The 70,823-nt window shown below is 46.5% G+C and overlaps 4 protein-coding genes and 1 pseudogene across 4 annotated transcripts in view; 1 reads left to right on the forward strand and 4 right to left on the reverse strand.

The window, feature by feature from the left end:
* Positions 1-18,344: 18,344 nt before the first annotated feature.
* On the forward strand, positions 18,345-21,404 carry Zg16b (zymogen granule protein 16B). Its single transcript, XM_051179741.1, has 3 exons — positions 18,345-18,440; positions 18,525-18,630; positions 20,897-21,404. Exons 1-3 carry the CDS (start codon positions 18,386-18,388, stop codon positions 21,402-21,404), a joined length of 669 nt encoding a protein of 222 aa, XP_051035698.1. The 5' UTR covers positions 18,345-18,385.
* Positions 21,405-32,010: 10,606 nt separating this feature from the next.
* LOC127218757 (immunoglobulin superfamily member 3-like) lies at positions 32,011-42,631 on the reverse strand (annotated as a pseudogene).
* A 3,816-nt stretch (positions 42,632-46,447) lies between these two features.
* On the reverse strand, positions 46,448-48,121 carry LOC127218758 (zymogen granule protein 16 homolog B-like). The gene is made up of 3 exons (XM_051179742.1): positions 48,049-48,121; positions 47,748-47,850; positions 46,448-46,718 (listed from the first exon to the last, which is right to left on the reverse strand). Exons 1-3 carry the CDS (start codon positions 48,119-48,121, stop codon positions 46,448-46,450), a joined length of 447 nt encoding a protein of 148 aa, XP_051035699.1.
* Positions 48,122-59,890: 11,769 nt separating this feature from the next.
* Positions 59,891-61,612, reverse strand: LOC127218759 (zymogen granule protein 16 homolog B). Its single transcript, XM_051179743.1, has 3 exons — positions 61,540-61,612; positions 61,239-61,341; positions 59,891-60,209 (listed from the first exon to the last, which is right to left on the reverse strand). Exons 1-3 carry the CDS (start codon positions 61,610-61,612, stop codon positions 59,891-59,893), a joined length of 495 nt encoding a protein of 164 aa, XP_051035700.1.
* Positions 61,613-70,424: 8,812 nt separating this feature from the next.
* Positions 70,425-70,823, reverse strand: part of LOC127218760 (transmembrane protease serine 9) — a 17,145-nt gene continuing 16,746 nt past the window's right edge. The window contains exon 10 of the mRNA XM_051179745.1: positions 70,425-70,695. Within this exon, the coding sequence (XP_051035702.1) occupies positions 70,456-70,695 (240 nt within the window). The 3' untranslated portion in view covers positions 70,425-70,455. The remainder of the gene's footprint in view (positions 70,696-70,823) is intronic.

Genomic DNA, 70,823 nt, shown 5'->3' on the forward strand with positions numbered 1-70,823 from the left:
TCCTAGGACAGGTCTCATACAATACTTGATTCTCTGCCTGCCCATCACCAGTTCCTGCATTACCGGAAAGTGACACCATGCCCAATTTAGACAGTGCTGGTATTGAATCCAGGTGGGAGCCAGGCAAGCATTCTCCCAGCAGAGCCACATGGCTAGTCCAACAAAGAACTCTCCAATGGTATGCTTTATGTGGGACTGGCTTTATAGGGACATTGAATAACTGTCACAGAGACACTCACACAAATAAGGAAACCGTTTATGTCAGGGCTGGGATGAGTGTCAGTGGTAGAGCACTTCCCTGGAACAGGGAGATCTTGGATTAATCCCTAGCACCCAAAAATGAATGAAGGAAAATAAAGACTCCCAAGTTTCCGTTTTAGAGATGCTGGGTTCCAGGTCATGCTATTTAATTGTTTTAATTTTTGCCAGTATTAGGCTTGGCATAATTATACATAAAAATCTTTGTTACTATCTCTTATAAAGTACCCCCAATTATATAAAATATAGCCTAAGACTAGTTGTGTTGAAAAGATGATTGATTACCCATGTCTTTGTGTTGTCCCTCTATAATTGTATACCTAAAAGAAACAGAAAAAATTCAAGTACAGTATGAGATACACTTTTATTCTATTCCTCCCCTTAAAGTCTGTGGTAAATTCATTTTAGACAGTGTTTGTTTACATAGCTCTGACTTTCCTGGAACTCCCTCTGAAGACCAGGCTGGCCTCAAACTCACAGAGCTGTGCTTGCCTCTGCCTCCTGAGTGCTGGAATTAAAGGCATGTGCAAGACACCTGGCCTGGGGTACTCCTTCCTTTGAGTTTCCTATTCCTGGACTTGACCCTCCTACAGACCAGAGAATTATTCAGTAATTAATACCCAAATTTCACAAGGTCAACCCATCAGAGTCAGGGTCTCTGTTTGGAGGATTAGGCCAAGATGCATGGCATGTTGGAATTATTGCCTTGTGAATAAAATGACTGTTTTTTTGTTTTGTTTTGTAAATTTCTTGCTGTAGGTTAAGCTGTTCTGATACAAACTTGAGGTCTATTTCCCACAGTTCAGCACTATTAGATCATTTATTGAGCACAATTTCCCTTATGCATTTGGGGTATATTGATAACATCAAATTTAAGATTTTAAGATAAACTATTACCAAAATAATACAATGCTGCTTACTAGGACATGTAGCCAGCTGTATGACTTATTGAGCCATGGTAAATAGTGCAGAGTAACCTAATTGCAGTACTAGCGACAATAATTAACTCTTTGCACAGATACCTAACCTTAGTTTTATGGCCATTGTTCAAACTTCTCTTTCTTTGGTAGGGGTACAGGCTGGACAGAAAAATGTATCTTAATATTTAAAATACTTTTAATGTCACCGTGCTTTGGCAAATGCTGCATGGGCTCCTCTGTCCCTTGTCCCTGCCACTCACACTGAGGACACATTTGTAAACAGACAAATCTCCAGTCCAAGAAAGCCCGGCATTTATGACCACCAACCACAAAATGTTTAAGATGTTTTATACACTCAAAAGTACAGGATATAACACACACTTTCCTTATTTCTCTTATTAGTTTGGTCCTATACGGCTACCTCTATAGATAGCAGAAGAGACTTCTCCTTTTAAGCTGCCGTTTGCAGCCCACTAGTTAGGGAAAGAAAGTACTCTTTCCTCACATTTGGAATGACTGCACCGTGAGCTGCTGGGATGACTCTGTTTCTTACCATTTACTTAAATGGTAAATGGTATGTGACCTTCAGATGGAGACCTGCAAGATTCCATAGGTCTTTATAATCTGGGGAGAGCAAAGAGCAAGAGCAGAAGCTGGGGCAGAACCTGGCTGAAATTAGTAAACATAGAAAAATGAAGAAGAAAAAGAATGTAGCAGAGAATTAAAACTGGGATCAGAATTGAGACCGAGAATTAGAGCCTAGAAATTATAGTTAGGACAGAAGAATGAGGAGAGAGACAGAAGAAAAAAGGTAGGACAATAAAGAGATGCTGAAGGGAAGTTTCCTGTGAGCTGACTGTTTCCTTTACCCTTAGACATTTCTCTCAACTTCTGTAGAACATTAGCTGGACCCTGTAGGGATCTAAGGGCTGGTATCCCAAAAGATCCCAATAAGACACCACTGGCTTGTCCATATGGGAATTTTCTTGGTGTTGGTATGCCCATAGCTGGCACTGTGTTATCCCTCTATTTACTTGTATACCTACAAGAAATTGAAAAAAAAATATGATATGAGATAAGCCTTTATACTGTTCCCCCTTAAAATCTGGGGTACTTTTTAAAGACAGGGTCTGCCTACATAGCTCTGACTTTTCTGGAGCTCCCTCTGATGACCTGGCTGGCCTCAAGCACACAGACCTCTGCTTGCCATGGCTCCTGAGTGCTGGAATTAAAGGCATTACCATAACACCTGCCCTGAGGGACTCCTTCCTTTGAGTTCTCCAGACACCACTGGCTTGAACTATAATGGCATTGCCTTGGTGTTAGCATTCCCCACTGCTGGTCCTCTGATTTCCCTCTAGGGGTGTTGGAAGCTTCTGAGGATGCCATGTTGTGTGTTCTTGTGAAGGTTCTAAAGATAAGGTTGGAAGCACAGAACGTCCTGGTACAAAAGAAACCTTGGGGATTCTGTTTCTCTGTTTCAGCTTTGCAATGTTTTGGAGTCCCCTTTCCCAAGTATTATTTATGAGACTCTAGAAACATGGTGAGAGACAGAGAGTCCATGTCAGGAAAGGTTGCAGGCTGACATAGAAGGTTGCAAGGCAGTGCCTGGACAGAGGCTGGCCAGGCTCCTTTTGCATGACACTTAAAAGCTTTCTAGGGACAGTTGTGGGGCTGGAGAGATGGTTGACCTGTTAAGAGTGTTCACTGCTCCTGCAGAGAACTAGGATTGCTTCCCAGCACTGACATGGCAGCTCACAGACACCTGTAACTAGTTCCAGGGGATGTGCCACCCTCTGCAGGACTCCAGGGGCCCCTGCTTGTAGGTGTCACACTTAGACCAGCAGGGAGCTTGTGGGGGGAGAGCTGGCAGACAGGAGAATCTTAGCACCTATGGAGAAAGAGAAGAGTCCCTTTATGCCTCCAGTTGGCCACCTAAATGCCTGGATTTGAAAATGGAACTCCTAACCAGGTTAGCTTCTCTGTGTTCATCCCAGAGTGAGTTGGTCTGAACAGGGTCCAGGGGATTCTTGTGCTCTTGTCAAGGCAACGTGCAGCTCAGAACATCTCTGGGCTCCGTCCTTTAGTGGTGTCCTCCTAGGCAAGCTGTGTACTCCTCTCTCTGATCCAAGTCAAGTGTATGGAGTTTCTTTATGCTTTCCTAGATGATTGCTGGAGACAAATAGTGAATACTTGGTGGGTCTCTAGCCAGAAAACAAAGAAGAGAAAGAAACAGAAGCTAGAGGAGTAAAGATGAGATGATGAAGAGCAATGAAGGCAAATTCACTAGCGGTTTCAGAAGTATCCAGAGAAGCCAAAGAAAGGAAATCTGCAGGGAGACATGGCTGAGCACACCCACAGAAACCTGAGGATTTCCCTCCCATTTTAAGGATTTGTACTTACATAAAGCTGGATCCTCAACTATGCCCTCGCAAGAGAACTTCATTGTGAAGCAGAGCAAAACAATGTTAGTGAATTTATTACTAAGTATGTCCACAGAGAACTGCATAGGAAACTGATAGAATACACACCCAGAACAGGGGTGAGGCTCCATGAGGGACAGCCACAGTTAGGAGATATTTATATCCCTCCCTTCTTTTTCTTTTAATTTAATTTATTCATTTATTTATCCTTCATGTTTCAAATATTTATTTATTTAGTATCCAGTTTTCTGACTCATGTATTCCTACACACCAGAAGAGGGCACCAGATCTCCATATGGTTGCAAGCTACCATGTGGTTGCTGGGAATTGAACTTAGGACCTCTGGAAGAGCAGCCAGTGCTCTGAGCCAGCTCAACAGTTCCCATCCACCTACCCCCGTTTTGTTTCTTCAAGTTACATTTCTCTCAAAGGTCTTTATAACATGTTTTAAAGATTAAGCAAAGCTTAAAATGTCAGTAGACTTTAAAAATTAATTAAAACACATAAGCTAATTTATTTGTCTTTTTAATCTTAAATAATTTTCTTTTCTAAATGTAGGATATTTGTGCCGGTTGATTATATGTCAACTTGCCACAGGCTAGAGTAATTTTCATTTCTATTTATTTATTTAATATCCTGACTGTAGTTCCCCTTCCTCACCTCCCAGTCCGTCCAGCTACTCAATCCACTCTGCCTCTGTTTATGCTCAGAAGTAGGCAGGTCTCCATCTTTAGCCACAAAGCATGACATATCAAGTTTGGTAAGACTAAGCACCTCCCCTTGTGTTAAGAGTGGGCAAGGTGACCCAGTATGAAGTTAGCTTCCCAGCCAGCAAAAGTTAGAGAGAGCACCTGCTCCCATTGTTAGGAGCCCTACAAAAGACTAAGCTACAGACTGCCAGATGTATGTAGAGGGCCTAGGTCGGCCCCATGCAGGTTCCCTGGTTGTTGATTCAGACTCTGTGAGCTCCTATGAGCCAGGTTAGTTTTTTTTTCTGTGAGCTTTTTTGTGATGTCCTTGACCCCTCTGACTTGCACAATCCTTCCTCCCTCTCTTCAGCAGGATTCCCGGAGCTCAGCCTAATGTTTGGCTATGAGTCTCTGCATCTGTTTCCATCAGTTACTGATGAAGGCTCTAGGATGACAACTGGGATAGTCACCAATCTGATCACAGGATATGGCCAGTTAAAGCTATGTATCCACTATTGAGAGGATTCTAGGAGTCTTAGCTGTGATCATCCTTGTAGATTTGTGGAAGTTTCTCTTGTATCGAGTTTCTACCTGACCCTGAAATTTCCCCTCCCCCGCCCCTGCTTTCCAGTCTTCTCTTTCAGTACTGTCCCTCTCATTCACCCCCAAGCCCATCCCTCAAATTCCCATCCCCCTCATCCACACCCACCCTGATCCCTCAAATTCCCATCTCACCTGCCCTTAGACCACCCAGGAGATATCTTCTATTTCCCCTCCCTAGGGATACACGTGTCCCACCTTGGGCCATCCTTCTTACCTAGTCTAGAGTTATTTTAGCAGACAGAACCTTGGAGGGTGGTGGTGGCTCACACCAGAGGCAGAGGCAGGATGATCTCTGTGAGTTCCAGGCAAGCCAGAGCTACAGAGTGAGTTCCAGGACAGCCAGGACTATACAAAGAAACCCTGCCTTAAAAAACAAAAGCAAACTAACTAAAAAGACAAAATCTCAATTGAGAAAAATGTTCCCAGATAGACCTGTGGGCAATCCTGCAGTAGACTGCCTTGATTGTTGGTGTGTCTGTGGTGGGGAGCTGCTCACTGTAGAAGGGATCTCCCTGGGTTGCTGGTCCTGGATCCTATAAGGAAGACAGGCTGGAGAGATGCTGCATGCAGTGTGGCTGTGGCTGTGTGCCCTGCTCTGCAGCCTCCTGCTGGGGCACGCCCAGGTCCTGAGTCCTGGGGTGTCCGGGAGCACAGCCGGCCATAAGCACTGTGCTGTGTGGGCAGAGCCTGGTGTTGACAGGAGCCATTTATATCTTCCTGCTGATGACTGTCATCCTTGTGGCATTTTGTGTCTACAAGCCCATTTGTTGTCAGTGACAGCTATGCAAGATCATCGAGCTTCAAGTTTCTGGGACAGCGTAAGTTGTTTTACATGTGAGCCACTGGAGATGGGTGATCAGAACATCTAGGAAGTCACCATTGGTCTGGACAGGTGGTAAATGCTACAGGTTAGAAAATCATATAGCAGTAATTGTTTCCCTAACATTGGTTATTGGCTACTGAATCCTCATCTTGGTGTCTCTTTTTGTTTGGCTGTGCTGGTTAAAAGTAAAACTGGAAGCTCCAAGGTTCCCTGTAAAATGTATCCATTTCCATGTGTCCAGAAGAACCATGCAGGAGAGGACTAGTCACTGATGCTTGAAATAGTAAGAAAGAACATGTAGACATCCCCTGCTTTCCACCATTCTGTCACAGTGTGTCACACATGGGGCCAGCAAGATGACTCAGCAAGTAGAGGGGATTGCCACCTGAGTTTAATTGAATTTAATTCCTGGAGGTCATATGGTGGGAGGAAAGAGCTGACTTTGTAGGTTCTCTGACCTCTACACATGAATAAGTAAATATAAAAACAAAGCCCACATTTCCATTCTGCTGGTTGTGGACCAGTGTTCATTGGGGGAAACTGAGGCCATCATTCCTTGCCTGCATGGCCGCTGTATCCTAGGACTGTAATCACAAGCCCCCTTGGGGAAGGCTCTGGGCTGGACTGGGAATGCTACAGTCTATCAGAAGAACAACCTCACCTGATTCCAACATATTGACGTCCTTCTCACTTGCAGCCTAAAGCTTTTGGTAGCTTTTCAAATGGAAACCTGAGAGACTTAGCTCCCTCCTCCCCATATTGGTGTGACAAAACACGATGACCAAAAAGCAAGTTGGGGAGGAAAGTGTTTATTCAGCTTATATTTCAGCATTGCTATTCATCAGCGAAGGAATTCAGAACAGGTACTCAAACAGGGCAAGATCCCAGAGGCAGGAGTTGAAGTCATGAAGGGGAGCTGCTTAGTGCCTTGCTTATCCTGGGTTGCTTGCTCAGCCCACTTTCTTACAGTATCCAGGACAAAATCTCAGGGCTGACACCCCTCACCATGGGCTGGGCCCTCCCACATTCATCACTGAATGAGAAAATTCCTTACAGCTGGATCTCAACGAGTCCTTTTTCAACCTAGGCTCCATTCTCTGATTACTATGGTTTGTGTCAAGTTCACAAACAAAACCAGCCAGTACAGAATATTAAAATTATATGAGGAAAATCAGGCCCAAGAATTTATGAGACACCAGAGCATGGCAAGTGTACATTCCCACAGAGAGATAGACATCTAGCATCTAATTGCTGACGATGAAGCCTCTGTACCTTGTGAATTTTTTGTTGTACAATAAATTCTGAAACTGTGGAAACAGTTAAACGTATTTATGTTCATAACATAATACATTTATGACATCAGTGACCCCAATTCCATCTTCAGGGTACTGACAAGAATTCAGGTTTAGAGAAGAAAGGGGGAACTGGAGAGAAGGTCAGTGGTTAAAGTTCTTGCCCTGCAGCCATGAGGGTATGAACTCTGATCCTAGCACCCTGGGCATGGTCTCACAGAGTCTGTAACCTTAGTGCTGGGGAGTGGGGGGAAGACAGAGGAGGATCCCTGGGGCTTCTTGGCTGCCAACTTATCTGGAAAACTCGAGTTCCAGTTTCAGGGACAGATTCTGCCCACAGGAATAGGGTGGGGAGTGACTCAGGAGGGTATCATTGATTCCTCTTTCAGGCCATGTAGGCATGCACACATATGCACATACACGAATGCCATAAACACACAGCACACACACACACACACACACACACACACACACACACACACACACACAAAAGAATTGAGGTAAAGGGCAAGAGGCATGCATAATTCAGTAGTTAGTCCTGGTCTGGTGTGGTCTTGTCTGTTGTTATCTCAGCTGTATGCTGCAAGGTTCTAGCAAGATGTCATTGTCTGAAGGAAAAAACTAGTTCTCAGGGGAATCTGGTCTACAAGGTGCAACACCATCACCAAGGATCCCAGCCTTCTCTGGGGAGCAGTCTGTCCTGTGAAGTGCTGGTCTCACTGGAATCCAAGGTGATCACACGTTGAGGACAATGGCTAGAGAACTTGAGGTGCTTTGCTAGGAGTTAGACACTGTAAAAACTGAGAAGAGGCCTGTGTCCTTGGCGGAAGCTAGGTACCACTGGCTTCTAGATAGAACCTCATTGAGGGGTTCATGTACCAAATGTGCAGAACAAAGCAGGTGACTAGAAGCAAAGGTGGCACAAAGTAAAAGCAGAGATGTCAGAATTCCACCTTGTTTAGTTATTTTGTAGTTGGAAATGAGGATGCTTCTTAGTAAAAGCAACTTCTAAGTGCTCATTTCAACAGTATGTGTGTTCAGACATCTGGCTACCACAGCTGTTGCATGCAATGCCACACCACATCTCCCAGATCCACAGCCACCCTTGCTGCTATACCCTCACCCCTCACCCCAGCACAAGAGAGCATTTTTTAGTCTGCTGCATTAAGCCTGAGGGCTTACAGACTTTATGAGCAGCACTTTCTATCTTCTCATTCCTCTACAAATACCATCCAGGGAGGGAACACACACAGAGAGAGAGAGAGAGAGAGAGAGAGGACACACAGGAGCAATAACTGTGCATAGTCAGCATCAGGCTGGAAGATATCTGGAGCTTTCTTGGCTGAGTTGGACTTTTACTGTAATCTCCAGTGGCAGAGAGGGAGGTGAATGATGAATTGACCGAAGGAGGGTGGAGTATAGTGTTTTGGCTACTGCCAGGGAAATAGTGATGAGCACAAGGAAGTCACACGAACAGACCACAAGCCAGGAGATGGTGGTGCGCACATTTTATACCAGCACTTGGAAGGCAGAGACCACCTCAGTCTACAGAGCAAGTTCCAGGACAGCCAGGCCTAAACAGAGAAATCCTGTCTCAAACCTTCCCACACCAGAGAGAGAGAGAGAGAGAGAGAGAGAGAGAGGGAGGGAGGGAGGGAGGGAGGGAGGGAGGGAGGGAGGGAGGGAGGGAGGGAGGGAGGGAGGGAGGGAGGGTGGGAGGGAAAGCAAGCTATAGGCACACATAGATGTATAGTGATGTAACTGTGATTGTGTTCTGGCCTCCTCAGTACTTGTGTTTTTCTTCAGAAGAATTCAGACAAGACATGTAGACCACATTGGAGAAGACAGCTAGAGTTTATTAAAGAGGAGATATGAAGAGTGGACAGTGGCAAAGGGATCACTGGCCTGGTTAGGGTACAACTATTTCTAAAATCTCTCAAACAAGTAGCCTTTCCAGAGGAGCTTTATTTTTATCATGTGCAGAAGGTTGATAGGCCAGTATGGTGTCACCCTGGGAGGGGTGATGGTCTATGTTTGTTCTTTACAAGAATGTATAGTAATTGGGTGTGGTTACCTGAAGCCCAGTCTACATAATTATCTAGTTATCATGCTCTGAGACATTCTGGATGTCTCATCTCCTCCCAGGGCCACAGATAGGACTTGTGTCATCAGGGTCATATAGTTCCAGTTTTATAAACGGGTGGTTTTACAAGCTGTTGACTATCAGAGATGAGCCCAGCCACAACGTCCTCTAACCCTGCTAACAACTCATAGCTAACTAACAATCTCCCCTCAAGAATCGATTCCCTCAAGTCACTAAGGAGGTGGGTGTTGAGTCACTCTGGTTACCCCTGACTGAAATGAGGTGTATTGTGTCACTTGCCGACTTCCTGGCCTCAGTGTGCAATCATGGTACCTAGATTCACAGTGCTAGGTTGTCACAGACACATCTGAGAGTGGATCAACACACAAACTTGAGACATCAATAATGCATATGAAGTCCAAAGAGTAACAGGATTCTTGTTAAGATTCTAACAGGTCTAAGCTATTTCCACGAAGAAATAGTAGAGCTAATTCCAAGGTTGCCTCTGAAACAGATGGCCAGGGTGTGTTGTTCTGAATCTGGTTGTAGATCGTGTAAAGCAGATGAGAGTGGAAGTGTCAGGACACAGCATTCAATCTTAATAATAGTATATGTGCCCCATTCTGTGGCCCCCGGAGGATATAGAGTACAGAGTTTTGGATAACTGCTCTCTTTATCCATTGGACTTAAGGATCAAGAAGGGAGGTTGCATTGTGTTGTAGCTGACAAGCAGGTGAGGAAACTATGCCCTTCCCTTCAGTTGTCACACTTTTGAGACAGTTAAATCCTGAAGTTGTCGTGCCCAAATTCTGAACCACCAAATCAGCTAGACACCCTATTCATTTGTAAAAGCAAAGAGTCTTTTACTATTAACCAGTTAACTGTCTTCAAATGGGCCCTTCATCCATCCACAACAGAGACTGGCATGAGAAGGACCCCAAGGGCTTGCGAGGTGGCGAATATATTGTGTAGAGCAAGGGGAGTGTCTAGGGGTCTGCAACAGTCTCAGGATTGATGCAGTTCCAGGCTTGGGCGGCCTGTCCTGTGTTGATTGGTCAAGTGGTTGTTATGGCACATAGGTCCTCACAGGGTGCTTTCTATGCTCTGCAAGTCACTTTTACCATAAAGCTCCATAAAGGACCATAAAGCACGCCCACAGCCCATCAGCTAACTTCTGATTGGTTCCTAGCCATGTGGAGGGTATGTGACTAGGGCAGCTCCAGCAAGATCAGAAGGCCAGAAACTAAGCACATGTGCTGAGTCTGGGGCCTTTGTCTTGTTATGTCTTTTCTGCAGCCTTCATGGCTGCTGAAGCAGGGGGCTGGGTGAGGGTCTGGTCCCTTCAAAGTCAACCAGCACCCTTATGATGAACAAAGCAAAACCATTCTCATCCAGTGTATTCCAGAGATGTTTGGTATCGGGAGCAGATCTCTCATGACTTACACCAACATTGTACATCAGTTGGTTAGCTACCAAGAGGACCATGAAGAGGAGACTGTGTTGGGGAGCTCCTAACGGCACCCCAGGAATCCTTGGCTGAAAGAATGGGCAGGCTGAAAGCCTGGTGATGGCCAGAGTTAGAACTTACCTACCAGGAACCGATTTCGCGCTGTTCTGATAACTCATCAGACAAGACTGCAGGACAGACTAGAACTGAGAAACTCATGGTCATGGATGGGTAGGACTAACTTTGACCAAGGCTTTAAGTATGCACCCAACTTGCACTCTATTTAGACCTAAAACTCACGGCAGGGTCCTGAAATGGACTTGGAGGTTGGGGTGCCACTGGAACCCTTTATCTGTTCTTCATCCTATGTGACCACACTGACTACATCTCTCTTCTCTGGTTTTCAATATTGCTTCTGTCTTTTCTTTAACTGGCCTGCTGAAAATGAATGGCCTAGTTTTGTTGGGACATATAGAGTCAAAGTCTTTGTGTTAAAACTCTGGTAAAAGTGGCATTCAGCCTTCTGAGTATATTCAGAGAGAGAGGGGAGGGAGAGAGAAAGCCCCAATATACCAAATGACATCCTCTATTCTTTAGGTATAATAAAAATGGAAGCTAAGTGATTAATTCCATGAAAAATTAAACATGGAAAGGAGCGGTATGATAACTTGGGACAACAGCCAAGGTATTTCTTGATTATATCTGTCAGTCCCCTCTGGAGTCACTAAGGCCAAAAGTTAGTATCACAGAGCCATTTGCTCCCATCAGGACTAGTCCATAGTATTCTCAGCCTTTGGATGAGCAGCAAACCCTTCTGTGGGACTGTTTGATGTAACCCAGGAGAGATCCAGGTTGGGTACTGAACAAGTCTGGGAGGTATGGAGTGAGTGTGGTTTGTTGCTATTAGTGTAATGAGGTTAGCTGACTCAAATGGGCTTTTGTGGCAGCAATTACCCATATTTATTCTACATTGAAAGTGTTTATACTGATGGATAGAACTGCTTCTCTCATAGTTGGGAGAGTCTGTTGGAAAGGGAGAGCTTAGAACAGGAGAACTGGATCTCTCCACCACCGAAAGCTCTTTCCATGCAAAAGTACAGATAAAGGGTCCTCTGAGGACCAGCTGTCCCTGATGGCCCTCTCTGTAAGCATTAGTGTGCCCCTGTTCTTACAAGGGAAGGTGGCGCTTACCTTGTTTTTCTGCAGGGAAGTCTCTGTAAGCCATGTTCCTTGAAGCTTGTCACAATCCAGAGTCTAGAGGCAACTTTGCTTGAAGAAGGATTGTGTGGTTAGGGCTGCTGTGGATATAAGAAAGGGGATCCGTGGGCCATTGAGGTGTCTCAGGGGGCCAGTGTGTTTGCCACAAAACCCTGGCAAGCTGCGTTCAATCTCCCAGACCTATGGCAAGGTGGAGGGGAGGGCCAGCTCCACAAAGGTGGCCCCTGACCTCCATCTGCACAAATTGGCATGCATCCTTCATACACATATCATGCAGACACACAAGAATACTGTTTTTCTTTTTGCATTTCTCAGGGCGTTCATGTGTGTGATTGCCTTCTTTATTTATTGTGGCTCTGTTTTCTGAGAGAGGGTTTGACTGTGTAACTCTGGTTGGCTCACTATGTATCCCAGACTGGCCTCAAACTCACATACATCTGTCTTCCTCTGCCTCCAGAGTACTGGGATTAAAATGTTCATGTATGTCTGTGCATCATTCTGTGCCGGTTGCTTGTGGAGGCCAGAAGAGGGTGCTGGATTCCCTGGAACCAGCTTTAGAGATGGAAAGGAGCCTCCCTGTGGGTACTGAGAACCTGACTAAGAAAGGAGAGCAGCCAGGGCTCTTACACACAGTCTTCTCTCCAGCCCATATGTATGATTTTTCCTGTGTGTGTGTGTGTGTGTGCGTGCATGCAGGAGTGCATGTGGGGTCCCAAGATGGATGTTGGGAATCTTCCTAGATTGTTCTCCCATCTCCTTCATGGAGGCGGGTCTTTCAGTGAAACCTAGAGGTCACTGATATGGCTAGCTTGTTCTGAGGATCCTGTCTGCCTGCTGGGCCTGAAGGTACAGACAAACCCATCATCCCCACCTAGCATTCATTTGGATTGTTGGGGATCTGAACTCTGGTCCTCATGTTTGTCTGTAAGCCCTCTGACTGCTAAACACTCTCCTAAGTCATGTATTCTTTTTTCTTTTTTTTAGAGAAGGAAGAATTCATGAAGCACTTCAGAAGGGCTTTGTCTGCAAGAACACGGACAATGAGGGCAATAAGGAGGGATGGTGGTAATATTGCTCTCCAGGTAAGACATCCTGGCAAAGCCTTTTAATGCATCATTTTAGACAGTAATTAGCATTGCTTCGTCTATCCGGAGGCCAGGGTCTCCAGTAGGGAGGAAGATAATATATAATTCCCAGAGTCTCAGGAGAGACTGAATGATCGAGGGATAAAAGGCATTAGCCCCATTTGAAAAGCTCTTGCGGAATTTACTGGAGGAATACTTCCCTGAAGGTCAACTTCTCATTCCTGAATTGTTGACCAAAGTGTATCCATCTTGAACTCCTAAGAGCCATGCAAAGCTAACCAACTGCCTAACATGACAGTGACAGATGATTCAAGGGAGGTAGTTCAAACGTGTCCAACTTCAGTAGCAGAGAAAGCTAGAGTGTCTGTATTTTAGTGAGTTAGTGTGTGTTCACGTTTTTGCACACATGGGCACATGGGTGTGCATGAAATGTCAGGTGTCCTGCCCAGTCCCTCTCCTCTTTTGGTTTTGTCTGTTTGTGTGTTTTTGGGGGATATGCACGTGTGTGCATGTGTGGGATATTCACACGTTTGTATGTGTGGAATATGCATGTGTGTCCCTGTAGAATAGCTCTTAACAAACTATGGCAAGCTAAATTTTGTTAGACAAATGAGTAAAAGGAGCCTTGTGGAATTGCTGGGACCGCAGGGCTAATCATGGTAAATGCACAAGCAGGGCGGGCACCACACAGCTCTGCGCGGATGCAAAGTGGGTAAATGGGCAAAAAATGAGAAGCAGTGAATGCCTTCTCAGACCGGCTGTGGAGGCAGATGTCCCAAAGCTGTGGTGAGTCCACCTGGTTAGGCAAGGGACCCTGCCCTTCGGGAATGGCGTCTGCCGCCTGGGTGAAACCCAGGTCCTGTGAAAAGCCTGATTCCACTTCTGACACCAGATATTGCAGTTTAATAAAGATCAGGATAAACAAATAGGCCGAATAGATGTTTATTCAGGGAGAAATAACTTACAACCTAGACAGATGAACACCTGCAAGTTCCACCGGATGCTCTCCTTTCCACGACCATTCCCCAGCTCCTCCTCAGACTTCCTTCCACAGGTCACTTCCTCCCCTAGCTCCACCCCAATGGGCGTGGTCAGTGCCACAGAAGGAGACAAAGTGAATATCCCACTACAGTTTGTGTGTTTGTGGGGGATATTCACATGTTTGTATATGTGGAATATGCATGTGTGTATGTTTGTAAATACACCTTCCTTTATGGATTTGTTCCCCCCCTTTTTTTGTGGTGCAGCAAGTTTGTGAATCTAAAGATCGCTGCCTCTACTAACTCTGAAAAAAACCAAAAACCAAAACAAAACACCCACAGCTTTCCAATTTGGATAAAATGAGCCCAGAGGAGAACACGTGGCTCCTGCAGCTGGGATTCAGGAAGCATTCCCAGGGTGGGTGCCCTGAGTGTTAGTTGGCTATCTGCTTATTGATGAATTCATGAGGGAGACGGAGTTCTTGGTTTGGCCTGGTCTTGTCCGTGTACGATTGTTTACTTTATAGTTTGCAGAGTTCCTGGTGAACTCTGTTCTTTTGCACTGCTGGTGCCAATTTTTAGAGAAGGTACATTTGAGGTGCTTATCATTTTGAATGATAGCTCCATTGAGGAATGGTTGTTTGCTATATGACAAGGAAGTCCGTATTTTGCTTGGCAGAGAACGCACTCTTTTCCCTCCTCTGTACAACTGGTTTGCATTTTGGTTTAATCGTTATCTCTACATTTGATGGGTGAAGCTCATTTGGATTCAGCCTGGGTTCTTTGGAATGTAAATTGATATGAGATAAATTATCACTGCTGTCTGTGGCTTAAGTAGCTATGGAGGTGTAACTTGTGTTGTTAGATCAAACTTCATAGGGAACTTTCCTGTTGGGGAGATGGCTCGTTTGGGAAAGGGGCTGCCGTGAAAGATGAGGACCCAGTTTTGGGTCCCCATGTAAAAGCTGGGCAGGGTAGCATGCTGGTATAACCTCAAAACCAGGAGTGTGAAGGCACACAGGTGGATCCATGGAGCTTATTGCAGGGATCAGTATTACCTCAGACCTGCAAAAGACACCCACACACACACTCAGACACACACACTCAGATACACACACTCAGACACACAGACACACACTCAGACACACACACTCAGACACACACATGCACACACACATACACACACACACACACACACACACACGCGTGCGCGCACGGGCGCGCACATACACACCCCACATATATACACAATTGAAAGTATTTTCTGTGTTTTCTGATGTTTTGGTAAGCCTTTTTGGGAACTCAGATAAGGTTCATTTAAGGATCTGTTTACACTGAAGTCTTTTAAATGACTACTGTATAAACTGCCATTTCAAAGCGACCCAGGCACATTTAACACCCAATGCAGCTATGATCACAAGTGTACGCACACATAAAATAATAAAAATAATAGTCAATGAAAAACAGCTTTAAAATGAATGTAGGTCCATACACAAGTTAAGATGCCTGCTGCTAAGCCCAGTGGCCTGAGTTCAATCCCTGGGGCTCACAAGGAGGAAGAGGTACTGGAGAACTGACTCCGGTCTGTTGTCCTCTGACCTGCATACATGAACAATGGTACATGTGCACCCTCACAGGATGAATCCATAAATTGAAAATGTATACAGCTGTATGTCTAAACTTCACATAAACGCTGTATAACAGTTTTAATTTAAAGGCATAGTATACTACAACAATAAAAGCACATGGGAAGTGGCCTCTTTCGTACATACTCATTGTACATCGATGGTCCACATGGAAAATGGAAAGAGAAAAGGTTTTTTTTTAAATCACTGTTATATGTAACCAATATTATTCAGATAAAGCCATGCCTTTGAGAAGTCATTGGCCAAAACCTGCTCTTTGTCTCTTTGTCACGACTGAGTAAGCATTGTGTTACCATATGTATGAGATGTACTTGTACACTAGCAAGTGAGCATTACAGCTCTGTCTTCCACTGATGTGGTCTGAGGGTTGATTTTTGTCTGTGCTGTAGACATATGACCCTGACTGTCAAAGACTCTGAAGATTCTGAATTTTGTTTTAAAAGAGAATATGTATGTGATCATGCACACACACACACACACACACACACACACACACATAGACACACAGAGACACACAGATACATATAACACACACATAGACACAAAACACACACACAGACACACACTGTCCTACACACAGAGACACACACTGTCCTACACACACACACACACACAGACACACACAGACAAACATACAGACACATATATAACACACACAGAGACCTACACACACACACATCTCTCTCTCTCTCTCACACACACACACACTATTTTTTTGTTCTGAGAAAGGGTTTCTTACTCTGTTCTGCATATGGGCTGGAGAGATGCACAGTGGTTAATAGCACATGTTATTTTCACCAGGGACTAGGGTTTAGTTCCCAGAACATACATGATGGCTCACAACCATGTGTATCTTCAGTTCCCTGATATCTAATGCCCTCCTCTGATCTCTGTGGAAACCAGTCACACATGTGATCCATATTTATACATTCAGCAAAACATTCATAGATATAAAGTAAAGCTCAAAAGAGACAGGCAGATCTCTGTGAGTTCAAGGCCAGCCTGGTCTACAGTTGTTAGTTCCTGGACAGCCAGGGCTGTTTCACAGAGAATGAGAACGAGAGAGAGAGAAAGAGACAGAGAGAGAGAGAGAGAGAGAGAGAGAGAGAGAGAGAGAGAGAGGGAGGAGGAGGAGAAGAAGAAGAAGAAGAAGAAAAGGAAGAGAGAGAGGGATTCTTGTCTATTCAAAGGTTGCTAGGATTCCATAACTCATCTGAGTATGAGCCCATACTGGTCTATAGATTGATTTCCAAGACAGACAGGGCTCACAGAGAAACCCTGTCTGTAGAAACAAACAAACAAAATGGAATCTTTTTACCAGACTTTTATTTTTACATGGAAGAAATTTCTTTACTGGCTCCTACTGACCCGGTATAGCATGAAGAAGGAGGATGAGGAGGAGAAGGAGGAAAAGGAGGAGGAGAATGAGGAGAGAAGAAGGAGAAGAAGAAGAAAGAAGAAGAAAAAGATGAAGGAGGAGGAGGAACAAACATATTTGCACAACATGCTGCTTCCAACATTTATGGTGGATATTCGTTATCTTGTAGGGTACCTTCAATCTGCTGCTCTCAGCAAAGGAAGTCATCGGCACAGGCCAGCACACATGCACCATTCTGGGTCAGGAGATGAAAGGGTGTAACTGGAATTTAGTAGAGCCATTGTAAGTGGTGTGAACAACAGAATGAAGCATCTGTGTTTTGGAGGTGCTTAGACCTTGAAGAAATCATTGCAGAAAACAGTGACTGTTTTCTGTGAGTTTTAGAGTTGTTTTTCTGAAGGACCTTTACAGCCTTTGCATGACTTCAGTCACAAGACGTTCTTGGAAAACCAGGAAGTCTTGCATTATTGAATACAGCAAACAGTGCACAGTAAGGGCTGAGACTGCAAAGCTGATGTGTTCCTTGAAGAAACACAGAGATTAGATCAGTGGCTCTTGTGTGAGGAACTTGGCTTGCTGTAAAATCAGCTTTTGTGTAACAGTCAGTTCTCCAACTTTCCTTTTTTCTAAGTCTGTCTCATCAGGAGGAGGAGGAAGAAAAAGTAACTCTTCCCTATCATCCTGGCCCTCCTCTCCTTCATCTTCCTCTGGAAAAACACTCACCTCTTCTGATGGACAATTCCTAACCTGGACGTCTTCTTTCTTGTTTCCAATACTGTATCTGACCTAGTCTTTTAAAGCTATTTGTTCAGGTTAGGTTGTAAACCTTGATTACATGGGAGTCCTAGGTACAGTAAGGTTGGTTACATTGTTTTATGAAAGTCAAGATAAATTTAAACAAGTTTAGTAAACATTAGGAAAGCATAGTGAGTACATAGTTTGAAATGGTTGCAAAGCATATGAATATCTTGGTTACAAGGCTGGACAAACATTTAGTTTCTGAAAACCAGCTGACAAGGCATTTCCACAAATCATTCCCACAACTGCTATGGCTCAATGGCATCAGGGTATAAAGGGACAACCCAAGGGGCTCAGAACATACAGCACAGGTAAGGAAGGAGCAGCAACCCAGCTTGGTGCAGGAGGAGAGGACAGAGAGTGAACGGGAGGATGGGTTCAGCCAGCTAGAGACTGAACCATGGAGGATTGATGGAAGGATTTGAAATATGGGGTTTCTTCAGGAGCAGTGTTAGACTTTGGGGAACTCAATGTAATATGACATCATGGGATCTCTGGCTAAGAGCTTAGTAAGGATGCGAGGACAGTGATTTTGTGAGGGGTCACAGTGTGGCCATGTGGGTGAAACCATCCCTTGCTCTTCTGAAGCCTTTTGAGCCTATGGGAAAAGAGGACTCCCAAATGTTCCCTTGTCTCAAACTGGGGTGTGGGGTCTCTTTAATCTGATGTGTTTTCCGTAGCCCCCTTTTTTGAAATCTTGACCTTGACCTGTGTTTTCTAAGCCTCAAACCCTCAGGGAGCCATGCTGCTGTTGCTGACTTTGGCTTTCCTTGCTGGTCCTACCTGCAGAGCCCAAGGTGAGTACCTGAACCTCCTCTGAGGCATAAGGGCCTCTGAGTGAGGGAGTGGACCTGAGTGTTATTCTGTCTCATTTTCTCCAGAGATATGGGGCAATAATGCCGGTACCTATTTCTCCATTCGTGGTGAAGAACAGGGAGAAATCAAGGCAATCAAGATCTATTTAACGATACTGAAACACATCATGGGGTGAGTAGGGCCTGGAACTGGGCTCCCACAGCTCTCCCTCTTGTTCCTGCCCCTTGGCTTGCCTAGAACCCTGACCCGAGCAAGCCTACTCAGAGCTGGAATTCTCAGGCTTGGGTAAGACTGGGCAATCCTCCAGGAGGCAGGTGGAGAGGGACCTCCAACTTTCTGGTTCAGAGAGGGTTACAGAGACTGAAGGGTCCCTCTTCCACATAGTTCATTCAGGTGGCCCCAGAGCTCCTTGGTAGTGACAGAAACTGCTTATGTGGTCTGACAGACGTCCCTGTCTTCAGGACATGAAATGTGCAGTTCACTCTGTGCTCTGCTCCAGAAAGGCTAGCTAATCCTAGCACAGGCCAGATCTTGACTGTCCTCACCAGTATGTGCCTCAGGTGATCTGTTGTTCTCCTAGAGTGCCTCAAAGGCCTTGTGCTACTGTTGCCAAGCTTGGTAAATGCAAGCACAGTCTCTGAGGTTAATAGAATTTCAGATGAACAATGGATAGTCTTTTAGCAAGTCTCCTGTGCAATGTTGAGGTTATCTTAACGCTGAAGCATTTGTTGTTGGGTGATGGAGAGAAAGTTGGGCAGATAAAGTGTTTGCTGTGCAAGTATGTGGCCCTAAGTTTGGGTCCCCAGAACACATGTGCAAGTTAAGAGCAGCAGCACTTGCAACACAGACAGACAGCACACACAGACTTGTGTAACACACACACACACACACACACACACACACACACACACACACACAGCCAGGAAGACACCCATCATCTACCTTTGGCCTCCACAACACAGATAAACAGACATGTATATTCCACCTACACATACAATTCAAAATTGACAACCTATTTATACTTTGCCTCTACTTTTGTGGTACTGGGGGGGCAGTGAACTCAAGTCATACCACTTGTGTGTCATCTATAACCATCAATTTCATGAGACATGATCTCCCTATGTATCCCAGGCTGGACTTAAGTCCTTGTACCTCATCCTCACTACTGCTGGAGAGTATACATCTATACTTTTTAAATGTAATATTGGAGCCTGGCCTGGTGGTACAGTCCTGTAGTGTCAGCTTCCTAGGATGCTAATGCTAGAGAATATCTAATGTGAGGCCAGTTTGTGCTACAGAGCCACCTCAGGATCAACCTGAACAACACAGCAAACCCTGTCTCAGAAGAGAAAGCAGAGAGGATTGGAGCCCAGCATGGGGCTCATGTCAAAAAATGTCAGAACTCAGGATGCTGAGGCTGGAGGATTTCCATCACGAAGAAGTGCAAGGAACTCCTGTCTACACAGTGAGATCCTGTATCAAATAAAATAAAAAAGATAAAAATAATGGGTGAAGGAAGTATTGGTAATATAACTTAGTGGCTTGCCCAGTTTATGTATGACCCTAAGTTCAGTCTCCAGTGCCACAAAAGAAGTAAAGGCTGGCAAGATGGCTCTGGCAGGAATAGATGCTTACTAGCCAAATTGACTTTAGTTTGGAACTCACATAGTGGGAGGGGAGAACAAAATCCCAGTGGTTCTCCTCTCCCCTCCACTAAGTCCTTGACTCATGTGGTCCTACATAGATAGACATACACAAATACATACAGGCACACATATGTACAAAATAAATAATAAATCAATGTCCAAAAGTAAGTAAATAAACCATGCAACACAAAATACACTTACCTTGAAAATTACTCATGAGTATCTGAAATTCTAATTGAATCTGATATATTTCCTGCGTGTTATATAGAGTCTCATTTGGTATGCATCTTATCTTGGAAGAGAAGGAGAAAGCTGGCATTGGCAATAGTCTAGAAGACTTGGGCACATCTTTCTTCTTTGCTTGGTATAACAGCTTCCAAGGCCCTCCCATTCCTGCCTGACAACACACAGAAATTAGACCCTGTCTCTCTGGTCTCTGCCTGTAAGGTCAATCTCTGGTCTACTGACCTTAGCAGAGGGGTTCTCTGTGTGACCGCTGCCTCATTTGGGGCAGACAGGAGAGGAGGCTCCAGAGGGGAAGCTGTGAGTTGGGCAGACCTGCCCTGCAAAAGATTCAACCTCAGAATGGGCTGCAGTAGTAGTGCTAGCCTCCATGGCACAATTGCATGGCCTGAATCAGACCTGTGAGGAGGGATGTATCTGGAAGAGGCAGAAGGAGGAAGGACTCCAGGCTGCCTTATCAGAATAGACACTTCTGGAGACTGAACTGTCTCCAGAGACAGAGAGAGAACAGGCATTGCTGAGGTTGCACTGACTTGATTTCTCTCCAGCATTCAGCTGCAGTTTGGCAAACACTGGAGTAGTGTCTATGGATCCCCTACAGCAAATCATAAAGAGTTGCGTCTGGAGGATGGAGAGCATATAATAAAGGTGCGTGGCAAAGTGGGTTTATGCCTGAATTCCCTGACCTTCATTACCAACAAGGGAAATCAGGTTCTCTTTGGTGATAACAATGGCCGTTCATTTGAAGACAGTGGAGGCCCAGACAAGCATCTAGTGACTATCAATGGCATGTTATCAAAAGGCCTCTGCATCGTAGGGATAGGCTTTGATTGGAGACATGCCTCAGAAAATGGAGTCTCCACAAAGCCTCAGACAGAACCAGTTACCATCCCTAACACTTCCAAAGAGAAGACAGAAAGCAGAGATAAAGACAAGAACAATGGTGATGGAGGCAATGACAAAGATGACGACGACGACGATGATGACGATGACAGCAACGTTCGTAAGAACAAAAACAGCAATGATGATGACGATGATGAGGAGGAAGATGAGTAAAAGCCGTAGACTGCTCAGATCTCAGTCCTGCATCCCCACATTCCACCACCTCCTCTCAGCCAAGCTTATCCCTCTGGAGGGGCCAGTATACTAGGTGAACCTGGGCAGGAGGAGGCAAAACCCAAATGGCCCTGTATCTCTGTGTCCAATAAACTTTGTGCATCTATGTGAGCCTGAGTATTCCTTGTCACCAAATGGGATGGGGTTGAAGTCCCACAAAGTCTCTTTTACCTCCCCACTTTTTGAACCTTCACCCATGCACTGAGTTAGGGTTTGCACAGAAAGACTCTTGGTCAACTCAGCAGGACTGAGGTCTCCAGAATGAGGGCAGCATCTAGCACTGTCTGTGTCAAAGCTGCTCTGGGCCTGCAAGGAGAGTGCAGTGTATGCTGACCAAGCTGGCAGGGACTGGCTTTGCAGTGGTCCCATTTAACTGTATTTGAGCGGGTGTCATTACCTCCTGTTCCTCTCCAGATCCTCCCATTCTTCAGATCCTCCCTTGTCCTGTCCTGGTCACTATCCTCCCTTACAAAGCTAGGCTGCCTATGTAATCAGTAAGTTGTTATCATTTGCATATGAGGAGCACCTGGAGTTCATCAGCATTACAGACAAGCAGACAGCACTGTGCCCCTCTCTACCTAGCTGGTGGCAAGTCTGTTGGAAAGTTACAGGCAGCCCAATATGTGACTGAGCCCAGGGTCAGAAAAGGGACCATTTCAAGCCCCAAGTTATTCATCAGACAAGGCTCTGCCTGCATCCTAAACCTAGGGCAGGGAATTAGGAATGGGGCAAGAACTAACCAATGGGAGAAGAGGACAGGCGTCTCTCAAGATTGGAGGACTTTAAGAACATTGTCCAACACTCAGGAGGCAGATGCAGGTGGATCTCTGAGTTTGAAGCCACCCTGGTCTATAGAGTGAGTTCCAAGACAAGCTCCAAAGCTACACAGAGAAACTGTCTCAAAAACAAAACAAAAGAAGAAAAAAAGAATTATTGTCCTTGTAGGCAGGACAAAGGTTTTGTGGCTGTATTGGTGTCCCAGGCCCACCACTGAAAGTCTTGCCTGGCTACAGAAGATGGCCTGTTCAGGCTCCATATCCCCCATTACTAGGAGTCTTTGCTAGGGTCACCCTTGTAGATCCCAGGGAGTTTTCAGTGTACTAGGTTTCCATATACCATAGCCCCCTAACTCCAGTCGTCTTTCCATGTAGTCTCTCCCTCTACCCCACACCTGGCTTGACCCCTCCTGTTCCCATTACCACCAGCCCCCAGTCCACCTATAAAATCTATCTATTTCCAACTCCCAGGGAGATCCATATGTCCCAACTTGAGCCCTTCTTGTAACTTAACCTCCCTAGATCTGTGATTGCAGCATGGGTATTTTTTACAGCTAGTATCTACTTGTAAGTGAGTATGTACCATGTTTGTCTTTCTGGGTTTGGGTTACCCTCATTCAGGATGTTTTTTTCTAGTTCCATCCATTTGCCTGAAATTTTCATTATGTCATTTTTTAACAGCTGAGTAATACTCCATTGTATATATGTACCACATTTTCTTAATCCATTTTTCAGTTGAGAGACATCTAGGTTGTTTCCAGTTTCTGGCTATTATTACTAAAGTGACAATGAACATAGTTGAGCAAGTGTCCTTGTGGTAGGATAGAGTGTCCTTTGGGTATATGCCCAGGAGTGGCATAGCTGGGTCTTGAGGTAGATTGATTCCCAGTTTTCTAAGGAACTGCCATATGACTTCCATAGTGGCTGTAAAGTTTCACTCCCACCAGAATGCAAAAGTGTTCCCAGCATGAGCTGTCACTTGTGTTTTTGGTCTTAGTCACTCTAACAGAAGTAAGATGGAAGAACAAAAAAATTTGATTTCTATTTCTTTGATAGCTAAGGATGTTTAACATTTAAGTGTTTCTCAGTCATTTGGCAACCTCATGGAAGAGGGAGAGGAAGGATTGTAGGAGTTAGAGGGGTGGAGGACACCAGGAGAACACAGCCCACAGAATCAACTAAGCAGGCTCACAGGGGCTCACAGAGACTGGAGGGACAGTCATGGACGCTGTGTGGGTCTGAGCTAGGTCTTCTGCCTATGTGTGACATTGTGCAGCTTCTTGGTATTCTCGTGGGACTCCTAACAGTGAGAGTGAGGTGTCTCTGACTCTTTTGCCTGCTCTTGGGACCCTTTTCCTCCTACTGGGTTGCCTTGTCCGGCTTTGATACAGTTTGTACCTCGTCCATTGTAACTTGCTATGCTGATTTTGGTAGGTATTGCCAAGAGGCCTGCTTTTTTCTGAAGGGAAACGGGAGGAGCCGTGGACCTGGGGAGGAGGGGTGATGGTGAGAGGGACTGGGAGGAGTGGAGGGAGGGGAACTGCAGTCAGGACGTAATGTATGAGAGAAGAAGGTTTGGAAAGCTTGACGATATGTATAGAGTTGATCTTACTTCATTAAAATGTACCATGTACCCAGGCAGTGGTGGCACACGCCTTTAATCCAAGCACTCAGGGAGGAAGAGGCAGATGAAGCTCTGTGATTTTGAGGTCAGCCTGATTTATAGAGCCAGTTCCAGAACAGCCAGAGCCACACAGAGAAACCCTGTCTTGAAAAAAAACAAAAAAAAAAAGTAGTACCATGTATTTAATTTGGAGCTAATGCTTATTTATAGAAATAAAATAATAATAGCAATAATAAAAATAGTAACAGATAATTTTTTTTAGGATATGGGTAAAAGATACTTAAGAAAATAAAGATGAATTTTATATGCTAAAATAAGAAATTTTTTTTTCTCCAGAGACTAAAGATGAAAATAAAACTAAGAAAGCTTAAAGCTAAGCTCAGAAGGTCTGAGTGAGTTGTGCAAGGTTTCTGAAACTTGCAAGGATGCTCTCTGTTTATGACAAAATTCCTGAGTTTATACTGGTCCACTTGTGGTAATATTGACAAAGTGTCTTTTCCTTCCTTCCTTCCTTCCTTCCTTTCTTTCTTTCTTTCTTTCTTTCTTTCTTTCTTTTCTGAGAAAAGGTTTCTCTGTGTAGCCCTGGCTGTCCTGGAACTCACTCTGTAGACCATGCTGACCTCAAATTCACAGAGATCTGTCTCTGTGAGTCTGGGATTAAAGGCATGTGCCACCACAGTCCAGCGACAAAGAGTCTTTATCGTTGTTTCTTTTTAATATTTTTAATTAATTTTTATTTAAATTAAGAACAATCTTATTTTACACACTAATCCCAGTTCCCTCTCCCCCTCCCCCCATTTCCCTCACCATCCCCTTCATTCCACCCCCACACATTCCTCAGAGAGGGTGAAGCCTCCCATGGAGAATCATCAAACTCTGTCATATCATTTGAGGCAGGACATGTATCTAGGCTGAGAGAGTGCCCCTCCATAGGAAAAGGGCTCCCAAAGCCCATTCCTGCACTAGGGATAAATACTGGTTCCTCTGCCAGAGGCCAAATAGACTGCCCAAGCCCTCCAACTGACCTCCATGTTTAAAGGGCCTGGTTCAGTTTTAGGCTGGTTCTCCAACAATCAGACTAGGGTCCATGAACTCCCACTTTCTCATTTCAGCTGTTTCTGTGGGTTTCCCTAGCATGGTCTTGACCCCTTTGCTCATCAATCCTCCCTCTCTACAACTGGATCCCAGGAGTTTGGATCAGTGTTTAGTGTGAGTGTCTGCTTCTGTTTCCATCAGCTACTGGATGAAGGCTCTAGGATGGCATTTAAGGTAGTCATCAATCTCTTTTTATGGGAAGGGCATTTAAAGTAGCCTCTCTAATATTGCTTAGATTCTTAGTTGGGGTCATCCTTGTGGATCCCTGGAGATTTTCCTAGTGCCAGATTTCTTGTTAAGCCCATAATGGCTCCCTCCATTAATGTATCTCTTTTCTTCCTCTCCTCCTCTGTTCTTCCCCCAATTTGACCTTCCTTATCCTTCATGTCCCCCTTTCTCCCTCCTCTTTCTCCTACATCCCTTGCCCCTCTCCCTATGCTCCCAATTTACTCAGGAGACCATGTCCCTTTCCCCTTCTGGAGGTCCATGTATGTCTCTCTTAGGGTCTTCCTTGATTCCTATCTTCTCTGGGGTTATGGATTGTAGGCTGGTTATCCTTTGCTCTATGCCTAATATCCACTAAATCCTACAACTGATAAACACCTTCAGTAAAGTGGCAGGATACAAGATTAATTCGAAAACATCAGTAGCCCTCCAATATAGAGATGATAAATGGGCTAAAAAAGAAATTAGAGAAACATCACCTTTCACAATAGCCACAAACAACATAAAACATCCTGGGGTAACTCTAACCAAACAAGTGAAAGACCTGTGTGGCAAGAACTTTAAGTCTTTAAAGAAAGAAATTAAAGGAGATATCAAAAAATGGAAAGATGTCCCATGATCTTGAATAGATAGGATCAACATAGTAAAATTGGAAATCTTACCAAAAGCAATCTACAGATTCAATGTAATCCCTGTCAAAATCCCAGTACAATTCTTCGCAGACCTTGAAAGAACAATACTCAACTTTATATGGAAAAACAAAAAGCCAAGGATAGCCAAAACAACCCTGTACAATAGAGGAACTTCCAGAGGTATCACCATCCCTGACGTCAAGCTCTACTATAGAGCTATAGTAATGAAAACAGCTTGGATTGGCATAAAAATGGACAGGTAGATCAATGAATTGAATTGAAGACCCTGATATCAATCCACACACTTATGAACACTTGATTTTTGACAAAGAAGCTAAACTTGTACAATAGAAAAAAGAAAACATCTTCAACAAATGGTGCTGGCATAACTGGATGCTGACATGTAGAAGACTGCAGATAGATCCATATCTATCTCCATGCACAAAACTTAAGTCCAAATGGATCAAAGACCTCAACATAAATTCATCCACACTGAACCTTTTGGAAGAGAAAGTGGGAGGTACCCTTGAATGAATTGGTACAGGAGACCACTTCCTGAACAAAACACCAGTAGCACAGACACCAAGATCAACAATTAATAAATGGGACCTCCTGAAACTGAGAAGCTTCTGTAAGGCAAAAGACACAGTCAACAAGACAGAAAGGGCAGCTTACAGAATTGGAAAATATCTTCACCAACCCCATATCTGACAGAGGGCTGATTTCCAAAATATGCAGAGAGCTTAAGAAGCTAGTCACCAAAATGCCAAATAATTAAATTTTAAAATGGGGTACAGATCTAAATAAAGAATTCTCAATAAAGGAATCTCAAAAGGCTGAAAAGCACTTAAGAAATTACTCAACCTCCTTTGCTATCAGGAAAATGCAAATCAAAACAACTCTGAGATACCCTCTTACTCCTGTCAGAATGGCTAAAATAAAAACACCAAACACAGCTGTAAGGAGTATGGGATTTTCCTCCCGCCGCCAGTCTTGTCCCGCCGCCGCACCAGCCCCAAATAATACACCGAGACTCTGTATTAGATATTATATTGTTGGCCAGTTACTACTTTCTTATCGGCTAGCTCTGTCTTAAGTATTAACCCATTTGTGTTAATCTATGTATTTCCATGTGGTCTTCTTACTGGGAGCCGGCTGCCGCATACAGCTCTCTCTAGACTCTCCATCTTTGCCCCTCCTTCCTACTTCCTCTTCCTCCTTGTCTCCTAGTCCCTCCTATCTTCCTTTCCTATTGGCCAACAGTGCTTTATTTATTAGCCAGTATGAGAAACATATACAGAATGACATCTCCCATCACACAGTTTATGTTAGAAAGGATGTGCAGAAAGGGGAACACTCCTCCACAGATGGTGGGAATGCAAACTTGTACAAACACTTTGAAAATCAGTATGATGATTTCTCTGGAAAATGGGAATAAGTCTATCTCAAGACCCAGCAATTCCACCCTTTGGTATATACCCAAAGGATGCACATTCATACCACAAGAACATCTGTTCAACACTGTTCATAGCAGCATTATTTGTAATAGTCAGAACCTGGAAACAAACTAGATGCCTCTCAAACAAAGAATGGATAAGGGAAATGTTGTACATTTACACAATGGAGTACTACTCAGCAGAAAAAAAATCAATGACATCTTGAAATTCACAGGCAAATGGATAGAATTATAAGAAACCATCCTGAGTTCGGTAACCCAGTCACAGAAACCCAAAAAGTCTTAAAAGACAAAGAACGTATGTCTAATTGGCATATTATTTTTGTCAATCTTTTTGTTTTGCTTTGTTAAGACAAGGTTTCCTTACATATCCCTGGCTGTCCTGGAACTCAAATTGGCCTGGAATTTATAGAGATCCACCTGCCTCTGCTTCCTGAGTGCTGGAAATAAGGTGTGTGCCCCCAATACCTGGCCATGTTTTTTGTTGACTATATTAGACTTTAATCATTTGGGGAAATTGAGTCATAACAAAACAAGAATGTGGATGTTTGAATGAAAATGGCCCCCGAAAGTGTGGCCTTGTTGGAGGAAGTAGGTCACTGGAAGAGGGCTTTGGGGTTTCAGAAGTTCAAATCTGGCCCAGTGTATTTGTGTTCAATTAATATTTTTCGGTTAGGTAACATCAGGTGTCAAGACTACTGTTATTGATTATTTATACTGGCCTGTACTCAAATTTTAATGGTGTTGGTTAAGTGTTAAACATTAACTGTCCTATACATAACACTGGCCAGTATCTTAAGGGACTTTGAAAATTCCATTTTACCCTTGTACCTTTGGGGTAAATGATCTTGACTCCCGTTAATGTAGCTGTTAACTGCAGGAAAAGAAAGATATGTTTACTAAGGCAAGATGTTCCTTTGTTTTCTGCAACCTTGGGATGGCCCCTGAAAATGCCCTAACTGGTCCTTAAAACCTGAGATGACTAACAGCCCCCCTCTGCTTCCTCCTCTTCCATCTGGTGCTGGGGTATAAAAGCCAGCCACCAGAGCAAAATAAAAAGAGAGCCTTCTTAACATCAAGCAAGAGTCCTGTGTTGTTAAATCCGACACCCTCTGCAGATTCTCGGTCCCCGGCCATGCAGGCGTGGCAATTGGAGGTTCCACCGAGATCTGAAAGCGAGGTAAGTGGATAGGGTCGACCCTTGTGCCGGCCAGGATGTATTGTGGTAAATAGTAAAAACAGAGATGGGAAATTTACCCAGAAAGGTTGAATTAGAATTTCAATTAAAGGAACTTCTAGAGGAACATGGAACTGCAATAAAGACAAAAACTCTCAAAGGCTTTTTAAAATCCATTCAATGGGCTAGTACATGGTTCATAATGGGCGGAGGCTTAAATGTGCCCGACTGGGAGGAGGTCCGATGTGACCTGCAGAAACTGCTAGAGAAAGAGGGACCTGACAGTCTGCCCCTCTCCACCTTCTCCTTATGGAGACCGGTAAAGGAGGATGCACTTCTAACAGATAAGGTCCGCCTAAGACCAGTGATACAGTCTAGTAAAGAGGTTTTAAAAGAGATACAGGAGACGTAGACTCGGCAGTCATTATGTTCTGAGTCAGAAAGTGAAGAAGATGAGCCCAAGAGGGTATCCAAGAAGCTGCTGGGTGCCCATGCAGATCAGAGAAAGACCGTATCTTCAGGAAGGACAGGGCCTTTCATAAGGACCCTGGAGCAGGGCCCAAAGAGAGGCGCCCTTCTGAAAGCTGCCTATATCCCTCCTTGTCAGATATAGAAAATGAAAGTAATTCAGATCCTGACTCAGAAGAACAATTGCTCGCCAAGATTGTGGCTCTTAAAAAGGAATTGAGGAAGGCCAGAATCAGAGATCAGATATAAAGGGCAAAGAGTCCCCCTCCATACACCGGGGTGGATGTTTCTGTCCTCTCGGAGAACTTTTGTCACTCAACCTGGCCTAAGCAGAGCAGAACTGCCACCCTTCAGGGGGTTGGGCAGGCAATCCCTCAAAAGAGCCTAAGAATTTTAAAATGGAGAGACGCTGAGGGCCATTCAGGTTACTTCCAGCCTGTAGAGAGCTGCGAAGTGCCACACCTTAAAGATGGCGCTGGCTTCCGCCTTCCACCTTCCCAATGGTGAGTGCTCTCTGTATTAAACAATTCCATATTTGGCTAAGGCTGAGAATCTGGCTTGCTTCCATGTATGTGGACCTGTCTGTTTTTCACCACATGGCAAGCTGGGGTTGACTACCCAAAGGCTTTTAAGCTGTGGGCTGGGCTGCCCCAGGGTCAGAAGATTGTACAAGGTTCCTGAATAAACTGCTTAAAGAAGAGTCTGAGCGTTGCATTTTCCTTGCTGGTCAAGGTAGACGCGACACCAGCCCTATATCCTGGCTGGCCTCCCCGCTAATTTATGGGGACAGGATCTCTTACAAGAGATAGGAGTTGTCCTTACTACCCAAACCCTCAGCCAAAAAAAAAAAACAAAGTTCTCCTGATGATATATAATGGGCTAGGACAAGGGACAAGGACTAGGTAAGCTGGAGCAAGGAGAAGTTTGTTCGCCCTGTAGCTACTTTCCCATTAGACACCCGGGCTCCAGGCGATAGAAAAGGATTTGGACATTTTTAATGAGGGTGGCTGTTGCACCGCCAGCCCCCATCTCCATTACATTGTCCTCTGATGATCCAGTGTGGGTGGAACAGTGGCCCTTACCAGCAGAAAAACTTCAGGCAGCTCATGAACTAGTACAAGAGCAATTGGAGGCCGAACATGTGATCCCCTCCACCTCCCCCTGGAATTCCCCTATATTTTTTATTTAAAAGGCTTCAGGAAAATGGAGATTGCTCCAGGATTTGAGGGCCATTAATGCAACAATGCAGCCTATGGGAGCCCTTCAGCCCGGCTTGCCCTCACCCGTGACTATTCCTAAAGATTGGCATCTAATTGTTATTGATTTAAAGGATTGCTTCTTCTCCATTCTGCTGCACTCCCGAGATAGCCCCAGGTTTGCATGTAGCCTTCCTTCCATTAATTTTTGGGAACCTGCCCTTCGCTTTCAATGGGTGTGCTCCCCAGGGGATGGTTAATAGTCCTACAATATTCCAGGCTTATGTGGCTGCCTGCCTGGATCCTATCAGGTGCAAGTTTTCTGATCTCTACATTATCCATTATATGGACGATATTCTGCTGTCAGCTCCCGCTGAGATGTCTTAAAGCATTTACTAAATTGCAGGAGCTCCTGGAGGCTCACGGATTTATTTTGGTCCCAGAGAAGGTTCAAAAGAAACCTCCTTACATCTATCTTGGCCACCAGATCCAACAGACTGGCTTCCAGCCTCAAACATTGTTCAAATTTAAAAAGTGTTCATGATTGGCAAAAGTTTTTGGGAGATGTTCCATGGATCCGCCCCTCCCTTTCTATTAAACAGGAGAGATTAGACCCCTTTATGATATTCTTCCAGGGAATCCAGCTCTAACCTCTCCCAGACAAATTACCCCGGAGGCCAAGGAGGCCATCCACTTGTTATTAAAAAAGCATTGAAGCAGCCCATCTTTGCTGCCTAGATTATGAACAGCCTCTTGTTGTGGTTGTACTTTCCTCTAGTTTTTCACCCATTGCTGCTTTTTGGCAAAATGGCCCTATATATTGGATTCATTTGTCAGCCTCCCCTAAGAAGGTGGTGTCCCACTATTATGATCTGATATTACAATTGTTATGGAAAGCGCATAAATTTAGCATCAAAACCTTTGGAAAGCTCCCTGATAGCATCATTCTCCCCTACGATAAGGAAGAAGTTGAGTATTTACAGACCTCTCATGATGGATGGACGCTCTTTATCACATCTACGGGAGCCAGATTTGATAACCACTACCCAAATAGCCCCTTGGTGTCCTTTTTTAGGCAGCACCCTGCAATTTTCCCCAAGATTATAAAGGAGGCTTCCCTTTCAGGGGCATGCACAATATTTACGGATGGCTCCTCTAAGGGTTTTGCTGTAGTAGTTTCTGGTCAAAAAAGGACACCTACAGGGAAAATGTCCACCCAGGGTGCCGAATTGGTTGCTTGCCTAATGGCCTTTCAGTTGTTTGATAAAGAACCTTTTAATCTATATACTGATAGCATTCATGTTGATAATATTATAAAGCCATTAGAGACTTCTCCATATGTTCTTCCCACCTCTCAAATTCATTCTCTTCTAGTTAAGCTTCAACATCTTATCTGGCAGTAGATACACCCTGCATTTGTGGGGTACATACATGACCATACAGGCCTCCCAAGACCCCTTGCCCAGGGCAATCAACTTGCTGATTCCTTACCTCGACCCCCAGTAGTCATGGTCACAGAAGAACAACACGCTCACCAGGTTCATGAGCGGTATCACCTAAATGCACGCTCCCTTAAGTTTGTCATTCCTCTTGTGTCACCTTGTTTGAAATGCAGATGTCTCTGTAGGGTCAACCGCCTCAATGTATAGTTGGGGGGTGGGGCTTGGAATTCTTTTGTAAACTTTACCAATGTTTTGGCTCGCCAGATAGTAGAGGTCAATAAGACTTGAATTACTCCTATTTCAGCGGAGGGCTGGTGGAATGCCATGGCCCAGATCGGAGGTTGGATACAGCAATGGGGTGCGCATTGTCTCTAGGGGTCTTGGGACTGGTAGCGTCTGGGGCAGGGATTCTTGCACTATGCAAGATCTGACAGACCTTTTCACAAAAGGAACAGTTACATAGACAAGTGTTGCTCAGTCTGGCCCATGGTTCTCTTTGACTTGCTCACCTGTAGCTTTGCCACTGGCTGCAGCACCCGAATCTCCAGCAGGTTGGAGGTCCTCTCCGCCAGCCTTGTCCAGGTGTTGTTGTAGCTCCTCCGCCACAGCTCTGCCACACACTGGTATTTGCCTGCCCCTGTGTCACTGGCCCCACTGATGCTCAGGCAGACATTGTTGCTGGACTCAGCCTTCTCAATGGCAGTCTGAGTTCAGAAGGTGGACAACCCCACTGAAAGCCTCCATCCCAAGTGAAGGTCACCAGATCATGAAATTCAACTGTGCCCACTGGCTGGAATGGCCATGTCACTGACATGGGGACTCAAAATGGGTAGTGGGGCTTGATGATGCACAGCAAGTCAAAGGAGTGACTGTAGGTCACCCCTGGTGTCCAGAAGATGGCTGTGACTGCAAAGCCCATTTCAAGAGCTGTGATGGAGACAAGCATACTGGTACGGCACTCTCCCATGATCTGCCATTCTCCATCCACAGCCCATACACACTCAATCACATGGCACTCGTACTGACCCTCATCTTCCTTCCTGCTGTTGAAGATGCCCAGGTTGAAGGAGTTGGGCTGCACCTGCTCTGTCTGGATGCCCCCAAAGCTGCTGCGCTCCCAGTAAGATGAGCCTGGCTACAATCCAGACACCTTCGGGGAACTTCCGGGAGCGGCTCTGAACACGGGAGACCTGCCTATCCATGAGGGACCACAGGTAATTTCCACCTGCCTGGTGTCTGACCCCCACCACTAGTCCTCTACTGGAGTTCCAGGCTCCTCCCAGAGATCCGCCTATCTCTGTGGGACCACTCTGAGTCCCTGCTGGCAGGATCCTTGACCCCCATCTCAAGGACTCTGCTAAAGAGGCCTCAGCTATAGAGTACGAGGCCCAGGATAGATCTGCCTATAGGCACAAGGAACATCCTGAGTCCAAGCCTTTGGGATCTTTGACTCCCATCACCAGTCTTCTGCTGGAGCCTGATTGCTGACCCCCCATCGCTGGGCCCCTGCCTGTGGAGAGACCTCCTAGAGAGCTTGGACCACCCAGAGCTACAGTCATCGAACCTCTGACCCACCTAAGCCCACCGGGGAAGTATCATAAAGAGAGGGAGAGACCCCACCAACACCTACTGGAAGAAGCTATGGGAGGAAGGCAATACAAGAAAACACCTAACAACAGAAAGACAAGCATGACACCACCAGAATCTAGGGAATCTACACCAACTATAATGGAACACAACAACAAAGCAGAGGAAGCAGAAGGGAACGACTTAAAAATTACCATCATAAAAATGATAGAGGCCCTCAAAGATGCGAAAAAATCCCTTAAAGAAATGGAAGAAAAAAACAAACAAAAAAGTGGAAGAAATGAACAAATTTCTTAAGGAAAGTAAAGAAAGTACAGAAAGCCAAGAAAAAACAATTAAATAGGTGAAGGAAACAGTTCAAGACTTGAAAACTGAAACAGAGAAAATAAAGGCAACACAAACTGAAAAAATGCTGGAAATAGAAAAACTGGAACTACAGATGCAAGCATAACCAACAGAATTCAAGAGATGGAAGAGAGAATTTCAGGCATGGAAGATAAACTAGAGGAAATAGATTCATCGACCAAAGAAAATCATAAATCCAACAAATCCTTAACACAAAACATCCAGGAAATGTGGGACACCATGAAAAGGCCAAACCTAAGAATGATAGGCATAGAGGAAGGTGAGGAAGCCCAGCTCAAAGGTGCCAAAAACATATTCAACAAAATCATTGAGGAAAACTTTCCCAATCTGAAGAAGGACATGCCCATGAAAGTACAAGAAGCATAGTGAACATCAAATAGGCTGGACCAAAGAAAAAGACCCCTTGACATATAATAATCAAAACACCTAACATATAGAATAAAGAAAGCAGCGAAGGAAAAAGGCCAGGTAACATATAAAGTCAGACTTATCGAAATTACACCTGACTTCTCCATGGAAACTCTCAAGGCTAGAAGGTCCTGGATAAATGTTCTACAAGTACTAAGAGTCCAAGGATATCAGCACAGGCTACTATACCCAGCAAAACTCTCAATCACTATTAGATGGAGAAAACAAGATATTTAATGACAAAGCCAGATTTTCACAATATGTATCTACAAATCCAGCCCTACAGAAAGTTTTGGAAGAAAAATTCCAACCCAAGGAAGTTAACTATGCCCACAAAGATGTAGGCAACAGATAATCTCACTACACCAGAAACCAAGGGTAAAGCAGGACAAATATATTCACAATACCACTGCCAACAACAAATCTAAAACAAACAAGCATTAATAATGGTCCTTATTCTCCCTCAACATTAATGGTCTTAACTCGCCTATAAAAAGACACAAGCTAACAGAATGAATATGAAGACAGAAGCCATCCTTCTGCTGCATACAAGAAACACATCTAAGCTTCAAAGATAGACATTACCTCATGGCAAAGGGCTGTGAAAAGATCTTCCAATCAAATGGACCCAAGAAGCAAGCAGGTGTGGCTATCTTAATATCTAACAAGTTAGACTTCAAACCAAAATTAATCAAAAGAGATGAAGATGGTCATTTCGTATTCATCACAGGAGAAATCTATCAACACAAAGTCTCAATTCTGAACATCTATGCCCCAAATACAAAGGCACCCATATTTGTAAAAGAAACGCTGCTAAAAACTCAAAGCTCACATAAAACCTCACACAATTATAGTGGGAGACTTCAAAACATCACTCTCAACACTAGACAGGACCACCAATCAGAAACTCAACAAAGAAACAAAGGAATTAACAGAAGTTATGTCTCAATTGGGTTTAACAGACATCTATAGAACATCCCATCCAAACACAAAGGAATATATACTTTCTTCTCTGCTCCACATGGAACATTCTCTAAAATCGACCACATACTAGGTGGCATAACAAACCTCAAAAGATACAAGAGAATTGGAATAGTACCCTGTATCTTATCAGATCACCATGCTTTAAACTTGGAATTCAATAACAATACAAATCACAGAAACCCTACAAACTCATAGACACTGAACAGTGCGCAATTGCACCATACCTGGGTCAAAGAAGAAATAAAGAAAGAAATTAAGGACTTTCTAAAATTCAACAAGAATAAAGACACGACATACCAGAACTTATGGGACACCTTGAAAGCAGTGTTATGAGGGAATTTCATTGCACTTACTGCCCATATAAAGAAAATAGAGGACAGTCACATAAGAGAATTAACAGCACAACTGAAAGCCTCAGAACAAAAAGAAGCAAACTCACCTCAAAGGAGTAGACGCCAGGAAATAATCAATTTGAGGGCTGATATCAACAAAATAGAAACCAGGAAAACAATACAAAAAATCAATGCAACAAAGAGTTAGTTTTTGAGAAAATCAACATGATAGACAATCCTTTATCCAAACTAATCAAAAAGCAGAGAGAGAACATGCAAATTAACAAAACCAGAAACAAAAAGGGAAACATAAAAATGGACACTAAGGAAATCCAGACAATTTTGAGGTCATACTTTGAAAACCTGTATTCCACAAAAACTGAAAATTCAAAGGAAATGAACAAATTTCTGGATAACTATCACTTACCAAAATTAAATCAAGAGCAGACAAACAACTTAAATAGACCTATAACCCACAATAAAATAGAAGTAGTCATCAAAAGCCTTCCAACCAAAAAAAGCCCAGAGCCAGATGGCTTCAGTGCAGAATTCTACCAGAAATTCAAGTAAGAACTAATACCAATACTCCTCAAATTGTTCCACACAGAAGGTTCATTACCAAACTCTTTCTATAAGGCCACAGTAACCTTGGTACCCAAGCCTCACAAAGACACAACTAAAAAAGGAAACTACAGACCAATATCCCTGATGAACATTGATGCAAAAATACTCAATAAAATACTGGCAAACCGAATCCAAGAATACATCAGAGAAATTATCCACCATGACCAAATAGGCTTTATCCCTGAATTGCAGGGATGGTTCAACATACGAAAATCTATCAATGTGATCCACCATATAAACAAACTGAAAAAGAAAAACCATATGATCATCTCCCTAGATGCTGAAAAAGCCTTCGACAAAATTCAACACCCTTTCATGATAAAGGTCTTGGAGAGATCAGGGGTAATAGGAACATACCTAAACATAATAAGAGCAATATACAGCAAACCAACAGCCAACATCTATCTGAATGGAGAGAAGCTTAAGGCGATTCCTCTAAAATCAGGAACAAGACAAGGCTGCTCTCTCTCTCCATATCTCTTCAATATCGTACTTGAAGTTCTAGCTAAAGCTATAAGACAACAAAAGTTTGGATCAAGGGGATCCAAATTAGAAAGGAAGAAGTCAAACTGTCTCTATTTGCAGATAATACGATAGTTCACATTAGCAACCCAAAAAAAACTCTACCAGATTACTCCTACAGCTGATAAACACCTTCAGCAAACTAGCAGGATACAAGATAAACTCAAAAAAATCAGTAGCCCTACTTTATTCAGATGATAAAGAGGCTGAGAAAGAAATCAGAGAAACATCACCCTTTACAATAGCCACAAACAACATAAAGTATCTTGGGGTAACGCTTACCAAACAAGTGAAAGACTTATTTAATAACTTTGTGGCTCTAAAGGAAGAAATTAAAGAAGATACCAGAAAATGGAAAGATCTCCCATGTTCTTGGATAGGTAGGATGAATATAGTAAAAATGGCAATCTTGCCAAAAGCAATCTACAGATGCAATGTAATCCCCATTAAAATCCCACCGCAATTCTTCACTGACCTTGAAAGGATAATAATCAACTTTATATGAAAATACAAAAGACCCAGGATAGCCAAAACAGCCCTGTACAATAAAAGAACTTCAGGAGGCATCACCATCCCTGACTTTACTACAGAGCTATAGTTCTGAAAACAGCCTGGTACTGGCACAAAAACAGACAGGTAGATCAATGGAATCGAATTGAAAATCCTGATATTAACCCACACACCTATGAACACCTGATTTTCGACAAAACAGCTAAAAGAATACAATGGGGCGAGGAAAGCATCTTCAACAAATGGTGCTGGCACAATTGGATGATGGTGTGTAGAAGACTGCAGATAGACCCAAGTCTGTAGCCATGCACAAAACTCAAGTCCACATGGATCAAAGACCTTAACATCAATCCAGCCACACTGAACCTCTTAGAAGAGAAAGTAGGAGGTATCCTTGAATAAATTGGTGTAGAAGACCACTTCCTGAACATAACTCCAGGAGCACAGACACTGAGATCAACAATTAATAAATGGGACCTCTTCAAACTTGGAAGCTTCTGGAAGGCAAAGGACACAGTGGACAAGACCAAACGGCAGCCCACAGACTGGGAAAAGATTTCACCAATCCTACATCCGACAAAGGGCTGATCTCCAAAATATACAAAGAACTCAAGAAACTAGTCAACAAAACACCAAATAACCCTATTTAAAAATGGGGTACAGAACTGAAGAAAGAATTCTCAATAGAGGAAATCAAAAAGGCTGAAAGACACTTAAGAAAGTGCTCAACGTCCTTATCTATCAGGGAAATGCAAATCAAAACAACTTTGAGATACCATATTACTCCTTCCAGAATGGCTAAAATTAGAAACACCAATGACAATTTATACTGGAGAGGATGTGGAGAAAGGGGAACACTCCTCCACTGCTGGTGGGAGTGCAAACTCGTACAGCCATTTTGGAGATCAGTATGGCGGTTCCTCAGGAAAATGGGAATTAGTTTACCACAGGACCCGGCAATCCCCCTCTTAGGCATATGCCCAAATGATCCACATACATGCAACAAAGACATGTGCTCAACTATGTTCATAGCAGCATTATTTGTGATAGCAAGAACCTGGAAGCAACCTAGATGCCCCTCAACTGAAGAATGGATAAAGAAGATGTGGTACATCTACACAATGGATTACTACTCTGCAGAAAAAAAAATAATGGATCTTGAAATTTGTAGGCAAGTGGATGGCACTAGAAGAAACCATCCTGAATGAGGTAACCTAGTGACAAAAAGAGGAACACAGTATGTACTCACTCATATATGGATTTTAGACCTAGAGCAAAGCCTAACCAGCCTATAATTCACACTACCAGAGGAACTAGAATACAAGGTTTATTCTAAGAGATTCATATAAAGTCCCTCACAGAAAGGGGAAGGGACAAGTCCCCCAGAGCACAGGGGAAGTGGGGGGGGCAGTGAATGGAAAGAGAAGTAGGAGAAAGAGAGGGGGAGGAGAGGAAAACATGTGCGACTAGGAAGATTGAGTCAGGGTAGAAATAGAAGACAGAAGAGAGAGAGAGAGAGAGAGAGAGAGAGAGAGAGAGAGAGAGAGAGAACATAAAAGAGGGAGCCATTATTGGTTTGAAGAGAAAACTGAATTGATGGGAGATGTCATTCTGTATATGTTTCTCATACTGGTTAATGAATAAAGCACTGTTGGCCAATAGGAAAGCAAGATAGGCAGGACTAGGAGACAAGGAGGAAAGAGGAAGTAGGAAGGAGGAGTCAAGATGGAGAGTCTGGAGAGAACAGGATGCCAGCCGGCTCTCTGGTGAGATGAGACCACGTGGAAATACATAGATTAACAGAATGGGTTAATACTTAAGACAGAGCTAGCCGATAAGAAACAAGTACCTGGCCAACAGCATTATATCAAATACAGAGTCTCAGTGTGTTAATTGGGGCTGGCACAGCGGCGGGACAAGACCAGTGGTGGGAGGAAAAACCTTACTCCTTACACTGAACATAAAGAAAGGTCTAGAGACCTACAAGACTGCTGCCAACTAACAATTTGAGCAACCGTGGAAAGGCTACCATAAATGCCCTTCCCAGATAGTGAGATCAACAACTAACTTATCCACCATCATGGAGCCCCCATCTATTACCTGTTGGAAACAGAAGCAAACACCCATAACTAAACACTGAGTCAAACTAGAATCCAGATGCAGAGGAAGAAGACAAGGCTAGGTTGCAGAAACGCATAGAGACAGCTGACTTGAACAAGGAGGAGTTAATGGGCCCCCAGACAGCTGGGAATCCAGCATGGGACTGAATCAGACCCCTTGAACATGGGTCTCAGCCAGAAGGATTGAGCAATATAAGGGACCTCAGACAGTAGAACCAGGATGTATTCCTGGTGCACAAAAGGACCTTGTGGACACATCCCCCATGGAGGAGTACTCCCTTAACCTAGAGACAGGAGAGAAGGCCTAGTCCCTACTTCAAATGACTTGACAGATCTACATGACCCCACCTGGATGGCATTGCCCTCCATGTGGAATTGGGGTGGGGGATGGGAGGGGAGGGTGGTCAGGGTGCATGTGAGAGGACAGAGAGGGTAAAAGGAAGAGAGGAAGGGAGGGGAGGAGGGAGGGAGGGAGAGGGAATTGAGATCGACATATAAAATATAAATAAATTAATTTAAAAAAAAAGAATGCACTAATAATAGGACCAGGAAGGCTTCCTCTTGTACATTGTATTAGTTATTTTTCTATTGCTGTGATAAAACAACATGACAAAAAAAAATGAGCCTGGCTGCACAGTCTAGCCACATGACATTGCTGCGGTAGTCCTGCCAGATGATAGAGAAGCGGCCCTGCAATCTTCTCACTGTGCAGACACTACAGGAGAAGTGCAGGTCCTCACCCTCGAGGATGAAGCTGGCATTGCTGGCCATCTCCACAGAGATGCTGCTTTTGAGAGGAAGGAGGACAATGGGGATGTTCTTGGGAAGCTTGCTTTCCTTGTCGATGAATTTGCCAGTAACCATCTTCTCTTGCCCTGTAACCCTGCAGTTGTATTTGCCACTATCTTCCTGGTGGAGGTGGTGTATCTTCAGCACAAAGACACCATCAGTCATCCTGAGTCCCTGCCTACCAGATCTTTGACTCCATCGCCTGGCCTCTGCTAGAGGTGAGTCTGGGTTGAATTAGGGTTGAATCCCCCCCAAACACACCCTTCCCTGGGACCTCCCTGGATTGGCCCTGAATCTGGCTCTCCCCCCCCACCCCCCGGTGTACTATCCCCAGCAAGAATGCTCCTGGTGCTGATACACACCCACTCACTCCCATGAACAGCCTGCTCTCCCCCCTACACTGTGCCCTACCCTGCCCACTGTCCCACCGCTCTGGTTGAGCACCAGAACAGAAGGTGGAGCCAACAATCCTGCCATATTCGGGGAACTTCCTGGAGCTGTTCTGAGCACACTAGACCTGCTTATCCCCACCTGCTTGATCTCTGACCCCCACCGCTGGAGTCCCTGGCCCCTCCCAGAGATCTGCCTATCCGTGCAGGGCCATCCTGAGTCCCTGCCTGCAGGATCCTCGATCCCCATCACCAGGCCTCTAGCAAAGAGGCCTCAGCTGGAGAATGCCTGGTCTCGGATAGATCTGCCTATCTGCCCAGGAACATCCTGAGTCCCTGCCTACCAGATCATTGACCCCATTGCCTCAGCTGGAGAGTGCTAGGCCCCAGCCAGATCTGCCTATCTGTGCTCAGAACCATCCTGAGTCGCTGCGTGCACTCCATCACCGGGCCTCTGCTAGAGACCTGTCTATCCACCTGGGACCACCCGGAAGCCCTGCGCCTGCCTGATCTCTGTCCCCCACTGCTGGTTCTCTGCTGGAGTTCCAGGCCCCTCCCAGAGATCCCCCTATCCCCTCGGGACCATCCTGAGTCCCTACCTGCTGGATCTTTGACACCCATCGCCTGGCCTCTGCTGAAGCACCTGGGACTAGGAAGATTGAATAAGGGGAGGAATAGACAAGAGAAGAGAGAGAGACAGACAGACAGAGAGACAGAGAGAGAGAGAGAGAGAGAGAGAGAGAGAGAGAGAGAGAGACCATAAAAGAGGAAGCCATTATAGGTTTGAAGAGAAAACTTGTAGGTCTGGAGACCTACAAGACTGACCCCAGAGCACATGGGAAGTAGGAGGAGGGCATTGAGGGGAGAGGGAACTAGGAGAAAGAGAAGGGGAGGAGAGGAAAGCGTGTGGAACTAGGAAGATTGAGTCAGGGGAGGAATAGATGAGAGGAGAGAGAGAGAGAGAAAGAGAGAGAGAGAGAGAACATAAAAGAGGGAGCCATTATTGGTTTGAAGAAGAAACTGAACCTAAAGAAAGGTCTAAAGACCTACAAGACTGACTCCAACTAACAATCTGAGCAACCGTGGAAAGGCTACCATAAATGCCCTTCCCTGATAGTAAGATCAACAACTAACTTATCCACCATCATGGAGCCCTCATCTAGTACCTGTTGGAAACAGAAGCAAACACCCACAACTAATCACTGAGCCGAACTGGAATCCAGATGCAGAGGGAGAGGACAAGACTAGGTTGCAGAAACACATAGAGACAGCTGACCTGAACAAGGAGGAGCTAATGGGCCCCCAGACTGATAGCTGGGAATCCAGCATGGACTGACTCAGACCCCTTGAATATGGGTCTCAGCTAGAAGGACTGAGCAGTCTAAGGGACCTCAGACAGTGGAGCCAGGATGTATCCCTGGTGCACAAAAGGACCTTGTGGACACATCCCCCATGGAGGGATACTCCCTTAACCTAGAGACAGGAGAGAAGCCCGAGTCCCTACTTCAAATGACTTGACAGATGTAGATGACCCCTCCAGGAGGGCATCACCCTACATGTGAAGTGGGGCGTGGGGTGGAAGGGGAGGGTGGGGGGAGGCATGAGAGGGTGGGAGAGAGGAAAAGAAGGAGGGGGAGGGAGAGAGTGGGAACTGCAATCTATATATAAAACAAAGAAATAAGAAAAATTTTAAAAAAAGACACCATCAGTCTCTTTGGACACTTTACGCTATCCTTTGGCTTCACAGTGGGCAAATTCACTGTTGAGGACCGGCACACATTAGGTCCCATAGTGGCGATTCGTGAGCTGTTGAAGGCCCAGGAGACAGCAAAGTACCGACCAGGAATGTTCTGAGCCTCTAGGATACATCTGAATTCCACTGGCTTGCCCACTTTGTGCAGCCTCTTGTTGGTCTCCAGGCGCATGGTGAACTCTTTGTCGGTGGGCTGGACATGGACAACAGCACCCTCAGAGCGCTTCCTGGTCATGGTGTACCAAGAGCCATCTGGATCCTGGATTCACTCAGCAACCACGCAATAGAACTTGCCCTGGTTGGAAGGTTGCAGGTGGAAGATGGTGAGGCAGAAGGTGGTTTTCCCCAGCTTGTCCAGCCGCACCTCCCCCAGGCCCTGCCTCTGGGAATATTTGCTGCTGGAGTGTAGGTTGAAGTTTCAGCTCAGGGCAATGACCTCCACAGGTTTCTCGCCACCCTTCCAACGAAGCCAGGTACTGAAGGTGGCTGTGCTGGTTGCTCTCAGTGGTGACTTCGCAACTGAGCTCCAGAGGGTCCTTTTCCACTTTGTGCAGAGTCTGGGGAACAGCTGTGGCCTGCAGGGAATCTGGGATCACCACTAGGTTCATCTTGGCACTGTGACTTCCAAAGTAGTGCTCATCCGTGTTGGGGGTGTGACATTCATACTCCCCTGCATTCTGGGCTTGTAACTCTGTGATATGATGTAAAGCTGAATTCCCCTGGATTCTCTCCACATAGTTCTTACCACTGAGGACTCGTTGAGTGTAAATGGTATAAGGGAAGGAGGAGTCCACTGTGCTACAATCTGCACTTCACACTCCGGGGCGGAGGGCTGGTAAATGGACCATTGGAAGTTCTGCTCAGAGGGACTCCGGTAACCACTCACATTGCACCAAATGGTGATGTGGGAGCCCTCTGTGTGGTACAGAGGTCCTTCCTGGACAGTGATCTGTTGCTGCGACAGTGACCTGCACCTTCCGAGGTGCTGTCCAATCACAATGAAACTGAGACATAATGTCAGCATTCTGACAATGGTTCCTCCACATCCAGACCTGTCTACACAGGCCTGCTCATGCTAGCCCCCTCCTCAGACAGCCCCTGCTCTTCCACACAGACCCTACTCCCTCTTCAGAATCCATCCACTCCAGATGCAATCACTCGTGCGTTCCCTGTCAGGGCATTTTCCACTCTTCTTTCTGGCTTACCACAGGCCTGAGCACTGGCTCCAACAAGTATGCTCAGGCTTCCTGCTTTGCTGCACCTGGAAAACCAGCATGCTGGGATAATATAACCCCCATTCATGTTTCTGATGGTAAGCCGACAGACCAGGTCAGAGAAACCATAGTCCAAGAAAAAATCCAAACCATCATTGATTCTCTGATTCCTCGTATAGATTATCATCCATTACTACTTCCCAGACTCAGAGGTGCAGACATCAACGCCCAAACCTCAGATATTCTGTCTGCTACCCATTATGCTTTAAACATTACCAACCCCACCTAGCAAAAGACTGCTGGTTTTGTTTGACCTTGGGAACCTCCTGGCCCCTAGCAAATCCCTGTGGCCTAATTATGATTCCATGCTGGAGGATAACTGCACACTTAGTGTCCCTTTTAAGGTTCATCCCACAGGATTTAATAATTCCTCATGCTTTTATAAACATTTTTAAGAATGACTGTTTTGGTATAGATGTAGGACAAGCCTCCTTTACCTCTTGCCTTTCAGTGATTAATGTATCCATAGCTCTATGAGCTGGGCCTGGACAAGTCCTAGTTTGTGGCAATGGCTTGGCTTAATTCTTGCAGCCTGCTAATTGGTCAGGGTTGTGTGTCCTGGCTACCTTCCAGATAGGAATAATACCTGGGGATGAGTCCATCCCAATACCCAGCATAGACTGTTTCACTCTGTGGCACAAGAGAGCAGTCCAGTTCATTCCAATATTGGTTGGACTTGGTGTTTCAGAAGCCCTAACCACTGGTTCCACAGGAATGGGAATAGCAATAAAATCATACTCCAAGCTGTCTCAACAGCTTGCTGATGATGTACAGACCATCTACAGGTCAGTCCAGGACCTTCAGAACCTAGTTGACTCACTAGCAGAGGTGGTCCTACAAAACAGAAGCAGGCTAGACTTACTCAATGCCAACAAGGGAGGCGTTTGTTTGACTTTACAGGAAAAATTCTGCTTTTATGGGAACAAATCCAGAATAGTTTGAGACAGAATCAAGAAACATCAAGAGGAGCTCGAGAAGATTCACAGAGATCTGTTTCATCAACCCTTTTGGAGCGCCTGGAACAGACGCCTGTCTTAACTCCTTCCCCTGCTTGGCCTACTAATTATTTTATCACTAGGACCTTTTCTGTTTAACAAACTGATGGCCTTCATTAAAAATAAAATTGATGCTATAAAAATGAAACACATACAGATGCATTATCATCACCTTGATATGGCCAATATGGGAGACAGCTATGATGAACTCTAGCTAAACCTGTATATTGATAAATTCATCAGTCATCCTCTCCTTGGTGAGCACAGTTGGTTAGTCTCTGGCAAAGGCTTGATGGAGGCAGAAGGAGGAGGATTCATGTTCTCCTGTGCTATACAGCTTGTTCAGGGCAAGTCTTAGAACATGCACATGGCTTTAAAATTGAATAAATGAATAATCAGACTTCAGGAAGCAGACTGAAGGCAGCTAATCCCAAAAGACACTGGAGGGGAGGAGCCACTGGTCCCTGGCCAGGCTGACAAGTCACAGAAAGGAATCTCTGATGACTTTGCTCCATGCACCAGGACTAGGCAGGGCTTCAGGAAGGAACTAGCACTGTATCTGTGGATGGGAGCATGCTGGCTCCACCTCTTCCCAGCATCTAGTTGAAGCTAGTTCCCGCATCCATGCACATTGCAGCGCCCCCACCCGAGGACCTGAGGGCAGCACGCTGGAGTTCAGGCTGCCTAGTGGCCAGTGCGATGGACAGTCACCACCCCCTGCACAGAATGTCCAGCTCTGACCAAGTGTCCAACTCCGGGAGATCCTGAAGAACGCCGATATGCACGCTCAGCCCCTGGCCAGAAGCTGCTGATGGTCAAGGCATGAACTGGCCCAGGTTCAGATTTCTCAGGTGGACCTCCTTACAGCTGATTCTGCTGAGTGACTTAGAACAAATTCCCTTGCCCTCTGTGCCTCAGTTTCTTCATGAGGGCGCACTGTCTCTCTATGTAGTCCTGCAACTCACTCTGTATCCCAGGCTGGCCCCAACTCACAGAGAACCTCTTACCTCTGCCTCTGCCTCTGCCTCTGCCTCTGCCTCTGCCTCTGCCTCTGCCTCTGCCTCTGCCTCTGCCTCTGCCTCTGCCTCTGCCTCTGCCTCTGCCTCTGCCTCTGCCTCTGCCTCTGCCTCTGCCTCCCAAGTTCAGGGATTAAAGGAGTGTGCACTGCACCCAGACAAGTCTTCGTCAATCAGGCACTAGGAGAGGTGCAGGTAGAGGCCTGCCCTCAGGGCTCTCTGGCCTGGACCTCCCTCCTCCCTGTATCCACTTGGCTGATTCCCCCACTGCTCTGAGGATGCAGCTCAGATCCCACTGCCTCCAGGAAGAGTCTCTGAGGCTCTCTCAGCCTGCCACCCCTCTGGCAGGTGCTCTGTCTCCACATCACCTGTCCACACACCCGGTAATGCAGGGACCGCCAAGTCACCATGAGCTTCTGTGTGCTGTGCATGTGATGTATATGTGTGTGAACCTACTAGTGTGAGGGAATGCACACACTTATATATGTGCATGCACGTGGAGGCCAGAGATTGACCTTGAGTGTCTTCCTCCAGTACTCTCCGCCTTGTTTTGTGAACCAGCATCTTCACTGTAGCTAGAGCCTACAGATTGGCCTGCACCAGCCAGCCAGTGAGCTGTGAGGAGCAGCCTGTCTCCTTCTCCACTCTTCCCCGCTTCTCCTAGTGCTGGGGTTACTTCTGGGTAGGTGCTGGGGGCCCAAATTCAGTTTTCATTTTTGCACAGCCAGCACTATAGCCACAGAGCCATCTCCCCAAATCCTCCAGGCCCCCCTTCTTTGTGTCCCTTAGGGCAAAGAAGAGCCTGGTGAGTACAAGCCGTTGGCAAATGGTTAGTGGCAACCCTGAGGTGTGTTGCAGAAGCAGAGAAGTCTGGAACAATGCAGGGCCAGCACAGGACAACTGAGTGTGTACACATACACCGCAGTCTGCAGTGGTGCTCTCTGAGCTGACCCTTGGAGATTATAGCCTAGGGTCACTGTGTGCAGCCCCCAAATACTTGCCTCGCCTATTTCTACCCACCGTCATTTCAGTTCACAGAGGGAGCCTTCTCAGACCCAAGAATCCCACTTGGACACAGAGTTCATGCAGATATACTATTTATTAGTGGGCATGGTTTCCAAGGCCCAGTGGGGTGACCTGACACAGAGCGCTTCAGCTGGGGTGGCCATGAGCCTCACTCTGTACATTTACCACCTGGACTCCCCCACTTAGCACTGATGGCCTTAAAGCCACCCCCTCACGTAATAGCCACAGAAGCCCAGAAGCACATGGGAGGGATCTTGAGGGTAGTCGGTGAACTCATTATTAGCTTTGGCAGTCCCAAAAATCTTATCTCGTGGCCTGGTAGTATAAAGGACTATTTGCCGCATGTAGGAGTTGTATGAGCCATATAGTGACATGATATCTTCACCATCATTCAGTTCCAGTTCCTCCAGACTCCCATCTGAATAGCCATACAGTGAACCCCATTGGTCTCCATGCTTCATCTGGACACTAGGGAAGAGGACACCCTTTAAATACCCATCCAGACACAGCATTGCCCTCCTTCCATGGACCCAGGTGCCCCTCCGCCTCCCTCTCTTTTGGCTTCTTGAGACACACTAGCCTCCCTCTCACTCTGGGGAAGCCAATCACAGATACTGTGAGCTGAAGGCCCTTACTCAGCCTATTGGGGACTCGCTTCATCATAGTCACAGTAGACAGGCCAAGCAGAGCAGTCTGCACATCAGACCTTCATAGGGGACAGCTCCGTTTACAGCAGGGCTGACCCTGGCCAAGCTGGGACTTTCTCAACCTAGGTCACTTCTAAGAAAGCAGCAGATCACAGAAAAACAGGTGTCTTCCGTGCCCCTAAGGGACTTCACCAGCCCCACACACTGACTTCTTCAGCATCCTAGTCTTTGGCGGCATTCCAGAGCTTTCGCAGCTCAGTTCACACGCTGTCTTCTATTTCCCTGACTCTTCCCCTCTCCATTTCCTATGTGTCTGACATCCTCTCACTACAAAGCAGAAATCCTCTCAGGCTCAAGCAGGGTTGCCCCCAATATGAAGGGCCTGACTTTGGATTTCTGCTTCCAACGTTGCTTACCACTAACATTCAGTCACCTCTAACCCTCTAACCCTCTAACCCTCACCTCCTAGACTACCCTGGCAGGTGAGATTTCGCTATCAAGAGTAGGGATTCAGGGGCCTTTTGTAGTTGAGTTGAGTAGGGAGCAGCATCTCCACCTTCTTTGATCAACCCGAGATGCAAAAGTAGGACTGTACTATGGACTCAGTAAAAGCAGGACTATGCTCCGGAGAGGTAATGACTGTGGACAGCTACAAGACAAAAGGTTTGGCTTGTGGCTCTGTGACTCTGAAAAGCAAATGACTTTGAGGAGCCACTAGAAACCAGATGGGATCTGTGGGAAGGAAGACACAATCAGTGGACCATGTACTCATAGGTGGGGTTCTGAAATGTGGGAAGAATCCAGGCAGGACACAGGGTGAGGGGCCATGCATGAGTCTGATCATACTTACCCCATAATGATGTTATTGCGAACATACATCCGAATTCTTGTTAAGTTTTTTCCCTCGGGTATGGAAGTGCAGAAATGTGTGCCGGTTGTCCTGCCATAGTAATCTGTGTGGATGAAAGCCCAGAGAGGAGAAAACCCACTCAGACATGTGGAGGGCCTGTCTTCCCACCCGGGAAGCCAGGAAGGATTGGCCTATGACCACGTTTAGTCTGTGGCAAAGGCTGGGAGGTGTCCCCATGTCTCCTAGGTTGAGGGAGATGACGTGGCCACCGGTGAGGGGGCCCACTCCAGGGTTGACTTACTTTCTGAACAAAAGGCGGGCGTCCCCAGGACAGCAAGGATCAGCAAGAGCAGCATGGCCTGAGGCTGGGACATCTGAAAGTCTCAGGGAAAGGGCAAAGACACCTAAGGCCTAACTGGGGAACCAGCTGGGCTTCGCCATGATGCCCACCCCCGGGAGCCATGCACCTTACCTGGCTGGGAGAATTCGCCCTGGGTATCTTGTGCCTGGACCTCCTTCCCCTTCCCTTATATGCTCTGGAGTCTCTTGGGCCCCTGTCCAGAAGGAAGGAGCCATGGGCCACCAGAGGGACAGGAAGGAGTGGGTTGGTGGGGGGCTCTTCCTGGGGAGTTTTCAAAGCCACCTGGGGAGGCTCCCGGACACACTGTGTTTGCAGACTTGGCACAGCCATTTACAACAACAGGGCTGGTGACAGTGACAGCATTTGTGTCTATTGTCACCTCTGGGTTCTGTCTCATGAGCGCCTGGTCAGCCCCTGACAGGAGCAATGCGAGGTTTGCAGAGAGCCCCGCCCCAGCTCTGCCAGGCAGGTTTCAACCAGCTATGGCCACAGAACAACTGGTCTCAGAAAGTCCACGAGCAGGCCCTGGCTTCCATAAGCCTAGGCAGCCCCCTGTCTGGAGGACTCCCCTGAGCCCCTACAAACTCCCTGCAGAACTCAGAGAGCCAGGGACAGCAGTCTCGGTCCCCTGCTCTGTGCTTGTTCAGTGGTTCTTGTCCACTCATCAGGTATCCGTGGTGACCTCCCTCGTATGCTGGATTTAGGGCTAGTAAGGATGAACAGGTGGTGAGCCTGGGAGGCCTTGGACATACAAAGACCCAAAAGACATGAGAGCAGTCATGATTAAAGCCAGAGAGTACAGGGAGGGTGAGGTCCAACCCAGGTGGTATCCCTGGGACCAGGCTGACTGTGTGTGTGTGTGTGTGTGTGTGTGTGTGTGTGTGTGTGTGTGTGTGTGTTACTGAGCAGGATTGAACTTGACTACCAATACATTTTGCAAGTGCTCCCCCACTGTGCTTATAATGGGCTTTTCCTCTGTGTGTTACTCGTGTGTGCATGTGGCGGGGGAGTGCATGAATGTCTGCACGTGGCAGTGGACATCAGGTGTCGTCTTATTTTCCCCTCCTCCTCATCCTTTTTTTTTCCCTCCTCCTCCTCTTCATCTTTTATTTATCTTAGGGTCTTGCTATACTCCTGTCTATCTTGGAACTCACTACATAGACTAGATTTACCTCAGATTCACAGACATCTACTCTGCTTTCCAAATGCTAACATTAAAGGCCTGAAAATTTTCCCACTTTTTAATTTCAAACGTGAAATTTTATATTTTACTCACTTGAAACTTCTTGTCTTTTAATCTTAAAATAAATTGAGTACGGATGGTTTGCCTAAATATATATCACGTCTATGTGTGGCCCTTTTTGATGCCAGAAGAAGGTATCAGATGCCCTAGGACTGGAGTTACAGACAGTTACATTAGTGTGGAACCCAACCCAGTCCTTCTGGGGGAACAGCTGCTCAGCCCTCTCTCCAGCGCTTTGTTCTTGTTTTTGAGAACGTCTCTCAGTAAACCTAGAGCTCAGTGGTTCGGTTAGACTGGCTTGAAAACAGGCTCTAGGGTCCTCGTGTCTCCCCACTGTACCCGTACTAGTATTACAGCCATGCACTGCTACCCCCGGAATCTTTTTGTAAGACAGGTTTCTCTCTGTAGACCTAAATGGCCTGGACCTAACACCATAGACCAGGCTGGACCACAACTAACAGAAATCCACCTGCCTCTGACACCCAAGTGCTGGGATTAAAGGAGAGGGCCATTGCTGCCCAGATCCTTTGCTTAACCTTTAAGCATGCTGTCAATTAAGACCTTTGAGAGAAATGCAACATGACAAAACACAGTAGGGGAGAATATATACTTATCACCTAATTGCGGCTCTCTCACTTGCAGCCTGCACCCATGACATGCAGTATGTACTATCCTTCTTCCTATGTAATTCTCTGTGGAATATTCTCCTAATAAATTCTAGTAATAAATTGCTTTGCTCTGGTTCATACAGCATGTCCTATCTGGGACATAGTAAAGAATCCAGATTGATATAAGTACAAACACCTAAAAGGAGAGGAATTCCTCGGGTTTTGATGGGTGTGCTCAGACACGTCTCCCTGTAGGGATGGATCCTTCCTTTGGCTTCCCTGGATACCTCTGAAACTGCTGGTGAGTTTGCCTTCATTGCTCTATATCATCAGCTTTACTCCTCTCGCTTCTTCCTTCCTTCCTTTCTTCTTTCCTTTCTTTCTTTCTTCCTTTCTTTCTCTCTTTCTTTTTTTCTCCCTTTTCTTCTTTGTTTTCTGGCTAGAGACCCACCAAGTATTCACTATTTGTCTCCAGCAATCAGCTAGGAAAGCATAAAGAAACTCCATACACTTGACTTGGATCAGAGAGAGGAGTACACAGCTTGCCTAGGAGGACACCACTAAAGGACGGAGCCCAGAGATGTTCTGAGCTGCACGTTGCCTTGACAAGAGCACAAGAATCCCCTGGACCCTGTTCAGACCAACTCACTCTGGGATGAACACAGAGAAGCTAACCTGGTTAGGAGTTCCATTTTCAAATCCAGGCATTTAGGTGGCCAACTGGAGGCATAAAGGGACTCTTCTCTTTCTCCATAGGTGCTAAGATTCTCCTGTCTGCCAGCTCTCCCCCACAAGCTCCCTGCTGGTCTAAGTGTGACACCTACAAGCAGGGGCCCCTGGAGTCCTGCAGAGGGTGGCACATCCCCTGGAACTAGTTACAGGTGTCTGTGAGCTGCCATGTCAGTGCTGGGAAGCAATCCTAGTTCTCTGCAGGAGCAGTGAACACTCTTAACAGGTCAACCATCTCTCCAGCCCCACAACTGTCCCTAGAAAGCTTTTAAGTGTCATGCAAAAGGAGCCTGGCCAGCCTCTGTCCAGGCACTGCCTTGCAACCTTCTATGTCAGCCTGCAACCTTTCCTGACATGGACTCTCTGTCTCTCACCATGTTTCTAGAGTCTCATAAATAATACTTGGGAAAGGGGACTCCAAAACATTGCAAAGCTGAAACAGAGAAACAGAATCCCCAAGGTTTCTTTTGTACCAGGACGTTCTGTGCTTCCAACCTTATCTTTAGAACCTTCACAAGAACACACAACATGGCATCCTCAGAAGCTTCCAACACCCCTAGAGGGAAATCAGAGGACCAGCAGTGGGGAATGCTAACACCAAGGCAATGCCATTATAGTTCAAGCCAGTGGTGTCTGGAGAACTCAAAGGAAGGAGTCCCTCAGGGCAGGTGTTATGGTAATGCCTTTAATTCCAGCACTCAGGAGCCATGGCAAGCAGAGGTCTGTGTGCTTGAGGTCATCAGAGGGAGCTCCAGGAAAGTCTGACCCAGTCTAAAAGGAAATGTACTCCATGTTTTAAGGGGGAACACAATGAAGGTCTATCTCATATCATACATGAATTGTTTCATTTTCCTGTAGGTATACAAGTAAAGAGAGGGACAACACAATGCCATCGGTGAGTGATCATCTATTCCTGACAGCTAGTATTAGGCTACATTTTACATGATTGAATACACTCTAAAACAGGTAGTAACAATATGTTTTTTAAATGATTCTGCCTAATCATACTGTAAATTACAACAATTAATGGTGAGACCTACAAACCAGCTCTCTAAAACGGAAGCTTGGGAGTCTTTATTTTCCTTCATTCATTTTTGGGTGCTAGGGATTAATCCAAGATCTCCCTGTTCCAGGGAAGTGCTCTACCACTGACACTCATCCCAGCCCTGACATAAACGGTTTCCTTATTTGTGTGAGTGTCTCTGTGACAGTTATTCAGTGTCCCTATAAAGCCAGTCCCACATAAAGCATACCATTGGAGAGTTCGTTGTCGGACTAGCCATGTGGCTCTGCTGGGAGAATGCTTGCCTGGCTCCCACCTGGATTCAATACCAGCACTGTCTAAATTGGGCATGGTGTCACTTTCCTGTAATGCAGGAACTGGTGGTGGGCAGGTAGAGAATCAAGTATTGTATGAGACCTGTCCTAGGAGGATATGAACAAACCTCTATTCATCCCACATAGGGAACCGATGACATAAAAGGTAAGCCACCAGAGAGGTCAGTCACATGGTGGACAAGCAGCCACTTAGCCAGGAGGGGAGCTGTAGAGGGAGAGTAAGGGAGCCCCAAGTAGCAGAAAATCCTATTCGACTCACACTGGTCAGGATTCAGAAGAGAACTGAAAGAGAAACAAGGGAGAAAGCTACACCTTTCTGAGTCAGGACTCAGAGAGGCAGGCTGCTCCTCCAGAGCCTCATGGATGGTCCTGGAGCCTCTGCCCAGAGGAGGGAATTCTGGGAGGAAAAGGACATCTCAACAAGGGAACAATTATTCCTCCCACCTCTTCTGTACAGCTTCAGGGGGCCCAGCCTACCCGAGGAGTGGTCCTGAGCTATGTGAATGACTTACACAACTGCATTAACTCTTCAAGGGACAGACAGAGGCAAGTCTCCATCCCTGAGTGCATGTCATGCTGTATTGTAAAAAGAGGAGGAAATAGCAGTCCTCACCAGTGAATATGTCTAGGTTTTATATGCTGTCTTCTGAATGAGACCCCTTGTTCCATCAAGACATCAGATCTCTGACAGTACTGTGTTGCATCTGAAGGGACACTAGTCCACTCCAGCACGGGACTCTGGCAAGCCTTGCCCTTGCCCCCAGTTCCCTGAGCCTTTCTAAAAAGTATTAGATTCCAGTCTTAATGTTTCCACTAAGGATTATTCCCTTTTTTGGCCACATCCTCTTCTTGAGCCTGACTATTGAAGGCCGGTCATAAAAGTCCCTTTGGCCCAACTAAGTAGCATGTAGAACTAAAATTAAACACTTCATCGTAACATAGAGGATCCCCCTTCACCTGCTAAACCACCATTTGCCTATGGGTCACATCCGTCATCTTTCTATCCATCCATCCATCCATCCATCTATCTACATCATCTACCGAGAAGTGATCCTTTGTCCCTCTGGAGCAAATATCCCTGCCCCTTTCCCTTGTTCCTTGTTCCCTCCCATTCTACCTTGTGCTTTATCTCCTGTGTCACTGCATCCTAGCCTATTCTGTCACACACCTCTCCTCCTCTTCCTCTTCCGAATCACATCTGCAAGGTCATTTGCTGCTGTTTTCTGCCTGAGACAGAAAGCAGCCACTTTAATGTTTTTTCCCCCTTATTAAGGAATTGCCCTGAGAAACCAGGTTTGGGTATGTGATCTGTGCATGACCTGAGGTCTGATAGCAAGCCCCCACTGTGCAGAGGTCTCCTGCAGCCTCCGGTGATATATGCACACATTTTAACTCTGACAGAAGTAGCAAAGAGAGAGGCAAGCACCCTGACCAGTTCCCTTAATCTTTTTGGGACCTGAACTCACATAAATCCAGATCCTTGGCTTTGATGCAGAAAATAACTTCAAATCTGCCTGTTGGAAGCAGAGGTGGACATTATTCAGAACAGAGAGCTGCCCAGGGAAAGAATGAGGCACCTTGAGAACAGGGATGTGGACTTCTCAAAGAAGAGTCAGTCACATTTGAATGTCCTGACATCAGCTGTTAAGTCCAAAGGAAACTACAGCTCCTAAAAGCCCAAAGGGCAGTCCAGAGTCCCAGAAGGACTTCTGGTGGATGGATTAAAGCCAGTATTTCGCAGGAACCTGTGAAGCTGGTAGGTTCCCCTCTGCCAAGAGAACCCATCTCTCCTATCACTGGCGGACTGGAAAAATGGCCAGCCGTGGCACCTAGTAGCACACCAAAGTGCATGCTGGCCTCCAGGCTCCCTCAGTACCTCAAGTACCTGTTACACATTTCAGAGTCCAGGACAGCATCCTACCCCGCTCACTTCCTCTCCTGCCCTAAGTCCCCAGCTCTTGGGCTTCCCTCCTCCGGGCACTCATTCTCCTTATAACACTGCTATTTCTGGATATCTCACCCTTCCACTCTCTTGTCTCCTTCTCTCCATGTTCCCTCTCTCTCTCTCTCTCTCTCTCTCTCTCTCTCTCTCTGTGTGTGTGTGTGTGTGTGTGTGTGTGTGTGTGTGTGTGTGTGTGTGTGTGCCCTGCAACTGCTTCTCTGAGGATCAGGTCTAGTCTACTGGCCTTATTCAGCCTATCTCTTAATCTCTGTCTACTCTGGGTTCTTCCAGATGTCTCATTTTTATAATGAAATCCTTCCCCTTAACCACACAGTTTATATACCAGTCATGAATGCCATTGGGGGGCTCTCTAATTGCATCCCAATGGGTTGTGAGAACACTTATCCTTCTGTTTGGATAAATGAGGATATAGGTTGTTCTACAGGTGCCTTAGATGGAATTACAATCTGATCAAATAAAAGTAGACGCCACAAAGTGTTTAAGGTATGCTATGTCCTCACAGTAAAAGTGGGGTTTCTGATGAGACTCCTAGGAAATTTCAGGTCCATTAGCTGATAAACGCTCCAAGATCAGACCTTGTCTTCTCTTGTGCTGTTAGTGACAATTTGTACCTAAGGTTCATTTGAAATGCTTGTGACTTTTGGACTGAATTGAGGCATAGGCTGCATGGTTACTTGTAATTATATGCCAAGGAAGCTCAGGTCTTGTTTGTCAGGTTGTTTCTCTTCTCTTTAACCTGGTTTGGCATTTGTCTTTAGATTCTGTTGAACAGTTAGTTATCTCTAGATTTGAGGTACGAAAGACAAGTGGATTCACCTTGGGCTACTTTGCCACACCAGGTGAGAGAAATTATCTGCTAAGGATTGAACAACTGTAGGGTGCTGTGTTTGTTAGGAATAAAGATGACAATTCTTACCAGGCATTGGCGGCCCAGCACTCAGGAGGCAGGGTTTTGAGAATCTCTGTGAGTTTGAGACCAGCCAGGTCTACAGAGCTGGTTCCGGGACAGCCTTCACAGCCACAGAGAAACCTGGTCTTGAAAAGACAAACAAAAATTCCAGTTCTCACACTGGGTATCACTTCTGACTCCCTGAGTCCTAGTACTGGAACATGATAGAACAAAGCCTTGTTCAAAGCCATCTACTTCTGCTACACCCTAGTTAAAGTCCAGCCTGGGCTACATGAGATCCTGTTTCCAAACCACCTAAACTGGCCAGGCCCTGTGGAACATGCCTCTGACCCCAGCACTACAACAGGAAGAGGCAAATGAATGTCGGCAGGTCTGAGGCCAGCCTGAGACACTGAGATCCTTCTAAAAATACAACAACAACAAAGAAAGATTAAGATCCTTTTTGGTTACTGTTTGGGCTTTTTGAGAAAAGGTCATTGTGACACTGGAGTGTGACCACAGCTGCAGAGTCTGAGTCCCTGTCCGTGTGACATCATTCAGGGGAAACCAAGCCTTCTGAAGCCATGAAAGCCTATGGGAAAACAAGGTTCCACAATGTTCCTTTAAGCCACCTTTGGTGACCCTCAATTTTACATCTGCTGTTTCTCCAGAGAGTCCAGGAATTCTTGCCACCTCCCCGAGGCTTCTGAATCCTCTAGACCGGTAGTTCTCAACCTGTAAGTCCCGACCAACAGAAAACACATCTTGCCAATGGTCTTCAGAACCGAGATACCTCTCGGTAGCTAAATTACACTATGAAGTAGCAGTGAATATTAATTTTTGGTTGGGGGTTCCTAAGACCATTACAAACATGTCTCCCTTGGTCGCCAGCACTGCTGTTGTCCACGTTGATTCTCCTCAGCAGAGCCTCCTGCAGGGCCCAGGATGGGTCTCCACACCTGGAGTGCAGCCTCAGCTTCACAAGAGTCCAATTCCCGAGAGGCTCCCTGTTGCCTCACCCTCTGCTCTACTTCCTCACAGGTTCAGGGTGGGAATTCGGACACCTGCTTCTTCCACACACAGGTTAACAGCAAGGGGGCAGAGACTCCCAGTCTTCCTGGACACCACAAGCACAGTGCAGGGATGAAAGCACCCTGGCCGCCGGCCTCTCACACCACACCCAGTTGTGTTCCTCTCCTGGGGCCCTGAGGGAACGCTCTGGACTCACCCCCCCCCCCAGTGTACCTAGCTCTCCCTTGTTGGCCTCTGCTTCCCCACCCTGACCGAGGAGAGCTCACTCGGGGCTGGAATGCCCAGCTTGGGTGAGGGTGCGGCCCATCCTCAGGAGAGAGACTTCCGGTTCAGAAGGACCCTAGTGGCTGAGGGCCCTCCTCTGGGTAGTTCTGGAAACCTGAGGGCCCTGTGGTGGTGACAGAATTGCTCTGATGAGCAGAGACGTGACCCTGTCTGCCCTCACAGGACAATTGTGTGGTTCACTCCCTTTCTCTGGACTTCTCTCTACTCACAGAAATGTCAGTCAAACCCTGGATCAGGCTGCATCTTGACTGTCTACACAGTGTCTGCCTCCTGGGCTCTGTTCCTCTCCTAAGGTGCCCTGAGGGTCATGTTCCAAGGGAGTAAATACAAGCACAGTGTGGTGTGGGCGGGGCACGACAAGATGCCTCAGCACTCCAGAGCACTTGCTGCTCTTATAGAAAACCAAGGTTCATGTAAGTAAAAACGAAGATTAAGCCATCACATGATGGAGCTCACCTTTAATCCCAGCGCTGCAGAGGCAGAGGCAGCAGGATCTCTGTGAGCTCAAGGCCAGCCTCCTGTACATAGCTAGTACCAGGACAGCCAGGGCTACAGAGAAAACTGTCTCTCAGACCTAAATAGAAATTTATTAATCCATAAAAATTAAAAACAAGTCTCTCTTTTTTTGAAAAAAAAAAAAAAACAAACAAAAACCAAAACAGGAATGGGTATATAATACAATAGAAGGATTCTTAGATCCAACCTTGAGAACTGTAGATCATCAGCGTCATCATCACCAAGGGCTGGCAGAGACAGCTCAGTGTGTGAAACATTAAGACCCCTGCAAGGATCATAAAGACCATGATCCCTGAGATCTGCATGGGAGAAATAGAAAAAGAACAAAAGAACAAAAAAACAAAAAAACTCCTGCAAACTGTTCTTTGACATCCACACTCACCCACTGTACTTGAACCTAAACACACACAAACACACAAGAGGCTATAACAGGTTTCTAATAGCCCTGCCAGGAACCAGGCTTTAGTTTGGGTTACTGGAGGTGGCAGGAGCTGAGCAAGCAGTTCAGGAAAACCACAACTAGAGGGCAACCAATCAGCAGGCACTGCACAACCTTCTGCTAGCTCAGCAGAGGACCACAGCCTCAGGCTAGCCAAAGACAGCTCCCCCTACCCTGCCACTGGGTGGTGACAACCCACTAGAGCCATACACCTATCAGCCCTCAAACTAATCTCTCCTCCCTGAAATTCCCCTAACTCTGCTTAAAAGGGGACCTGGGAACCTCTTCTCTTCTAGCCATTTGCCACAACTCACATGAGGGAAGATATTCCATTAATAAGCTATTATTACTTGTATAGGACACTGGTTGTCTTTAATGGACTCTGCTCACATACCCTAAACACAAACACACACATACACACACACACACACACACACACAAACAGAGAGAGAGAGAGAGAGAGAGAGAATTAAAAAGGCTTGATGGAGGCAGAAGGAGGAGGATTCATGTTCTCCTGTGCTATACAGCTTGTTCAGGGCAAGTCTTAGAACATGAACATGGCTTTAAAATTGAATAAATAAATAATCAGACTTCAGGAAGCAGACTGAAGGCAGCTAATCCCAAAAGATACTGGAGGGGAGGAGCCACTGGTCCCTGGCCAGGCTGACAAGGCACAGAAAGGAATCTCTGATAACTTTGCTCCATGCACCAGGACTAGGCAGGGCTTCAGGAAGGAACTAGCACTGTATCTGTGGATGGGAGCATGCTGGCTCCACCTCTTCCCAGCATCTAGTTGAAGCTAGTTCCAGCATCCATGCACATTGCAGCGCCCCCACCCGAGGACCTGAGGGCAGCACGCTGGAGTTCAGGCTGCCTAGTGGCCAGTGCGATGGACAGTCACCACCCCCTGCCCAGAATGTCCAGCTCTGACCAAGTGCCCAACTCCGGGAGATCCTGAAGAATGCCGATATGCACGCTCAGCTCCTGGCCAGAAGCTGCTGATGGTCAAGGCATGAACTGGCCCGGGATCCGCTTCTCAGAAGGTGACCACAGCTAGGCCCACTGGAGTGCTCCAGCTCAAAGCCAGTCCTGTGACCAGCAGCACTCACCTGGCAGGGCCCAGACAAAGATGGCCCTGTATTGACCTAGGCAAGGCTGATGGGGCTCTGAATGCCTTTGTTGAATACAGTTTCTGCCCTCATGAAACCTGTGTGTTACTTGTCATCAAAGGGGCCTCAGGACTCCCTGAGCCTCCTGCCCCTACAAGCTCACTAAGCAAGGGATTAGAAAGTGGAATCACATGAAAAAACCATCACCCCACTTTTAAATGTTTTAGAAATAGAACCCAAGCTTCATATAAGCCAGGATGGCTCCCTACAAAATGAGCTGAACCTCCAACCTACTTGTGAAAGCTTTGCCACAGATTGGGGTCAGAGTTCAGATTTCTCAGATGGACCTCCTTACAGCTGATTCTGCCGAGTGACTTAGGACAAATTCCCTTGCCCTGGGTGCTCAGTTTCTTCATGAGGGTGCACTGTCTCTCTCTGTAGTCCTGAAACTCACTCTGTATCCCAGGCTGACTCCAACTCACAGAGATCCTCTAGCTTCTGCCTCTGCCTCTGCCTCTGCCTCTGCCTCTGCCTCTGCCTCTGCCTCTGCCTCTGCCTCTGCCTCTGCCTCTGCCTCCCAAGTTCAGGGATTAAAGGAGTGTGCACTGCACCCAGACAAGTCTTCCTCAATCAGGCACTAGGAGAGGTGCAGGTAGAGGCCTGCCCTCAGGGCTCTCTGGCCTGGACCTCCCTCCTCCCTGTATCCACTTGGCTGATTCCCCCACTGCTCTGAGGATGCAGCTCAGATCCCACTGCCTCCAGGAAGAGTCTCTGAGGCTCTCTCAGCCTGCCACCCCTCTGGCAGGTGCTCTGTCTCCACATCACCTGTCCACACACCTGGTAATGCAGGGACCGCCAAGTCACCATGAGCTTCTGTGTGCTGTGCATGTGATATAGATGTGTGTGAACCTACTAGTGTGAGGGAATGCACACACTTATATGTGTGCATGCACGTGGAGGCCAGAGATTGACCTTGAGTGTCTTCCTCCAGTACTCTCCGCCTTGTTTTGTGAACCAGCATCTTCACTGTAGCTAGAGCCTACAGATTGGCCTGCACCAGCCAGCCAGTGAGCTGTGAGGAGCAGCCTGTCTCCTTCTCCACTCTTCCCCGCTTCTCCTAGTGCTGGGGTTACTTCTGGGTAGGTGCTGGGGGCCCAAATTCAGTTTTCATTTTTGCACAGCCAGCACTATAGCCACAGAGCCATCTCCCCAAATCCTCCAGGCCCCCCTTCTTTGTGTCCCTTAGGGCAAAGAAGAGCCTGGTGAGTACAAGCCGTTGGCAAATGGTTAGTGGCAACCCTGAGGTGTGTTGCAGAAGCAGAGAAGTCTGGAACAATGCAGGGCCAGCACAGGACAACTGAGTGTGTACACATACACCGCAGTCTGCAGTGGTGCTCTCTGAGCTGACCCTTGGAGATTATAGCCTAGGGTCACTGTGTGCAGCCCCCAAATACTTGCCTCGCCTATTTCTACCCACCGTCATTTCAGTTCACAGAGGGAGCCTTCTCAGACCCAAGAATCCCACTTGGACACAGAGTTCATGCAGATATACTATTTATTAGTGGGCATGGTTTCCAAGGCCCAGTGGGGTGACCTGACACAGAGCGCTTCAGCTGGGGTGGCCATGAGCCTCACTCTGTACATTTACCACCTGGACTCCCCCACTTAGCACTGATGGCCTTAAAGCCACCCCTCACGTAATAGCCACAGAAGCCCAGAAGCACATGGGAGGGATCTTGAGGGTAGTCGGTGAACTCATTATTAGCTTTGGCAGTCCCAAAAATCTTATCTCGTGGCCTGGTAGTATAAAGGACTATTTGCCGCATGTAGGAGTTGTATGAGCCATATAGTGACATGATATCTTCACCATCATTCAGTTCCAGTTCCTCCAGACTCCCATCTGAATAGCCATACAGTGAACCCCATTGGTCTCCATGCTTCATCTGGACACTAGGGAAGAGGACACCCTTTAAATACCCATCCAGACACAGCATTGCCCTCCTTCCATGGACCCAGGTGCCCCTCCGCCTCCCTCTCTTTTGGCTTCTTGAGACACACTAGCCTCCCTCTCACTCTGGGGAAGCCAATCACAGATACTGTGAGCTGAAGGCCCTTACTCAGCCTATTGGGGACTCGCTTCATCATAGTCACAGTAGACAGGCCAAGCAGAGCAGTCTGCACATCAGACCTTCATAGGGGACAGCTCCGTTTACAGCAGGGCTGACCCTGGCCAAGCTGGGACTTTCTCAACCTAGGTCACTTCTAAGAAAGCAGCAGATCACAGAAAAACAGGTGTCTTCCGTGCCCCTAAGGGACTTCACCAGCCCCACACACTGACTTCTTCAGCATCCTAGTCTTTGGCGGCATTCCAGAGCTTTCGCAGCTCAGTTCACACGCTGTCTTCTATTTCCCTGACTCTTCCCCTCTCCATTTCCTATGTGTCTGACATCCTCTCACTACAAAGCAGAAATCCTCTCAGGCTCAAGCAGGGTTGCCCCCAATATGAAAGGCCTGACTTTGGATTTCTGCTTCCAACGTTGCTTACCACTAACATTCAGTCACCTCTAACCCTCTAACCCTCTAACCCTCACCTCCTAGACAACCCTGGCAGGTGAGATTTTGCTATCAAGAGTAGGGATTCAGGGGCCTTTTGTAGTTGAGTTGAGTAGGGAGCAGCATCTCCACCTTCTCTGATCAACCCGAGATGCAAAAGTAGGACTGTACTATGGACCCAGTAAAAGCAGGACTATGCTCCGGAGAGGTAATGACTGTGGACAGCTACAAGACAAAAGGTTTGGCTTGTGGCTCTGTGACTCTGAAAAGCAAATGACTTTGAGGAGCCACTAGAAACCAGATGGGATCTGTGGGAAGGAAGACACAATCAGTGGACCATGTACTCATAGGTGGGGTTCTGAAATGTGGGAAGAATCCAGGCAGGACACAGGGTGAGGGGCCATGCATGAGTCTGATCATACTTACCCCATAATGATGTTATTGCGAACATACATCCGAATTCCTGTTAAGTTTTTTCCCTCGGGTATGGAAGTGCAGAAATGTGTGCCGGTTGTCCTGCCATAGTAATCTGTGTGGATGAAAGCCCAGAGAGGAGAAAACCCACTCAGACATGTGGAGGGCCTGTCTTCCCACCCGGGAAGCCAGGAAGGATTGGCCTATGACCACGTTTAGTCTGTGGCAAAGGCTGGGAGGTGTCCCCATGTCTCCTAGGTTGAGGGAGATGACGTGGCCACCGGTGAGGGGGCCCACTCCAGGGTTGACTTACTTTCTGAACAAAAGGCGGGCGTCCCCAGGACAGCAAGGATCAGCAAGAGCAGCATGGCCTGAGGCTGGGACATCTGAAAGTCTCAGGGAAAGGGCAAAGACACCTAAGGCCTAACTGGAGAACCAGCTGGGCTTCGCCATGATGCCCACCCCCGGGAGCCATGCACCTTACCTGGCTGGGAGAATTCGCCCTGGGTATCTTGTGCCTGGACCTCCTTCCCCTTCCCTTATATGCTCTGGAGTCTCTTGGGCCCCTGTCCAGAAGGAAGGAGCCATGGGCCACCAGAGGGACAGGAAGGAGTGGGTTGGTGGGGGGCTCTTCCTGGGGAGTTTTCAAAGCCACCTGGGGAGGCTCCCGGACACACTGTGTTTGCAGACTTGGCACAGCCACTTACAACAACAGGGCTGGTGACAGTGACAGCATTTGTGTCTATTGTCACCTCTGGGTTCTGTCTCATGAGCGCCTGGTCAGCCCCTGACAGGAGCAATGCGAGGTTTGCAGAGAGCCCCGCCCCAGCTCTGCCAGGCAGGTTTCAACCAGCTATGGCCACAGAACAACTGGTCTCAGAAAGTCCACGAGCAGGCCCTGGCTTCCATAAGCCTAGGCAGCCCCCTGTCTGGAGGACTCCCCTGAGCCCCTACAAACTCCCTGCAGAACTCAGAGAGCCAGGGACAGCAGTCTCGGTCCCCTGCTCTGTGCTTGTTCAGTGGTTCTTGTCCACTCATCAGGTATCCGTGGTGACCTCCCTCGTATGCTGGATTTAGGGCTAATAAGGATGAACAGGTGGTGAGCCTGGGAGGCCTTGAACATACAAAGACCCAAAAGACATGAGAGCAGTCATGATTAAAGCCAGAGAGTACAGGGAGGGTGAGGTCCAACCCAGGTGGTATCCCTGGGACCAGGCTGACTGTGTGTGTGTGTGTGTGTGTGTGTGTGTGTGTGTGTGTGTGTGTGTGTGTGTGTGTTACTGAGCAGGATTGAACTTGACTACCAATACATTTTGCAAGTGCTCCCCCACTGTGCTTATAATGGGCTTTTCCTCTGTGTGTTACTCGTGTGTGCATGTGGCGGGGGAGTGCATGAATGTCTGCACGTGGCAGTGGACATCAGGTGTCTTCTTATTTTCCCCTCCTCCTCATCCCTTTCCTCCTCCTTTTTTCCTCCTCCTCATCTTTTATTTATTTTATCACAGAGTTTTGGTATAATCCTGGCTATCCTGGAACTCACTACATAGATTAACTAGGTTTACCTCAGTTTCAATGAGGTCTATCTCTACCTCCCAATTGCTAACTTACAGGCCTGAATTTTTCCTATTTTTAATATTAAAATGTCATACGTGTGGGGGACTTGACTACATATATATCTATGCACTAATTTTATGGTTGGTGCCCTTGGAGACCTTTTGAAGGCATCAGATCCTCTGTACTTGAATTCTATTAGTTCTGGGAATCCTGAATAGCTGGTGTTCGTAGCTACTGAGCCACCTCTGCAGGTCTTTATTCCTGTTTTTGAGACCATCTCTATGTAAACCTGAGCTTACTGACTCAGTTAGACCTTCTTTTCAACAGGTTTCTGGGCTCCTCCTTTCTCCCCCACTTTCCCTGTACTGATATTACAACCATGTGGTGCTACACCCAACTTTTTGTGGGTTCTGGGGATCAAGCTCAGATCCTTCTGCTTGATGGCAAACACTTTACTAACTGATCCATCTCCCTGTCATTTCCTCAAGTTCCAAGAGTCCCTTCTTTATCCTTGTGGTGATTTTCCTCTCCAGGGCTTAGATTTGGGTAGCTTGCTGTATTTCCCTTTGTCTACCCTCCATCAGCCCCTTCTTGAAGGAAGACCTATGATTCCATACCATCATTCCTAGACTTCACCTCAGGTACTGAAAAAAACTGCATTTGAATGGTGTGGAGAGATGGGAGGGTATAGGATAGTGATGGAGGAAATAAAGGCTATTTCAAACCCTATTTGAAGCAGAGAGCATCTTAAGGAAGGGTATCTGCAGGGTCTCTGGAAATACCACAATGCCATGATTGCTGAAGGGTATGGAAGCCACACTAATGCAAAGCCCAGCTTCTTACTCAGGAGGAATGTAGTGGATGAGCCTTGGTCTGTGTTCTACTTTGATCAGTGTTGCTGTGGCAATCCACACAGATTTTTCCACCGGAGTACAGGTGCTATGCCGTGTAAGTCAAGGTCAGTCGAAAAGTTCTAGGAACGACAGATAAGTGTCTGTGGGGTGATGGAAAGTCAATACCATGGTGGCTCCCACCTCTGGGGCACTGAGGGGTCAGAGAAAGGAGCACTGTCCTCCCTTCCTCCCTATGCTGCTTCCGTCGCCTTGGTGAACAGATTGAGAACAAGTCAATCTTCTCTTGACTTGTGACTCTGTCCACAGATTTCTGAGTTATTCCCATTGTGATCAATGATGCCTTTTCATGGCTTACATCATTCTCTTAGTGACTTTTTTTTCAGAGTTTTGAAGAAAAAAAAAAACTTTATTAATTGGAAAATCATGAATAAGACTCATCAAAACAGAGAACTGTGTCCTGTGGTGACAATTCTCTGTCCTCATTCCTTCTTTTTCATTCCACAGCCAACCAGTCATGACACTGATATTTTCTGTGGCTTACTTACACGTGAGACTTGCTGTCTTGAGTCTCTGTGGGACTCTGAATGCAGCAAGGCCTATCCCATCTGTCTGCGCCTCTGAACGTTGCTGTTGCACCCAGCTCACAAATCCACCACCGGCTTCCCTACCTCTAGGTGGCCAGTTTCGAATGAGTCTGCCCACTCGCCACCTGCCTTGTTCCTGTCCTTTACTGTGAGTCTGCACCTGATTCCTGTTGAGACCCTCCTGTGCTTAGAAAGGGATGCAAAGAACAGCCTTATTTGTAGCTAGACTGTCTCTTTCCAGGCACTAGGGACACTGTTCTCATAGGATGATAATGAGGGATGGGCTGCAGCACTAGCAGGGACTCTGCTGCCTGAACTAGGAGCCAACAATGCCTACACAGGGGTGGGGAAACTAGAGAGTCAAAGGCCAAAGAACCCTGTCATGTGTTTCTGAGATAAGAATGCTTTTCATGTGTTGTGGTCCTTGGGAAAGTTTCAGAAAATAGGAAAATATTTTGTGACTCATGAAAATTTTCAGGGTTGGAATGATGGTTCAGTGGTTAAGAACATGGACTAAAGTCGGGCGGTGGTGGTGCACACCTTTAATCCCAGCACTTGGGAAGCAGAGGCAGGTTGGATCTCTGTGAGTTCGAGGCCAGCCTGGTCTACCGTGTGAGTTCCAGGACAGCCAGAGCTACACAGAGAAACCCTGTCTCAAGAAAAAACAAAAAAACAAAAAAACATGGACTGCTCTTCCAGAGGACCTGAATTCTGTTCCCAGCACCCACCTCAGGTGGCTCACACTACTTACGACTCTAGCTCCAGGGGACTGGATGCTTTCATTGGGCCTCCAAGAACACCTATAGCCACATGAATATAGCCACCCCCCCAAGTGGACACAGACAGGTACACATAAACTATATCTTTCCTTTTTTGAAGACAGGGTCTTACTATGTAGCCCTGGTTGGCCCAGAACTCACTCTATAGACTAGGCTGCCCTCAGTCACAGAGATCTGTCTGCCTCTGCCTCCCCAGTACTGGGATTTTTCTAACATGTGCACTACCACACTTGCCATAAAAAGAAAAAGAAAGATGTCTATAATCCTGATGCTTTCCTTATCCCCAAGGTCAAGAGTCAGGGCACATATCAGTTGTCTGTAACTGCTTATGGCCTCCTTCACACAGCCATCTGACTCTGTATATACCACTCCTTACCATGGAGCAATTATAGCCCTGTCCCTGGCAGGCTGGGCAAAGTAGAGGGTTAGGGGCTCTGTTCAGTCATCTTTGGTGGGGACTAGGAAGAGCTCTCCTACCCCATACCTGTGCTTGGTTTGAGAACAGCATCACCTCCCTAGGGAGGCTCACAGAGGCTCGAGCTCCATTGATGCAGAGGTGAGCACCCACTTCCTCACCCTCCCAACCCTCCTTACACCTCTACTCTGCAGACACAGTAGAGGCTTGGCTGGGGACAGGGCAGCAGATCCCCTCCTGATGGCCCAGGAGATCTTTGGGGAGGTGGAGGCGGAAGGGCCTAAGCTCTTAGCAGACAAGCTCTTGGAGCCAGGGGCCTGAAAGGGAACACAAAGGGGGCTTGTGTTCTGTTCCAGCCTGGCCCAAGGACACTGTTGTGGGTTTGCTGTCACTTCAAGTGCCAAAAGGAGGGTCTACCTGGCTGAGATTCAAGGAAGTGCCCCTTGAGTAGAGGGGGTGGGGGTGAGAGGAACAGACAGTGGCTAGACTGGCCAGAGGGAATTGTGGGACTTGCCCAGTTGAACAAGTAAGGAACATTTTCATATTGTTGGTATGTGGTAATGGCTATCACACTATACCATGTCACACTCCTGCACATGAAAATACACAGTCACCAAGCTACGCCCACATGAACAGGTACAGTCCTCACATACACTAGTAGTGGGCCCAATCCCAAAAGAGTCCTTCTTTGTACCCCTCAGCTACAGAGCTGGCCCTGAGCCTACACTAAGGAATGTTCAACACAGGCCTTTTGTCCCTCAGGATCAGGAACCCCCAAAAGGGGATTTACTGGGTATTTATCACCTGCCCTGGGCACAGCCCAGTCTGCATTGTGCCAGGGACTGGAACAATGAGACCTTCTCCTCCGGCAGAGGTGGGCCCTGGGCTGCTGAATCCTTGTATGGCAAGTGGTGGTTATAATGCCTGGCTCTGGTCTCCCAACTCTCCTGATACAGGGCTCAGAAGGACTGCCCTGGACAGTCTGGATGAATGGGTCTCTATCTGCAGCCCACTCAGAGCCGCATCCCCCATGCTGGTCACTTACAGAAAGCTTTTGTCCTCACTTGGAGGCTTGATCCTGGGTCCCTGGCTCTGGTTTTGGGCTATTCTGGCCAGAGTGTCATTTCTGGGGCCAAGGAGGAAGTTGGCTCTTTCATGTTATCCCCACAGGAACCAGAGGAGACTGATGGGAGTGGAAGAAGGATCAGAAGCCAGGTGGCCTATCTGTACAGGGAGGAAAAGGGGCTATCCTTGTACAAGGACCTGAGTCTATGCTGCCAGAGAAAGACCCTGAGAAGCAACCAGGCCTGGGGGATGACTTGTCTCTACTGACTGAAATACCAGAAACCTTCACCAAAGTCCCTGCCAGGTGCCTCTCTGTGTAACACATTTTTGCTACACTCTAACCCAGAAAACTCAGGACTTTACTAGAAAACCAAGGTACCAATCAAAACTATTACGTCATCATCACCTGTGGGTTGGTGAGACGGCTTAGTGGGTAGCAGTACTTGTCACCAAGCTGCCAACCTGAATTTGATCCCTGGGACCCACATGATGAAAGGAAAGAACTGAGTCCTGCAGGTTGTCCTCTGTCCACTTCAAAATACCAAATGGAAGAGCACATTTGGATCAGAGCTGGCTCACGAGAGGCAGGACCGGCCCACCTCCAGCCTTGAGTGTGGAAGGGTGTGCCCCTGCTCTCTGGGTACTTAGTGTTGAAACCCAGCTGAGGATAAGACAAGAGGAGTCACAAGGACACTGCCTCAGGAGCTAGGAAGGAGAAGGTGCTGGGCTGTGAACATGCTTTTGGGTTCTGGCGTTTTCCTTCTTGTTGGTTTTCACCAAACCCAACTGTACAACCCACTGGGTCTCTAATCCTCAGGAAAAGTTGCTAGACTCACACCTGAACTGCCTGGGACCGCTCAGGGGCCACTGGGAAGCAGAGGGATGCATTCAAACATCTAGCTCAAAACTTGTTGAACTGTTACATAACTGAATTTAAGAATCTGGGGTAGTAACAGTAAACAATTTCTGAAGGTGTGATGACTAAAAAAAATCAAATTCATGAAGAATCTGAGGAGTTTCTGGTGGGACTTGTCCATCTTGAGTCCTGGGACTTCGTGGCAGCCTTGGTTCCAAACACATAATGAACATTATGTCCTGCATATGTCACAGTACTACACAGGGCCAAAGCTGCCTGAAGTGTCTTGGCTCAGATTCGAGAGTATTATGTGTATTAATTGCAATGTTTTCTGCTCTTATGGAAACATAATAGCTTCATTACAGCAAACAAAGACTTAATTTTTCCTATGTCACTCTTCAGCATGTTAAATATCAAATTGCTATTTCTTTGGATTGTAGACAAATAAGCATCTCATTACCACATAGATTTGCATTCAGGAAGAGTGGTTAAAGGGGGTGGAGAGATGGCTCAATGGTTGAGAATTCTTGATGCTTCTCAGAGGATTGAATTAGGTCCCCAGCACCCACATCAGTGACTAGCTGTGGGGGTTTCACACGCCCTCCTGACCTCCTCTGGAACTTGCACACATACACATACGTATACACATGAATACATGTTTTTGAATATTTCATATGCCAAAAAATTGTTTTATATTTATTTAAATCGAAAACAATCTTATTTTACATATCAGCCCCATTCCCTCTCCATCCCATCCTCCAATCCCCTCACCATCTTCCCATCCCACCCCCGATCCACTCTCATGGAGGAATCATCAAAGTTTGTCACATCATTTGGGGCAGGACCCTCCCCCCAGTATCTAAGCTGAGCAAGATATTTCTCCATAGGAAATGGTCTACAAAAAGCCAGTTCATGTGCTAGGGATAAATACTGGTACCACTGCCAGTGGCCCCATAGAGGAGAACATGAGGGATCAGGAAGGTCGAGTTGGGGAAGGACCCCAAGAAGGAGAGCAAGGAAAAAGATACCTTGATAGAGGGAGCCATTATGAGGTTAGCAAGAAACCTGGCACTAAGGAAATTCCCAGGAATCCACAAGGATGACCCCAACTAAGAATCTAAGCAACAGTGGAGAGGCTACCTTAAATGTCTTTCTCATATGAGATTAATGCCATCAAAGAATTGTTTTAAAAGAAAGTTCTTTGAGATCTATTATTAGTAAATTTGTACATCGCATACACTGAGTCCCATAAAAATTTCCCCAATGAAGGACTGGAGAGGTGGCTCAGTGGTTAAGAGCAAGCACTGTTGCTCTTCCAGCCAGCAAAGTCAGTACCCAGCACTTACATCAAATGGAAGTACCTTCAATTGCCTGTAACTCTGGGCCCTGGAGATCCAACACCCTCTTCTGGCCTCTGTTTGCAAGTGTCCTCCTATGTACATACCCCCACACAGACACACATGCATACACATAATTAAAATTAAAAGAATAAATGGTTCTCTTAAAAAAAAAATAGTTGCAAAGCCCCGTTCTAGTTGATGTATCTAATTAGCCCGCCCCCCAATTCATCACCAACACTCATATCAGCTGAGGCTCCCTCAGGCATCTGCCCTTGTCCAGGCCACCATTTTCTCCACTGTGGGGCCCATGCTCTCAGCCCCAGCCCTTGGCTCTAGCTCTCTGCTTCCCACAGACTCCTCTAGTTAAAAAATCTACTTCTTGGGGCTGGAGAGATGACTCAGAGGTTTAGAGTACTGACTGCTCTTCTAGAGATCCTGAGTTCAATTCCCAGCAACCACATAGTGGCTCACAGCCATAGGCACACATGCATGCAAACACTGTATACATAATAAGTAAATCTTTCTTTCTTTCTTTAAGAAAGGAAGGAAGGAAGGAAGGCTACTTCTTGGTGGCTGCCCTTCTCAGCGTTTCAACATATGTCATTGGCCTCTGCCCACACACATAGGGCTCACTTAGTAGCTATGAACAGCCTTTTGTCTTTGGCACATTCCCTTGAGCCACCATCTGCCTCTTTTCCATTTAGATAGCCCCTGTCCCCTCGTCAGCTTTTCCAGAAATTAACTAGAGGCTGTAAAGAACTAAAGGCAAAAAGCCCTCAGGAATAATGCTCCCTTGCAAGCTCTTAGCCCAGAGACTAAGTGGAAGGTAAACAACAGAACAGGAATGCATGAGGTAGCAGAAACACCACAGGAGTCAGTGTTGGCAAGCCCTCTCTCCTCCTGCCTCTGAGCAGGCGAACTAGGCCCACGACTACCCTCTTGTGGACAGGGAGGGACATGCAAGTACCTACTCCATCCGGTCACACAGCAGGGACTTAGGCTTTTCCTCACCAAGCCTTGGTGGAAACATGAATAGTTGATGGGCAGAGTGAGGTTTGCCTAGTCAGGACACCTCCTAAAATACCCTGAAGACTCCTGTTTATGTCCGTCTTTTCCTCTCCCTTCCATCTCCTGGGGGCCTTGAACACTGCAACGGAACAGAAGGTGGAATTCCCCGGCTTTGCCCCTGTGGGCTTGATCACATCCTTTACCCCAGAGCCTCAGTTCCAGTGCTGTGGGGTGTGATCAGAACAGCTTCTGGGGAGCCTAGGGGTGTGTCCTATGGTTGGTGCAGTGCCAGGCACACTATGCTCTGATCCCAGGAAGGAGAGGGGACCAGAGAACTCCAGAGTGTATCTCAAAAAGAAAACAGAGAGGCTCAAGAAGAAGCAGAGCTCCCAATGGGTGTACTGGGTTGCTGTTAGGGCCTCAACCATGCTGGACTCACTCTCCTGGGTGCTGGTCTTTGTGGAAGATTCATGATCCTCCTGCCTCCACCTCCCATGTTCTGGAGTTACAAGTGGGTGCCACCTAGTCACAAATTGTGGTTTTTGTAATTACACTAAATGGATGCTACAGTTTACAACCAAAATTTGATTGATGAGGATGGGTCAAGATTTCAGGGGTTAGATACAAGTCTTGGACTGAGAGAAAGGAGGTACCTGTTCAGGAAGTCAACCAAGTTCCAGGAAAGCTATGAAAATATTAGCATGTTTATTAGCAAACATGATACAAAAGAAACACTCCCCAATCCCACAGATGACCTTGTTTTCACAGGTGGGCTCAGGCAGGCCCCAGGATCAAGGGAGCCCAGGCCAGAGTGAGGAACAGCAGTAGAGGGGCTGGGTCAGGCCTCAGCATCCCATTTCTGATCATGGTCGACCGGATCCAGTTGTAGTGATGACTGATGTTGGTATAGACTCCAGGCCGATTAGGTCGACCACAGCCTATTCCCCAGCTCACGACTCCAACCTGATACCACACCGTATCCTGGTCGCAGACCAAGGGTCCTCCTGAGTCACCCTGAGGGGCAGCATAGGTAAGCCTGGCCTGGAGGGTGACAGGTGGGGCTAGGAGGGAGGTCAGGGGAGAAGGGGTTGCTGTGGAGCTGGCAGACTGGAAAAGCATTCAACTCCTTGCCCTGACAGCAG

This window comes from Phodopus roborovskii, unplaced genomic scaffold (genome assembly GCF_943737965.1).
Source record: "Phodopus roborovskii unplaced genomic scaffold, PHOROB, whole genome shotgun sequence".
NCBI lineage: Eukaryota > Metazoa > Chordata > Mammalia > Rodentia > Cricetidae > Phodopus > Phodopus roborovskii.

What these genes read in the sequence shown, in the direction of transcription:
- Zg16b (XM_051179741.1), top strand. Translation starts at nt 18,386, where the DNA reads ATGCTGCTGTTGCTGACTTTGGCTTTCCTTGCTGGTCCTACCTGCAGA. An exon ending in TCCTACCTGCAGAGCCCAAG is followed by an intron (nt 18,441 to 18,524) that starts GTGAGTACCTGA and finishes CATTTTCTCCAG; the next exon opens with AGATATGGGGCAATAATGCC. An exon ending in ATACTGAAACACATCATGGG is followed by an intron (nt 18,631 to 20,896) that starts GTGAGTAGGGCC and finishes ATTTCTCTCCAG; the next exon opens with CATTCAGCTGCAGTTTGGCA.
- LOC127218759 (XM_051179743.1), bottom strand. Translation starts at nt 61,612, where the DNA reads ATGTCCCAGCCTCAGGCCATGCTGCTCTTGCTGATCCTTGCTGTCCTG. An exon ending in GCCCGCCTTTTGTTCAGAAA is followed by an intron (nt 61,342 to 61,539) that starts GTAAGTCAACCC and finishes TCATCCACACAG; the next exon opens with ATTACTATGGCAGGACAACC. An exon ending in CGCAATAACATCATTATGGG is followed by an intron (nt 60,210 to 61,238) that starts GTAAGTATGATC and finishes CCTCTTCCCTAG; the next exon opens with TGTCCAGATGAAGCATGGAG.
- LOC127218758 (XM_051179742.1), bottom strand. Translation starts at nt 48,121, where the DNA reads ATGTCCCAGCCTCAGGCCATGCTGCTCTTGCTGATCCTTGCTGTCCTG. An exon ending in GCCCGCCTTTTGTTCAGAAA is followed by an intron (nt 47,851 to 48,048) that starts GTAAGTCAACCC and finishes TCATCCACACAG; the next exon opens with ATTACTATGGCAGGACAACC. An exon ending in CGCAATAACATCATTATGGG is followed by an intron (nt 46,719 to 47,747) that starts GTAAGTATGATC and finishes CCTCTTCCCTAG; the next exon opens with TGTCCAGATGAAGCATGGAG.